Source organism: Bidens hawaiensis, unplaced genomic scaffold, assembly GCF_021521415.1.
Source record: "Bidens hawaiensis isolate Kalapana, Puna unplaced genomic scaffold, B.hawaiensis_p1.1 tig00007800_1, whole genome shotgun sequence".
NCBI classification, from domain to species: Eukaryota; Viridiplantae; Streptophyta; class Magnoliopsida; order Asterales; family Asteraceae; genus Bidens; species Bidens hawaiensis.
Window position 1 is genome coordinate 1,007,834 of NW_027491541.1, and position 72,089 is coordinate 1,079,922.

Below are 72,089 nucleotides of genomic sequence, written 5' to 3' on the forward strand. Positions count from 1 at the left end.
TATTTTTGTAAATCGAGTAACAATATGTTGATAATAGCTCGTATACGTGTGATTTCACATATGTATTACATGAATTATTGGTATATTACACATAATTGAAGCAACATATGCTATTATTGTGTGTTTCAGTTGTAAATCAAACATTATTGTGCGTATACCGCTTCACAAACGCATTATACTATGTTTTTGTGCTTTATTTTTTTAATTCAAGTAACAATATGGTGATAATAGCTCGTATACGTGTGATTGCACATATGTAGTACATGAATCATTGGCATATTAGACGTAATCGAAGCAACATATGCTGCTATTGTGAGTTTCGGTTGTAAATCAAACGTGATTTTTTGTTTACCTGTTCACATACGCATTATACTATGTTTTTGTGCTATATTTTTGTAAATCAAGTAACAATATGTTGATAATAGCTCGTATACGTGTGATTGCGCATATGTAGTACATGAATCATTGGCATATTACACATAATCGAAGCATTCGGTTGTAAATCAAACATTACTTTGTGTATACCATCACATACACATTATACTCCGATTTTGTGCTTTATTATTGTAAATCGAGTAACAATATGTTGATAATATCTTGTATACTTATGATTGCACATATGCATTACATGAATCATTGGCACAAAATATATGTTGTTATCGTGTTTTTGGTTTGTAAATCAAACGTTATTGTTTTTTGAACCAAACAATAAAACGTTGATTAAAAGTTACTATTTGTTTGATTGTATATACGCAGTACATGATTAATGTGACTGATTGAATGTTTTATCGATAAGTTAGTCATAACACTATAGTGTTGTCTTACATGATCATAAGATGAATGGTAAGGAATTGTATGGTGTTTGTTTAGGTATACGTAAATTCAAATATATGTAACTTTCATCCTGTTTACTAACATGTGGTGGACGTAATGCATAAAAGATGACAGATTTAAAACTTACAAAGAAAGGCAAAAGAAAAGAAATAGAAACCGAAACCGCAAGGCCAATGTATTCGAATTTACGTATGTATGCTAATACATCAATGTATTCGAATTTATATATGTATACGAGTGAGACATTGTATGCGAATATGTGGTTTGTATTCTAATGACCTTCTGCATATGTTCCTTTTATCATCATTCCATTATATCTCATGACATTAATACCCTATTATGGCACTATGTCATCCTTAACCCATTTCCATTTCCATTTTCGGCCAAGACTTAACCCGTTTATCCATAAAGCTTGAACCTTTATGGGTTTAAAACGTTCTTAGGCTAGATCTAGGGTTTCCTTTATGAACCGTATATATCCATGAGTTTGTTAAGTCCATTTTAAACATCAAGTTTGCATTTTTATGATCCATCTATACCCGGTCTACTCTATGTTTAAGTTTTAGGGCAAATCGTTCATAAAAACGAGATCTTTAAAGATAAAGAGCATACCTTTATACGTTTTTAGGCTACGATTAGCTTTGATATGCAATAATCTTTTATCGTATTTGTTTTCCCAAGATCTATCAAGATCTAGCTCGGTTTTAGTCTTGGATCACTCTCCTTGGTCGCAGCCGTGGATGAGGTGTTTGTGTGTGTGTTTTGAGTATGTAGGGAGGCTCGGAAGATGAGAATGAGGGATTTAGGGTTTTAGGGAGGTTTAAGGAGTATTTATATTCTCTTAAGTCCATGGACCTAAGGCCCATCTCATCCCTTATTCCATCTTTCCCCACCCAAGTCCATACTCTTTTATTATATTTAATCGTAATTAAATATTAACACACATTTAAAAAACGTAAAATTCCTTTATTTATTATAATTTAGGATGTTACAGTATTGTAATTCCGGAGGTTATGCCATGTTTCCGACAACCTTTCAGTCGGAGCTGCTTCGTTTTTCCATCCTCTCTTAGACAATCCCCGATATGATGTTGTCGTGCAACTTTACTGTAAGAAACGTAAAGAAGAAAAAATATCCTGAGAGAGAGGGAGGGCGGGAAGAAGTTGGATCAGGATGTTGTTTTAGGTGAGAGGTGGTTTTTATTTAGGGGTAATCCCCAAAATCTGAAATGGATTTCTTCGAATTCTTGCTATGATCCACTGATCAGGATTTATATATATATATATATATATATATATATATATATATATATATTCCATGGTAAGGAAAACTTGAGTGGCAGATGAAGAGGGTGAGTGAATGTAGAAAAGGGGGGGGAGCTTTCCCATCTTTAATGGTCTGCAAAGTTTGAAGAGAGAAAGGCATATAGGTGTGAGGATGTAAGGCTCTGTTACTGGTGCCTCACACGTGGATGTTGGATTTACTTATAAACACAGTTCTATATCAGAGTTAATTAAATCTTTCGCGGAATATAAAACTTCAACCATAATATATATTACACAACCTTCAAATCTTGTCTTAACAAACATTCATCGTTATTTAAACATAAACATAGTCTTTAAAAACATCATAACATTTCCTTGAGATGTCAGTATCTTCAATTCCATGCCATGTGTCCTCATCAAGCGAGCTGCCTCATTCGACTCACATGCGTGCATACTAAAAGTCAGCTACGCTGAGTGAGTTCTAGTTAATCAAGTAACATACAATACACCCATACACATTCATATATACGCACCCAAAGGTACATATACATACATAGTTCTTTACCTTCCTTCGTACGTTTATACTATCATACCTTCCTTATTTCCTTTTATACATACACATATACATATACCTAGTCCTAAAACATTCGCAGATATTATTAGGGTATGTTCCCTACATTCGAGGATATTATTAGGGTCTGTTCCCTACATTCGCGGATAATATTAGGGTCCGTCCTCTGCATTCGCGGATATTATTAGGGTCCGTTCCCTTCATTCGTGGATATTATTAGGTTCCGTTCCCTTTATAACCATACCTTCCATACCTTTCTCTACATTCATAATTATAACTTCCATACGTACATACATCATTTGTATATCATATATATATATATATCATATCTTTAAACTATCCCTTGACGATACATGCAATATCCGAAGATCGTTAACGCATCATCAAGCATTCATTCGTACATAAATCATATAAGACATACACTTACCACTTAAGGTAAGTGTACTAACAAATCACATCGAGTATGCACATAACCCCGAAAACATAAGAAGGAAGTGGGGCTAGAAACTCACCTGAACTCGGTTACGTTCACCATTAATAGTTATTCCTTTCTTGAGCTGAGCGCGACTAACTGTATAACAATTACACGTATCAATTAAATATCACTACCCATATCGCGTTTCTAGCCTACTTATAACCCTCAACGAATGGGGGTCAGGGGGCAGCGCCCCTGGCAGCGGGGTTCTAGGGGCGGCAGCCTATAGCGGGGTCCAAGGGGCAGAGCCCCTGGCTTGGGTTAAGCTGACCTGGTTCGTTAACTCATTTTCCATTAGGATTTTAAATTATTTTCTAATTCGTTAACTCATTCGCTATAACGAATTAAACTTGATTCGTTAACTAATTCGTTGCTTTTCGTGATCTGATTCGTTAGTCTGGTTCGTTATCTTAACATAGCGAATTGGTGCGTGACGAATCACCTGATTCGTTATCTGGTTCGTTATCCTTGTTCGCTAGCCTAATTTGTTATCCTAACGAATTGGGTGGGTAACGAATCACTTGATTCGTTATCTGATCATAACGAACTGGGGAAACTGATTCGTTATTTGGACATAAATAATTGGTGAAGTAATTCGTTACCTTGGCATAAAGAATTGGGCTAATTTATTCGTTACCTTATCTTAACGAATCACACAAATCTTATCCAAACTTTGACTCATGGGTCAAAGTCAAATTCGTTAAGAACACCAATTGGTCAACATATCCTAGATCTGCAATTAAACCTTCGTTTCTTAACGAAACATCACAATTCTGGTATCAATGGATTCGGAATTACAGCGCCTACAAACCCTGACCCTTCAATCGTTCAAACATTCGTGTTTATAGGGTGAGATTCAAACATATACCCTACGGCTCGTTTATCAACCAATTAACCCATCGAATGTTAACCAATTTCAGTAAGATTTGTTGAGTTTGGTTTGTTTTTATCATTCTTATACAGATCTATGATTTCCCAACAAATCCGAACCTAAATGAATGATTCCTAATTATAAACGTACCTTAAACGAGTTGAACTACGAACATGGTCAAGTCTTGATGTTGATTTGGCTTGTCACAACGTTCCAGCACCAACAAGCTCGGGTTTTCGCCTTCGGATCTTGGTTCGGGTTATAGAATAATGTTTGTGTGTGTTTTTGATGGTGTAGGCTATGGTGTAGAGATAAAAATGGAAAGGATTATGGTTTAAGGGGTATTTATACTCCCCTAAGCCCATGGACCTAAGGCATATTTCATCTCTTATTCCATCTTTTAAAGTCCAAGCCCATCATCTTATAGTTTATTTATCTAAACCGACACACGACACTTTATTAAATAAACGAAATTTATTTCATTAGTCTTATCAAAATCAGGATGTTACAAAGGATGATGATGTGTAACGATTCCGACGAAACCCGGTATACCCTAACCGGTAGACGATAGTTACGTCATATTTAATGTCGGGTACATGAGTTACCATGGTAATTATACGAGAATACATGGTTCATTGTATTGATTGCACGTGAATATATAATTCACCGCATTGAATATGCGATTAATCGATCGATAAATATTGAAACCCGAACGAATCGAGGGTTCAATTATAGACGATATCTATAATATTTAGTGATGTTACGAATCATTAATGCTTCGGGATAAGTAAAGTACGGCACAGAAAAAGAATTTCGATTTAATGGTACGTCGGTACATTAAACGAAACCTTCAATACCAAACCGAGCAAGAGATGATCGATCAAGCCGAAAAAGATGCGCGATAATTAATGATATGATGTTTTAAGTTAATAAATGTCATGGTTTAAGTTTTTAAAGATTTTAAATCGGTTTTATATAAATTTCAATTTTAAGCCGAAAAACGACCGTTTTAGCCTCGTTTTAAGCCGAATTAAACATTTAACCGAAAAACGAACTGAACCAGATTATCCAAAACATTATCCGGATTACGAGAATCCAAATGTGTGGATAGGAATGGAGAGGTGGGTCCCACCCCACCCCCCACATAGACCGATCGGAATGGGGTGTTACCCCCTTGGCTTTCATTTCTTTTTTTTACATCAAAACACTCAAGATCATCAATTCTCTCCACTTCATCATCTAAAAACCCGAGTTTTTAGCAAGAAAACCGAGGTAAAAACCGAATTATTTACGTGTTCATCTTCGTTTCTTGAGTTTATTTGCAAGAAAATGAGGTTTCAAAGATGAAAACTGATTCTTGCATGATCAAGTGATGTATACGGGTTATACAAGGGATCTTGGTCTAAGAAAGGAGTTAAACGGACCAAAAACGGATTTTTACGGTTAAATCTTTGTTTTTAAAGCAATAACCGAAACTATAGTGTAAGAGGCTTGATCTTGAGTGTAACTTGCTTGGTATTGTGGTATATTGGTTGTAGGTTCTGTATTTAGTGGTAGATAAGGCGGAAAGACGAGTTTGTAGCTTGTAGTGGCGGAAAACGAAAGGTATGTTCGGTTTTGGAGATTTGGACAGATTGTGATGTGTTTAGAGTTAGGTCATGACATTTTACAGAGATGTTCTACACATGAAAATAAGACTTCTGTGAATTTTTGGTAATTTTTGAATAAAGGATGAATATTTGGTGAATTTAATGCTCGATTTTGGCTAAAAATGGTGAAAATTAGCTAAATATCATGAAAAATTCTGGAAAATTGTAGATAAGCTTTATATATCATGTATAAGTCACACACAAAATTCGTGGTCATTTGGAGAATTCTAAGTAGGCTTTTCGGTTAAACGAGTTCTAGGGTTTTCTAGCTCGGTTTTAGTGAAAATGGCATGTAAAAAAAGATTTTTGTTCTGGAAAAATTACAGGGGACTATGTGGATGGCAGGGGACATCCAGGAGAAATTTGGGATTTTTCTAAGATCGTTTGGTATTTACGACATATTTAGTGTTTAAATGGTGTTTAAAAAATAAATAAATAAATTTTAAATATAAAAATTAATTCTAGAAATATTTATATAAAATTCCCCACTGTCAAAAAGTCATTTGTGCAAAATTTCAAGATCCGAGATTAAACGGATAATTATTTGTGCAAAAACAAACTTTTAAAGCTTAAAACGCATAAACCAGTAAAGTTCGTCTAAACGAACTGACTGGTGTATAAAAACCCTAAAAATGAACTATTTTCATATAATAGAATTAAACAAGTAAAAATGAATCATCCGAAAGTAATTCGGATGATTTGGGTATTTTTAACCGATTTAACAGTTTCCGGTACGCCAAAGACGGAAACGGGTCCCTCGGCCAATCGGGGCGTCTAAACCGAGCTCAAATTTCACAACTTAAACTAAATTATCAGTCAACCACTATTTTCGGGTCGTGTGTGACCAAACTCATTTTTGAAACATAAAAACGGGTAACCGTGCTAGGCACGCAAAACGGGGAAAACAAGCTATTAGAAAATTTGACTGTTGAACTCTAAACGACATCACAATCTGAGCCCGGAGAAGTGTTTCTGGGTTAACCTTGCCCCCAGAACGGGTACAGTGCTAGGTTAACAGTGTCCCCAGATGTACCGGTTAACTTGGTTAAAGTTATAATAATAATGAGTGTATAGTAACGATCGTAGAGATCATATTACAGATTGGACGTGTTAACTGATAATGATTGTTGTTACCTGCTTGCATGTGCTAAGGTGAGTTTCACGAGCCCCTTTTTCTGAACTGTTTTTACATATTTTCTCAGGGCGGAAGCATGTTACTACTGAAATGTTTAAATACATACTGAACGCATGGATTTGCGTGGATTTATATATATTTTATTGTACGGGAATCGTACGGAAATGTACTAAGATGGTAATTGTCTGAGTTGCTAACATTCTAAGGCCCCAGAACACGAGTGATTAACTGAAAGCCGGTAGAGTGTGGATAGTACTATTGGTCTGACAAACCCAACTGGTCCGGCATGGATTTGCTGATGTTTCCCAGCTAGTTGCACATGTCTATTTTGGGTGTTATATATATTTTGCTATGTAATGTTAGACATAGCGGTTTGGGACAGTTCCGTAGGCGGGGGATATGCCATGGGTCCGTGGGCGGGGGATATGCCACGGGGGTTGTGTGTGATAGTCAGAGGTTTCACTTGTGGGCTCAGCATAATTACATCGATAATAATATTATTTTATGATAATGATTTATCATGGTTTACTCGAATTGTGAAACTCACCAAATATTCGTAGTTGACCCGTTTTCTCACATGCTTTTCAGGTACAATTAAGATGAAGTGATTGCTTACGTGCTAAGTGCTTGATGTGTGTAAGATTTGCGTGCGGGATGTTAGGATACATTATAATAAATAGAATTATGTATCGAATTGTATGATGTGTGTATCACCTAGACGGTAATGAAGTATGAGATAATGTAATTTGAAGTATATTAATGCATTCAGTTTTCTTTATAAACAATGTGGTTGATATCAGAGGTGTCTGTCGCACCCCCGTTTATGTTTCCGCTGCGGCTTCGGGGTGTTACATGATGTATGAGTGAAGATGTGGCATCTTTTTATTTGCTTAAAAAACTAGCGTCTGAAATATCAATATGGTAGGATATGACTGAATTGTGATATACATTTATGGAACTTTTTAACAAGTAGGTCATTTTCTTGATACACAAAGATAAAATGGTTAGTATGGGGATTTTCCCATGAAATAATATTTAATGATGAAATGATATTTAGGTAAAATAATTCACCCTTTTCAAACTTCAATAAAAACACATTAATCATTCACATCATGTTTTTTTTATATCAACAATATTAAGATTGTTAAATAATAATAATAAACCAGATTTTTTTTATCAAATTACGATATTAAAGATACTAAAAAAATTTAACTGTTAATAATATCAGATTTTTTAAAATTTAAAAAAAGATATTATAATTTGAAAAATGTAACTGTTAACATGTTATATCTTCCCTTTTTAATACAAATTTATTTTTTAAACAAAATTACCTAAAGTGTACAAACAAAAAAAATACCAAGTACATGAATTACGCAACCAAAATAACACAAAATTACATACCCAAATTATAAAAATTACACAAACTACACATGTAGGGCATTACATAATCAAACACATCGGTAACCAAAAATACACAAATTACATAAATTAACTAATTTACACAAATTACATAAATTACCTCAAGTACACAAATTACCTAAATTGCATCTACTATAGTTACACAAATTACCCAACCACACAAAAATTACATAAATTACTAATTACATACACTACACATGGAACATAAATTACACAACACAAAATAAATATTAGACAAAATACAAAATATTTACTCAAGTTACCTAAATTGAGCCTCAAATGTAATATCGTATCACAATTTTGGATGAACCAAAAGCGAAATCCATCATATGAACTCTATATAAGTTGTATAATGAAATTTAATTGAGTAAATAAAAATAATCAAATTTTATGTATATATTATTATTTTTTCAATTTAAATAAAAATGATATTAAAAATTTTTTGAACACACAAACATAAAATTATATCTGAATACATAAAAATAAAAGATTTGCTTATACCAACATATCTATCTCTAAATACATTAATTTAGTTGGAATTTATATTAAATTATAAAAAAGTATTCATATATATTTAACTTGATAAATATTACAATTCTTAAAAAAAATTATTCATTCAAAAAGTGTAGTTGACTTAAAACAAGTTTGCTATACAGCCAAAAGGCACACAAAAGTGTGATATATATATATAGAGAGACAGAGATTAAAATAAAAATAGATAGTTTTCTAAGAATGATAAGAACATAAAATTTGAAGTTAGGAAACTATGTAGTCTAAATCCTAGATGTTTCGAAACAATTTGGTATTTTAAAAAGTAACAATCTCAACCACTAGATCATAAATCCAATGGCCTAGATCTATTTTTACTCTTCCTAGAAAACTATCTATTTTTATTTTAGCCTACCACTATATATATATATATATATATATATATATATTAGGGGAGGATTATCCTAAAAATAAGTAGTTTCCTAGGAAGACTAGGAATAAATCACAGCCATTGGATCATATCAATCAATGGTTGAGATTTAAAATCACCAATAACCGACATAGCTTCCTAGAATTACTCTTTCATCATTATAACCGACATAGTTTCCTATAATTGTTCTTTCACCATAATTTGTAATGCCAAATGTCAAAAATTTGTTGGTTCTTACCATTTCTAGGAAACTTCTTAAATAAGAAGTTTCCTAGAAATGGTAAGAACCAACAAATTTTTGACATTTGGCATTACAAATTATGGTGAAAGAACAATTATAGGAAACTATGTCGGTTATAATGATGAAAGAGTAATTCTAGGAAGCTATGTCGGTTATTGGTGATTTTAAATCTCAACCATTGATTGATATGATCCAATGGTTGTAATTTATTATTAGTCTTCCTAGGAAACTATTTCTTTTTATTATAACCCACCCATATATATATATATAGGATTGATTTCTTTTGAGAACCGCTTTGAGTTTTAAGAACTCAAGGTAACAATTTTTTTTTTTGAATTTTTTTACGCATGTGTAATACGTAAGTGTAAGTAATGTACAAAAAATTACCGTAATTTTTTACACATCGAATCGACTTTTTACACATGTGTACCTAAAGTTTAAACTTGTGTAATCAAAAAAATATTTATTCTCTCTCATGATTCATTTTTTAATCAAATTTAACCTCAGCCACATATTCTAACTCATTTAACTAAATGTGTGGTCCAAAATTGAGTTCTTAAAGTTCTTACAACTCATCAAGTTTTCAAAATATCCCTCCCTTATATATATAAAGTCAGTTATTTGTAAAATTAATACCAAACAATAAAGAAGACCTAAGTTGATCTCACAAAAGGCAACGCTCATATTTTGTTTAAAAATTTAAAACCCATATCATTTAGTAAAAAAATCTAACAAGTTCGCTTAATGTAAAACAAGTTATCCGTTTTTTTAACTGTGTTGATTTTTGTTATTCAAGTTATCTATTTAATAATTTATATTAATTAACTTTGAAAAAGGTTCATAAGGAAAAAGAAATGCTATCATGATGACCTATTTATTGAAGAAAGATAAATAAAGTGAGATACTAAAATACAATTGTAAATTTTAAATAAATGATTATATGTTTTTAATTTGGTCCACACATTGTATTTTCAATTTCTTACCACTCAAATTAGTTCTTACATGAAATCAACACACATATATATGTATGGGATGATATCATTTCAAAACTTCAAAAAAATTAAGAACTTCTAAAAACTCATAACAACAAACATTTTTAACTTATTTTTTTCATATTTAACATTGTTTGAGACAAGTTTTACCTTATTTTATATATAAAAATTTTATTTGATATATTAATCACAAGTTTACATATATGTAAAATTTATATAATAAGAAATTTACATATATGTAAAAAAACAATTTAAATATGTGTAAAAACTATTTTTATAATTGTAATCGTAAATATAGATATAAAAAGTGATAAAACTACACTTAAATAACATGAACATACAAATTTTTTTATAAAAATGATAGTTATAAAGAGTTTCTTTAAGTTCTTAAATAATTTAAAAGTCCTGTACTGATATATACATACATATATATATATATATATATATATATATAGAAAAGGGTTCAAATAAGAACAGGAGTTTCCTAGGAATGGTAAGAACCAACAAATTTTTTACACTTGACATTACAAATTATTGTGAAAGAACAATTCTAGGAAACTATGTCGGTTATAATAATGAAAGAGTAATTCTAGGAAACTATATCGGTTATTTGTAATTTTAAATCTCAACCATTGATTAACATGATCTAATGGCTATGATTTATTCTTAGTCTTCTTAGGAAACTACTTATTTTTAGGATAACCATTCCATATATATATATATAGGTTAACGTACAATAATGGTTTATCGTACACTGTGTATGCGACCTTCCGGAGCGTTAGATTAAAAACACGCGGTGGCAGTTTGTAAATAACCCAATAGTAGTTCGCGATCAAATTCATCGATTACAAATCGACTCTTATCCAAATTCGGAACTCATCGCTCTATCTCATCCATTTTCAAAACTCTAATCACAACTAATAGTATGAAATCTCTAAAGTTTAAAAACCAAATCAAAATCGAATGTTGTTTAACATCAAGAAATATTCAAAATTGATCAAAAAATGATGATTTAATCAATCGAATTGATGTTTAGAAGTATTTAGTTTCATCAATTGATTATGAAATTGCAGAAATAATACACTCAATCGAGCTCTGATTATAGTTCAAAATATTACGTTTTAAACGTTCTAAACAAAACTAAAGACCTTTTTTTGCATGTGGTGAAACCTGTCACACCCCAACCAAAGGCGGAACATGTTGGGACGTAACGTATTGATTGGACAGTAGCTCGAAAGACACTAATTAAAGTGACAATAATTATTTAATTCATTAATATCAAAACAAGTACACAAATTCAATAAACAGAACAACAATTACATCGTGTCTTGTATTTTGAATAATATCCTAAGGTAAAAACTAAATTCTTCGATCTTGAACAATATAAATTACTTGTACCTGTAGCATGTATAAAAATTGAGTTTGTCAACACGAATGTTGGTGAGAATACATAAGTTTTAGTTGAGATACATATATAGATAAAAACCACAATTCATATGTAAATGATGGGTATTACTATTTCTATGAAAATGTAAACAACTAAATAAATGTGGACCCGTTCTTATTGATACGAAATCAATGTACTTTGGTAATATATGATGAGGATAGATGAGGATGAGATACCAACCACCAAACATAAAATAAACAATTAAGCACATAGAGCATTATCATAGAGCATGCAATAGTCACATATAAACATATATCGAATTGTGTTTTGAATAGATGTGGAAATAAAAATGTGTAATGTAAATATGGTATACATGTCACCCCCAAAACGTAAACGAGGAAAAAGGGGGATATGTAAACTCACTTTATAGCGTAGGATAAACGAGGACGAGATAATCAAAGAAAATACTATGATGGAAAATGATCAAGCTCCTCGAGGTTCACCAACAAATATTCCTAGTTAATATTAACATCATTAATTAAGATTAAAGAAATAATAACAAGGCGTATGACGGATATGGATTTGATAGGGTTTTTTAGTCTTAGTGTCATATTTATTATGGTTGTTGTGATTATTATCATTTACGTCATTATCATTATAATTATTATTATTCTTATTCTTATTATTAGTATTGTTGTTGTTGTTGATTTTAATAGATAAAATAAATATTATATACAATAAGATATTGACAGAAAGATACGAGATAATTTAGTTTGGGCGTTAATAGAATAACAATACGCCTTATTTAAGTGATTAATAAAAAGAAAAGAAATTATTGTTATTATCTTTGTTATATGTACGACATATATATACATATATATATATTACAAAACGAAACATTAAATCTGGAGTTCGTTTTATGAAAGAAATGCGTATTTAAGTATATATGCATGTATTAATATCAGAATCTTTAATTAAAAGTAAATAGAATTAATAATAACAATTAAAAACATCAAAACCGGGCCGGGGGGATTCGAACCCGCGCCCCAGGCCGGTTTGGATTTCAGAGTAACATGCGCTGGCCATCAGGCCAGCGCCTAACTTGTTTACAAAACTGAAACGCGTTATATATAACAGATTTAATCAGTTCATCATCTTCCCCACTAAGCCCTAAGATCCCAAATTGATTAATGGGTTTATGTTTGTTAAAATTGAAATAGGGTTTATGTTATTATATTGAAAACGAATCGAAAGCATGTAATAATTACCTAAAACAATTGATTGAGGGTGATCGGCCAATTAGGGTTACGGATCAAAGTTTGATATCAACTCCGAACTTAACAAACAGTTATGATGAAAATATGTTAGGGTTATGGTTCGGGAGGTCGAGGTGAGTGTGTGTGTACTATTAATTGGAAAATAACCGAGTTTATATAGGGTATTGAGGATTTGTTAGCCGCGGTTCGTTTTTTGGTAAATTGGTTGTCAATAGTTAATCGTTTACCATGATTAAAGTGCCGGTAGGCACGTTTTAGGTTGATAGATAATTTGGTAAGATCATTTTGGATTAGTTATGGCCGAAAATTGAGGTCCAAGAAAATGAGGGGGGGGGGGTATGGCGTCGGTGGAAGAGAAAGCGGAGGGAAAAGTTTATTTTTTTTGTTAATTTGCAATTAGGTCCTTTATCTTTAGTTGGGGGTACAAGAGTTAATCGAAGTTGGCTAAGGGTTGTTTTTGTACAACATTACAACTATAATCAAATAAATAAATAAATAAATAAAATTAAACGAGTCGGGTTTTCGGGTCTGAAAATTGACGAATGTTACAAAACCTAACACGCAGGTTGCAACCCGTGATGTCATTTTAGCATATATGGCCCTGTGGAGTTTCTTTTTTTGCAATTAGGTCCGGACATTACTTAACGTCAATTAGATCCGTTTAAGCCAGGGGCAAACTCATATTTACACACATGAACCTTAATATAATAATTACAAGACTGAATTACAAAGATTGTTCTTTATCTTTGTATTGAATTTCAGTGTTTGTCCTTTTATCTTAAAAATTGAGCTGATTTGAACTTTACGTTTCTAAATGTTGCATCGTTTATCCTTCAACCCTAACCTAGTTAGTTTTTTTTGTTAAGTCAGGTCATGTGCATTACATATGAGGGAAAATGTTTCATTTTTTTAATTATTAAAAAATGAATTAAACGGGCAAATTAACCAATTCGCCTTCATGTGCAAGGTACATGACCTGACTTAATGAGAAAAACTAACTGAGTTAGGGCTAAAGGACAAACGATATATCATTTAGAAATGTAAAGTAAAATAAGATCAATTTTAAATATAAAGGACAATCACTGAAATTCAAAACAAAAATAAAGAACATTTTTTTTTGTAATTCTGTCTAATAACAACAATATAAAAATAACAATAGTAATAATACATATGATCATTATTTTCTATCCAAACCTTTCAAAATAAAATGGAATCATAAACCCGTTGATTCCTTCTAAATACCACTGATGACCCTTAGACCATACGCGATGAAGGTGGTTGTCGGGCGCCGTTAGGCATGGAACACTACCAAGGGGCGTCCTTGTTGGTGGGGCACGGAGCCAAAGATCGTTCCAACGATGGGCACTAATGGGTGTGGAGGTGCCCCCCCCCCCCTCTCCAACGGCTCTGTCAATCTCTCTCTCTCTCTCTCTCTCTCTCTCTCACACACACACATATGCATATATATATATATATATATATATTAATGGGCGCTCCTTGGTGCATTAAACCATAGTGGTACATTATTGATTGGGACTTCGATGCCCCCCGTGCTTATGTGATGTTGATGTGGCACTGTGGAGGGGCTTCGATGCCCCCCCCCCCCCCCACCCCCACCACACACACACCATAGAGAATGGTCTTATCAGTCTCTACTATCGTCGCCGCCACCGTTAAAAACCGTATGACCACTCTCACTCAGTAATCCATCCCCAAACTGAACCACCCACAATGAAACTAATCCACCAATTCATCTTCTTCATCCTCCCTCTCTCCCATCTAACCTCCATCAACTAATGGAAAAAAAGACGAATTCAGAAACTTTAACCAAACCACTTTCTACAAATGAGCCTGATCCCTTAGACACCAACCTTGTAACCTCACGACCACCGATTTCACCATCACTGATGTAAATTTAATATTAAAACTCAAACACCCATATGAGAATCCACTCATCCTCTCGTTATACGTCTATCAAAATGGGATCTTGTGGATGAAATTTGACGAAGACCCGGATAATAACAATTCCGGTAAGAAACGGTTTCAAGTGCCTGACATCATTGTCCCGGAGTTTGAATAATCTAAGATTTGGTTGATACCAGAATGTTAATTGATTCGGATTCGGGTTATTCGTATGTGGTTTGTTTGTTTGATGGGTATGAAGTTGTTGTTTGGCCAAACCCAAACAATGTTTTAAAAACCGATATTTTACTTGTATTCGATTGGGCTAAAAAATGGTACAACTGGTTGAACCGGATTAAACCAGAAGGTTCAACCGATTGAATAGTTTACCTTATAATTTTCTATAAATATAACTTCAATCCAAAAATAATCCAAAACTAAATGATTTTTATAACAAAAGTTAACCCATATTAAAAAACATTGCAAAAATACTTAATTTAAAAAAAATAGTCTTAAAGTTTACACATTTGAATGTAAATTGTTTGGGTTAAAGATAATTTTGAAAAAATATGGGCCGCAAATATCAAAAAATTCTCAGGCCTAAAACCAGTTTGCCGGTAAAAACATGTATTTTAGATGAAAACCGCCGAAGAATGTTCTAGCAACCCGGTCAAAAATACTGGACTCAAAATGCCAATCTACTGTGCGAAATCCGATTTAACTGATTCAACCGACCAATTTGAACTAGTTTTTAAAACACTTCATCCAAGATTTGTTTGATGTGCATGACATCATTGTCCCGAAAGTTTCAATCATCCAAGATTTGTTTGATGTGTTATCATTTAACACTCACCCATTTCTAACAACCATCCCTTTATTTTCTGTTTAATTTAATAATAATAAAAAAATCACGAATATTAGAGTTTTCGTAGAAAACGTAAACTTTGGGTTTATGGTGGGCCCTGATTGCAAATAAAAGGACCACCACAGGGCCCATATTCGTGAAAAGGACACCACGGGGTTGCAACCTACGATTTGAGTTTCACCACATTGATCATATTTGCAATTAACTCTTATTAGTTATTTGTATACATTTTGTTATAGCTAAAATAAATTGGTAAAAATTAACTTAAACATAAATTTAATCATTCTACATATTTAACAAATACTGCATATGTACGTTTTACGGGCTATAAACAATATCATCTTAGCCTTACTTGACATAATATAATCTTGTCACCTTTAGTTTTAGTGAGATTTCTTTTTTTAGATGGAGTGCTGAATTCATCATGTTTTTCTAGTACTAGCCCTATGATAATACTAATAATAAAAGTTAACAATTCATAAAATATAAGGGTAGGGGGAGTGGAGCGACTAGTACCCCAAGGGGTACTATTTCCCGTGAGGAACACCGTCATCACCCCTCTTTGTTTACTGACGATGAGTTGGTTAGAGTAATATCCCTCGAATCTTTATGATCTATTTTCCCACGGTTGCCTCACATTTATGTTTTTTTTCACTGCAGGTGTTCAAAGAAGCGAAGGAGAAGAAGGGGTAGGTGGTATATGTGTCTATTTTATTATTATTATTATTATTATTATTATTATTATATTTTTTTACATTTTGTTATTTGTCTTGTATGGGTTATTTGTTTTTTTATTTTTTCAATTTGTTTAGTTTGTAATTTTTATTTTTTATTAATGAAAGTTCTTATTTATATATAATAGTTCTTCTATCCAACGCGTTGCGTCAGGGTAGCTGGCAAAACTCCATCGTTGAACTAGAGTCGACGCGAATTCGGTCAGTGTCGATTATATTCATTAGGGTATAGACATCGTTGGTAAAGTTTGAGCGTTAAAGCCCAAAAACTTAATTAGTCAAATTAACATATAAAAAGATTTAACATATAAAAAAACAAAATATTTAAAAACGATGTTTTTTTGGACGGCAAACCCGGGCGATGAAAAATACAAGCATTGTCGGTCTCGGTCATTGTGGCAGTAATTCCACATGAATTCGGACTGTTTTGATCACATTTGTTAAAGTACTTGGGCTAAAAAATGAAAAAAATATATTAAATGAACGTGGACTAATGACCAATGGAGGGGGGGGGGGGGGGTTGGACGCTAAACTTGCGTGTTGGTAAAACCCGAGCTTTGTCAGTCATAGGCGTTGAAGAGGCGAGTCTACTCAAATTTTGGTCGGTTTCGTCAACTTTGTTATGGTATCAGAATTAAAATGAAAAAACTGAATATTTGGTCGGTTTCCTTAGGCTTTATATGGAAACTGAACTAAATAAAAATGATCACGGGCTAATACGGTGCCGTCAAGTGGCTCAACAGGGCACTTGCGGCACCAAAGTTCTATTTATATATATGAGTAATTTTTAAAAATTTATTGCTTTAGATTTAAAATTAACAAAAAATGGTAGTTTGGGTGCACCATTGTCAACCTTTAGGGTAATTCACGATAATTGGCGGTAAAAATGATGTGACGGTGCATAATTGATCAGTGCTAAGGATAATTTCAAAGAATATTATAACTTAAGTGTGACCACTCCCTCTATCCTAATATAAAAACTTGTCTTTGAATTTGTATTTCAAAGGGATATTATAAAGTAAAAATTTGTTGAAAAGATTAACTTTTTGGGGGTTTGAATCAAATATAAATTAAATTAGAGAATTCTGCATTTTGTCTCCCTGGTTTATATCGTCGCGAGACTGGTTAACCCATGAAAAAGATTTTGCGAACTTTGTGCCCCCGTGTTTCTCCGGCGGGTTCTTTTGACTCCTACCGTCAGTTGACCCGTCGTTGACTGTTAATGTTGAAGGGTAAGATCGTCATTGAACTGTTTATCTCCCCTGGTTCAATAAAACCCCCGATTTAGGGCTATTTTCACCACAATCCCAAGTATCGACCAATTGTTCGAAGCTTGAACCCCTACTTTTTCCGATCACCGTTAAAATCGCACTTGACCTGCACACATCGCAATGTTGTAAGGCCCCGTTACCGGTAAGCCTACTTTCGTGTTGGATTTACTCATGAATGCAGTTCTAAATATCAGAGTTAATTAAAACATTCGCGGAACATTAAAAACATTCAAACCATTACATTCCATAACCATAATTCTTGTCTTATCGAGCATTCATAGTCATTTAAAAACAAAACATAGTCTTTTAAAATAAAACATCATAGCAAAATCTTCAGATGCCAGCTTCGTCCAACTCTGCCATGTGTCCTCCTCAAGCTACCTGCCTCATTCTACTCACCTGCGTGCATACTAAAAGTCAGCTACGCTGAGTGAGTTCTAGTTAATCACATACTCATACAATACCTTCTTACATTTCATACTTAACCTTTTAACTTTCTTTCATACACACATAAGTGCATACACTTTCATTCTTACCTTCATACTTTCTTTACATACATAATCATACGCTTTAAAGAGCCTTTCGCCCTATAACCTCACAGATATTATAAGGGTCTGGTCCCTAACATCACAGATATTATAAAGGTCTGGTCCCTAACATCACAGATATTATAAGGGTCTGGTCCCTAACATCACATATATTATTAGGGTCTGGTAACTAACATCACTGATATTATAAGGGTCTGGTCCCTCTTCGTTACCATACAACCATGCCTTTCCTTTGTTTGTTAACTTTATCGCATTCATACATATAAGCAAATACATTATACTTACCTTATACGTAACACTACAACCTGACAGTACGTGCAATATCCGAAGATCGTTCACGTGCTAACAAGCATTCATTTATACATTTCACATCATTCATATAAGGCATACACTTATCACTTAGGATAAGTGTATTAACAAACATATCGAGTATGCACACAGCCCCGAAAACATGACACAGAAGTGGGGCTAGAACTCACCTGAATCCTGTTACGCTCTCCGTTAATCGTTATTCCCTTCTTGAGCTGTGCACGGCTAACTGTATAATATTTACATGTATCAATTAACTACTACTACTCATGTTGTATTTCTATCTTTATATAACCCACGACGAATGGGGGTCCGGGGGCAGCGCCCCTGGCAGCGGGGTCTAGGGCGGCAGCCCCTAGCAGGGTCCAAGGGGCAGAGCCCCTGGCTGGGGTCGAGCTGCCAGGTCAGCTTGGAAAAATTTTATTTCCATTAGCTGTCTTAACACGTTTTTCATTAGGTTTTTAATTTATTTTCTAACTTGCTAACTCCAGCGAACTTATCATTAAGCGAACTTAACATTAAGCGAACTTACTATAAGCGAACTTAGTGTTAAGCGAACTTAACATTAAGCGAACTTACTGTAAGCGAACTTAGTGTTAAGCGAACTTAACATTAAGCGAAGTTAAGCATTGAGCGAACTTATCATTAAGCGAAGTTAAGGCTCGACGAACTTAGCTTTAGGCGAAGTTATCATGGGCGAACTTATCACCAGGCGAAGTTAAGGCTCGGCGAACTTAGCTTTAGGCGAACTTACTTGCAAGCGAACTTGCATGAAGGCGAAGTTATGACTTGCAGGCGAAGTTGCCCAGCTGCCGTCTCTGTTCAATCTTAATCACCAAAATCATCATCGTTTTACCGAGAAATCCATGGGTATGGTATTTGACTATCCCGTGATCATTCCTATGGTCGTTTTTGGTTAAGATTTGACCCGAAAACACGTAAAGTTTGGACCTTTAATTCCATAAACGTTCAATACAAGATCTACGGTTTATCTTAAACGAACCGTACATGTTTTAAGGGTTTATTAGGTTCGTCCTAGCATCAAGTTCGCTACTTTACGCTTCATTTAAATCCGATCTATTATCGTTTCAAGCTTCATGGCAAACCGTCTATAAAAACATGAACTTTAAGATCGAAATCTTACCTTTATGTGTTCGGTTTGCGTGGTTATCTCGTATCTAGCTCGTATATCGAAGATCTAATAATGGTTGGCTTGATTTTGGTCTCGGATCCCGCTCTCTCTCACGGCCGTGTGAGGTGTAGTGTATGTGTGTGTTTTTGAGTGTGTAGAGAATTATGAAAGATGGAAATGATAGTTAGGGTTTTAGGATGGTTTAAGGGGATATTTATATCCCTTAAAGCCCATGGACCTAAGGCCCATTACCCTTAATCCATCTTAATTAATCTAAGTCCATGATCCGTTCTTTACTCGGTATTACTTACTTAATAACGTGAAATCACTAAACGTAACTTTCTTTATTTATCATTATAATATTCAGGATGTTACAAATGTCGAACTCGTATTCAATTAGGCCGGACAGTGAGTATTGTGACCCGTACGACCTATATGGTAAGGTGTTACTGTGTGTTCAAACTTCTTGTGTATTTACTTGTGTGTTGTTAACGGGTTGAATGAACGGTTGTTATAGGTGAAAATTATTCACATGCGTTCACCATAAAACTTTTCCATGGAGGGTATTTCGTTACCGAGGGGCAGCGAAGATACGAAGGGGGGAAGATCACTTACGTTGATGAAGTTCAAGTTTCTGAATTTTGTAAAAGTTTGTTGGTTGGAATACTCTGTAAGTTACAATATGGTTGTGGTACAGGTTGTAGTTTTCATTACAAACATCCGCTTGTCAGTTTGGATTTGTGTTTAAAGCCATTGATTGAAGATTATAATTTTCAAGATGTTTGTGATATGATTAGAGGTAGTGATGGTATAGGTAGTCACATTGTTGAGATTTTTGTAGAACATGGCAGGACTAGTGGTGCTGAAATTGTGGTATATAATTCTGGATTTGTACTTGGTTTTGAAAGTGTCCATGAAGTGGGTGGTGAAAGTTTCCATGAAGTGGGTGGTGAAAGTGTTGATGATGTGGGTGGTGAAAGTGTTGATCATCTAGTGAGGAAGAAAATGACAGTTATGATAGTGATCGATCAGATGAAAGTGATCCTGAGTATACGGCTGCCTTTCAAACACCCTTGGAGGATGTAGAAGTTGACATGAGGTTGTATAAAGCTATTGTAGATTTTGATGTGGTAGAAGCAGTAGGTGATCATATTAGTGATGATGATGGTTTAAATCCTTGCATGGATACCTATGAGAGCTCTGATGATGAGCGCTTGAGTGTCTTGAATAGTATGCTAAGAAAGTTCAAGGGGAAGGAAAGGAATAATGATGATGAGTGTCCATTTTTTGTTGGTCAGTTAATACCATTAAATGAAACATTGGATGAGATGGTTAAGAGTTATGCTATTCATTCCAGAAGAGATTTGTATATCAAGAAGAATGATCCTTTAAGGTTTAGGGTGATTTGTTTAGGGACCAATCCTAATTTGGTTGCTGGTGAGGGGCCAAATGTGTCAAGTCAGGAAAATTTGAAGGTAAGAAAAAGGGATATGAAACCCACTTGCCCTTGGATGCTGCACATCTCAAGACAAACTGTTGAGGATAATTGGTGTGTGAAGGCCATTCCTAAAAAACATGACTGTCTCAGAAGTAGAACAATTGGTTTGTACACAATGTCTACTATTGCCAAAGAGATTGAGGTTGAGCTACAAACCACCCCCAAATTATCTGCCAAGGAATTGAAGGCCAAATTCCAGCAGATGCATCAAGTACAACTTTCTGAATCCAACATGCGAAGAGCTAAGACAATAGCCTTGAAAAGAAAGGATGGTGACCACACGAAACAATACACCCACCTCAGATCCTATATTGATGAGCTTCTTAAAGAAAACCCAGGTAATACCATTAAATTAGATGTTGAACCATGTGGTAACCCTAACCTTAAAACAAGGCAATTTAGAAGGATATATGTGTGTTATGCTGCTTTGGTTAAAGGATTTAAATTGCTTGGTAGAGAACTTCTTGGGTTGGATGGTTGTTTTATGAAAGGGATATACCCCGGACAGATTTTGACTGCTGTCGGGACGGATGGTAACAATTGCTTGTATCCTGTTGCCTTTGCAATAATGGAAGCCGAATGCACAGCCTCATGGAAATGGTTCTTAGATCTCCTTGGAGATGATCTTGACTTGCCTCATGATGCCAATTTTACTTTCATAAGTGACTGACAAAAGGTATGTACACTTAGGATATATTTGTAATAGGCTAACTCATGTTCACTAATTATGGTGATTTGACTGTTATAGGGACTTATTCAAGCAGTTGAAAGTGTTTTCCCTAGGGCAGAGCATCGGTTTTGTTGTAGACACATCCATGAGAACTTGAGGCAAACCTGGAAAAGCTTGATTTATAGGGCAGCATCGGCCACTTCTGTCCCCTACTTCAACATGGCAATGGAGGAGATTAAGAAAAAAAATCTTGATATGTTTCTCTGGCTTAGTGAGATCCCGGCAGCAAGATGGTCAAGATCACATTTTTCAGGTAGGGCAAAAAGTGATATGTTGTTGAACAACCTTTTTGAATCTTTCAACAAGCAACTTGTTGGAGCAAAAGACAAGCCGATCATTACATGCTTGGAGTATATTAGAGAGTATTTGACCATGAGGATTGTGACTGTCAAGAAGATGCAAGCCACTACAAGGGGCCATTAACACCGCAAGCAACAAAAGCATGGGATGAAATCCAAACAGAAGCAAGCAAATTGACGGTTATGATGGTTGATGAAGTGACTTACCATGTATGAATATTTGCCTGACTATGATATTACAACCAATCTTTTGTTAATATGCAAATATGTTCATAGGTTAAAAGTCTGAGAAGCCAATGTGTGGTGAATGTGGAGGATAGAACTTGCACATGTAGGAGATGAGACTTGACAGGTATGCCCTGCAAACATGCTGTGGCAACCCTATATAACATGATAGAAAACAACATGTATGTCGGTCCATTGGAGAAGTGGGTTGATGAATCTTACTGGTTAAACACTTGGAAGAAGGTGTATAATCTCCAAATCAAGCCCACACCAGGCCCTGATATGTGGGCACCCTCAAAATGCTCAACAATACTAACTCCACCTAAACATCATACTCAGATTGGCAGACCGAAGAAGAGCATGAAGAAGGCATTAGGTGAGAAGAAGAAATTGGCAGCTAGCAAGAAGAGGAAGATGAAGATTGAAGAGGTTCAGGAAGTGTTTTCTACAGGAGGAAGACTTACCAGGTTGGGGCATGAAAAAAGTTATGGAAGATGTGAAGGTTACGGACACAACATCAGAACTTGCAGGGCACCAAGTCAACCATAATGATGTCAACAAGGTGTGTTTGAGTAAGATTGATGGTGTGTGTTTGAGACAATTTAAGACTTTTGTTTGAACTTGCTGGTACCATGTGTGAGTTATCATGGTTTGTGTTTGAAACAATATAAGACTTGTAGCATGTGTGTTTGGGCCATGATGGTTGTATTCTATTTTGACAGTATTTGGGACATGATGTTTGTATGTTATTTTGACAGTATTTGTTTAATGCTTTTAATGCTTTTAAAACTAGTAGCATATAGGCAAATCATGCAAACATTACAATAGATTTAAAACTAGTAGCGTGTCAAATTAAAGTACAATTCAAATGCAAACAATACTAGAAACCAACTACAATGTTACTTCCAATGACAATCATAATTTGACCAGTCAGAGTCCCACACTGGATCGTCTTCATATGGATCATGATAGTAATCTTCTTGCGGCTCACTGGTGTAGTTGAAAGCTGCTTTCATAACCTCAGGGTCATAATCATCACCAGGATCCATTTCATGTTCTTCACTTGTTCTAAATAAGTCATCTTCTTGCACTAAATAAGCCATCAACTCATATTCACCCAATTGATATTCCTTGTCTTCCATTTGATTTTTGTCTTGGTCAAACTACACATTCTCAATTTCATCCTTCCCTAACTCAGCATTCTCAGTTTCATCATGACTGCAACATGAATGATAATGTGGAACACAAATTTAAAGTAAATAGATGAAATAAGAAGCTCTAAACTTTAACATAAACTAAAATAAAAAACAATATAGATTACATTATCCCATACTACAAAGACAATGTTAACAGCTAATCAATAAACACACACATAAACGAAGAACAAAAACCAACTAATTCCTAGCAACATCTTCAAGCTTGTTACTTCTTTGGTTTTCATTCTTGCAAAATCATCTTTCTTGTTCATCATCTTCACCATTGCTTGAATTACCTTTTCACAACTAGAGCATGTGGGATCATCAGCCCATTTTAACCATCCACAACTCCCCTTCTGTAACGGACTAAATATATCAACAAACAAACAAACCTAATTCGATTCACATATTAGAACAATTACCCCTAAAATTGACTTAAGCCACACGACAGACCAAATCATCATCGATTAACTGACTAGAACCCTAATTCGTGAGTAATTAAAACTTACCCAGCACAAGAATCGACGACCCGGGTTTGCATCGGTCCTGGATATCCGGTAACATGTCGCGGCACCACATGAGCATCTCACACAAAGCTCATCTGCACTGGAAGCCTTGGAAGGTGAACCCGAGGATAATTGACTTGACTTGGATTGAGACATCCGTCAAATCGGTCGCCGAAAAATGGAATACTACGGGGTACAAGGAATCGCCGGAGATGGATTCGTAAAGGGAAAGAGGGTTGATTTGTTTTGTTTTAAAGGGATTCAGGGGTAACATAGTAATTTCCATTTTTTTAACGGGTCAACGACGGGTCAACTGACGGTAGGAGTCAGAAGAACCTGCCGGAGAAACATGGGGGCACAAAGTTCGCAAAATCTTTTTCAAGGGTTAACCAGTCTCGCGACGATATAAACCAGGGAGACAAAATGCAGAATTCTCATTAAATTAATGTGTTAACTATAAGAATCAAGTAGTGTAATTACATATACAACATAGTGTAATTACACCATAATGTAATTATATAATGAAACATGATCAAATACATTTTTATTCTTAACATGAAAACAGTGAAACTAATTTGTTGTTATCATTAGGTTTATTTTTATAGGTGTTTGCTGTTATTTTTTGTTCGTATTTGCTAATTTTCGATTATCAGACGTTATAAGTATTTGTTGATTTATATTTTTTTTGTTATTATTAGATTTTTTCACTACTACAGAAAACACCTTTATCAACGGTGCAATTTACTTATTTAAAACGGTATAATAATAAATCGTTTTAAAAGGTAAGGAACCGATGTAAAAGTTCATAATCATAAAAATAAAGTATACCATTTAAAAGATTTAAGTTGAACCGCTTTATTTAGTGTTATTTTAAAGTTATACGTATTTTAATTGTATATTAACACACTTATTTAAAGCGGTTTAAGTTGGTACGCTTAACTAAAACGAGTTAAGTTTGGATCGTTTTATCTGGCCAATACAACTCTATTTCTTTGTTATCCTTTAGTTAAGGCGGTTTTAGCCCAAAAAATAAAATTTTCACCGTCAAGAAATAGGTTTTTAACTTAATAAACCTAAAAACTCAGCCATTATTTTTATCTCTTTCAGGGTTTTCCCATTACCAGTAATTTCCCACAAACTTCCCACAAGCACATCATCGCTCCCTCTGTTTCTCTCCAGGTATTCAAACACGTTTATTTGTATATTGATTAATCACTTTTTACCAAAGCTTTAATTGTGTTTCCCGTTGATTATTACCAACAGTTAATGAAATCGATATACTAAGTTTCATAACTAAGGCTAATTATTCAAAACAAACACTTGGTACTAATGGATTTAATAATAGATGGTATTGGGGAAGGCTCATGTACATTTAATCTTAACATGAGAACGTATGAAATAATACTAATTTATAAAAAGGAGAACGTAAGAAACAATACCAACTACAATACCAATCTACATAAACAGTGATTTATAATAACAAAGAAAAATACCTAAAAATTACACCAAAAGAATCAAAATCAAGAACATAATAATAACAGCAAATACCAGTAAATACTTATAACAACAAAAGAAAAAAAAATCTAATAATAACAGCAAAATATAAATCAGCAAATACTTATAGCGTCTCATAATCGAAAATTAGCAATTACGAACAAAAAATAACAGCAAACACTTGCAAAAATAAACCTAATGATAACAGCAAATTGGTTCTCACTATTTTCATGTTAAGAATAAAATGTATTTGCTCCTGTTTCATATGGTACAATGGTTAGGATCAGAAAAAATCATTATAATAACGGGAGACACTTGGGTGAGGTTTCATTTATTTTGAAACAAAAAAAAACCGCATTAGTTACATGTATAGTTGTGCATGTGTAATGTTACTCAAATAATTTGTCTTTTGTAGGATATTATCATATAATTAGGACTTGTTGTTGATATGTTAATATGCTTCTCAATTTGGCGTGTATAGTTATTGATTTGGATTTGTAGACTTTGTGGTTTTAGATGTTTCTCATTATTTAATTTTGACCTAGATTGTAGTTTCATATATTCTATTTGGTGATTAACTGACTGTAAAGATTTTACCGTTTTATAACTTTTAGATTAATTCTTTGCTTTATGTTTAGTAAAAATGTATAGTAAGCGCAACGAGGACATGCAAACTATAAGAAGATCATCAAAGATCTAGACAAAGTTACAATTGAATTCGATAGTAATGATTTAGCGGTTGGCAAATATGGGGCCTTTTAAGTCATGGGCTTGTCTAGAGTTTAGGAAACAAATTTCCTACTACAAACTAGGTACGTGCATAAACAAAAAAACAGTACGATTAAGTTTGGGAGTGCATTAAGGTATTATATTTTCTTCTTCCAATTTTTGAATAATATATTTGTTACTATTTATGTTTAAATTTTGTTTGTAAACATGTAGGCATCGTGAAAGATACCTAACGATGAAACGAAAGATACAATTGTGAGAAGTGGAAAGGACGCTTTTACCACATACAATTTTCAACATGCACTTTAAATCCTCTTTAAAAACAGAAGACGCTTTTACCACATACAATTTTCTAGACAAAAGTCATTAGAAATATTTTGTTGAAAGAGTGAAGCTTTTCAAGGATTTTTTTGAAATAGTATTAATAGTTTGTTCAAAATGTCAAAGAAGCTCTGCGAGCTCGGCTATTCCTTGACTAGAAGTTGAGGTACTTTAAATTAAGGTCATGTTACTTATTTTTAGGGCTGGCAATTCGTGTCTTAACAAGTTTAACAGGTAAGAGGCGACGCGCGTAACACAAATATCAAACTTGAATACGACTCTTTTAACTACTTTATATGTCATGACTATAAGACAGTTTTAAGTTTTATGTACCAATAAGGGATAATGAAGGAGTCTAGCATACTAATTTCAATTACTTAAGAAAATAAAAAATTCACATACCGCACTTTTTTGATTAACAGATCTTATCGTGTCTTTAACATGTACCCAATTGCCAGCCCTACTTATTTTATTTAAAAATAAGTCTGTTTACTAACAATGTTTACATGCTTGCTGTCAGTAAGTTCTTGTGATCTTCTATGGCCATTCGACGACTCTTTTCCAGATTTGGTTTTAGGACATGGACTGGTTTATCCTACTTCGATTAGGATGTCACACGGTAGGCCGATGCACGATGATTACGTGAAAAACCATGTGAATACTATACACAAAAAATAGAGTAGTTACTTTGCCCCCCCCCCCCCCCCCCCCCCCCACACACACACACACAAAGATTCGGGAAAAAGTAATGGTTTATTTTTTTAGTTGGTTAGAACGCTAATAAATTACGCTCATATTGTTTCTATTTTTTCAGGAATAGGTATATAATAGACTCCACACCATGTGAGTTATTTAAAGTGTAACCTCAAGCCTTTTTTTATAAGTATCAATTCTAAAATGTTGCCCTTTTTTAAACTTTTATTTTGTGTAGTCATTGTTGTATTTTACACTCATTCAAGGATGTGGGTATCTTCTTTCGTTAAGCGTTCATCAGTTAGAACTGGTTTTCATGGTCTCTCACCAAAGGCACTTGTTTGTGGTTACAATGTTGAACTATGAAGTATGTAGAAGATTAGGATGGTTGATGATGTTTTAAGTTTTTTTTATGGATGGTTTTACTGATGTAGAAAAATTATATGGCTAAATTTTTGTTGTTGCTTTCAATATTTTGGTTTAAATATCCTATTAAATTTTCTCTTTTGGTATTTAATGATCGCAAAAAAGAATTATAAACCGTTGTATTTGTTAATTGTAAGCGTTGTATCTATTTGAAATATACAATTGTTGTATTTGTTAATATTGAGAATATTTGTTATTGTAACAAATCGGGTTTTTCGAATTAACAATTTATATAAATATCCGACTCGTTTCGATGTTCGAGCTATTTTATATAAAAAAAATTATATCGTGTTCATTGAGAAGATTCATTATTAATATATTGTTGTTTAATTAATTATATAAAATACATTTATAACCTTCATGATTTGGCAAAAATCCCCCAAATATATACTTTAACCCTGTTGTGTTTCCATCCCTAAACATCAAGGACCAAAGTGCAAAATCTGATTTTATAATCCACAAATCCGTTTCCTTAGAACACAAACCCGTATTATAATTCGATACCCGGCTTGATTTCTTGTTCTATACGTTGTTAATTCGCGGAAATTTATATGGTAATACGAATATTCGCATTATACTCGGCCTACCGACAAGTTGAATTAAGAAACAACATCATTTAGATTCATCATTCTTATATTAACCCGCCGATATTAAGAAGAAATCAATATATATATATATATATATATAGGGGATGGTTCAGGAGAGAAACCATTTTAGTGCGAGAAATGCGAGAAATGATTTATAACCATTGATTAAGATTGATCTATAGTCTACAATCAATATGGCAATATTGTAATTTTAAGCTTCCTCATTTTAATGCATTTTAAGACAAAAGGGTATTTTTGTATTTTGTTTTATGGAAACTATATTTAAAACGGTTTTTATCATAATAAAATCCCATATTCTTAGTGACCATCATCTCACAATATTAAACATTCCAAAATTATTTAAATTATCATTACTCATAAATATGAGCCAAATCACAAAATAACTGCCATTGTTCCCACATAATCATACCGCACAACGTTTTTTTATAGTTTGCTTCGTGAGTATATATTGGCCCAGACTTCCAAATGGGGGTAATTTTCTCATTTTTGTAATAACCGACATTGATTATTTTTGTTAATCTATATTCAGTCTTGGTCTTTAGTAATTTTATAGATACCACACAATTTTGGTTCAATATTAATTATCAAATGCATTTGGATATCTAGTTTTCTTATAATTTGGCTACGATCATACATTTAATCTGTATATGTTAATAACTTTTGTAGGTATATTTAATTTGGTTATGCAAAGATATATAATGTAGGTTGTTAAAAGCTTGTATAGGTATATGTTAATCTGGTTCTTAAAATACGTATAAACTGTGTAGGCTATCAAAAATGTATGTATTCATATATGGTTGTGGGGATGTTTTATTTAATGGTTGTGTATGAGTTGGGTGTGTTGGTTGTGTATGTGTATCTAATGGTTGTGTAGGGGCACATTTGTTGTATAGGGACATGATAATCTGAGTATGCGTTGTACATGTTACGATCTTTTAGCTACATAAAGATATGACGATCTGAAACATTATTTTGTGTAGGCTGTTTTGGATTAAGTATGTGTATTTCTGTTTTATTATTATTATTATTATTAACTGAAATGTGTTATTTTATGTATCTTTATGTATTGTCTTGTGTGTTTGTGTTTAAATTAGAATCAATCATTTCATGTGTAGGTTATTTTATGTTAAATGTAGGTAAATATTTTTATATTGTTTGTTTGTGTTACCTATGTGTAGGATGTTTTACATTAAATGTAGGCGAATATGTAAATGAAATGTATGGTACATTTTTCAGTTTTAGAAATTAGTGAAGTTGTGTGACCCGTATATAATTTTAGTTAAATAATTTATGAAAACTTAAGGTTAATAATGAAAAGAACGGAGAAACAGAGAAGAAGATACTAGCTTATTTATATATATATATATGTGTGTGATGCGAAGATTTTATTTCTCAATAACAATCATTATAAAAAGAGAATTATGAAAACTATTGAAATAGTTGAGAAATTAATATACACATTATATTGACATATTCCAGGTTCATATTAGAAAATGAATTATTGAATTACTTTTTGTTATTGAAAAAGTAATTCTCATGAGAAAAGAAAATTTCTATATAAAGTTTCCATATAAAATTCTCATTAGATTTTACCATCCTACCTCTATATTTAATTAAATATAAAAAAGAAAAAAAAATTTCTGATTGGCTGAATTGACTTCTCACACTTCTTGCAATAACTTGATTTCTCTCATGAACTTAAACATATATATATATATAGGATCAGGATCATGAGAGAACCTTTTTGAAATTAAGAACTATGAGAACCATTTTAGATCACAAAAAACTCAAAAATAAAAAAATCATAAAATAAAAAAAACACAAAAATCAAAAAAGTAAAAAAAACCAAAATTTTTATTTTATCATCTCGGTTTCATTAAAAAAAACAACTCGATTTAGCTAAATTATATACACATATGTATAATATATACATATATGTACATTTACATGTTTTTTTTGCACACATGTGTATAATTTAAGATAAATGGTATTGTACATATGTGTATATTACGTAACTAAAAATTAAATAAAATTATACATATGTGTATAATACAACGTTTTTATTTTATTTTTTTTAATTTTTTATATTTTTTTAATGAAACTGGAATGAAATATAAGAATTTTGGTTTTTTAACTTTTTTAAAATTTTTATTATTTTTTGTTTTTATGATTTTTTTTAAATATTTTTTAAAGTTATTTTTAGTGGTCCAAAATGGTTCTCAAAGTTCTCACCCTATATATATAAGATCCTAAGAGAACCATTTGCAAATTGAGAACTTTGAGAACCATTTTGGACCACTAAAAACATTTTTAAAAAAATCATAAAACAAAAAATAATAAAAATTATAAAAAAGTAAAAAAACCAAAACTCTTATATTTCATTCCGGTTTCCTTAAAAAAACAAAAAAAATAAAAAAAAAAACAAAAAAAAAACGTCATATTATACACATATGCATAATTTTATTTAATCTTTAGTTACGTAATATACATATATGTACAATATCATTTATCTTAAATTATACACATGTGTACAAAAAAAACATGTAAATTTACATATATGTATATATTATACATATGTGTATATAATTTAGCTAAACCGCGTTTTTTTATGAAACCAGGATGATAAAATAAGAATTTTGGTTTTTTTACTTTTTTGATTTTTGTGTTTTATTTTATTTGATGATTTTTTTTTTATTTTTGGATTTTTTGTGGTCCAAAATGGTTCTCATAGTTCTCAATTTCAAGAAGGTTCTCTTATGATCCTGATCCTATATATATATACGTTTATATTAACCCAATTAAATTTGCAGACATAATCACTAAACCCTAATCGTCCTTAACCCTCTATTCAATTGAAGTAAAATCGTTGATTGAGTGTTCGTTCATCATCGCGTCAGGCATGCTCTGTTTCTCTTAATTGATCCTTTATACTACGTTGTACGAGGTAAGTATTTAGTGAGTATTAATCGCCACCGATCAATTAACAGCCCTAACGTTAATCGGATTAACAGTTAACGGATTAAACGATTGTAAAGTTAGGGTTTATATGAATTTTGGGGTTTCACAAGCTTCTGTATTTAATAAGTTGGTTTCATACTTTAACCAAATAATTGGGTAGCTCGGATGGTTTGTGTGTGCGTGACTAGGGCTGTTATGGCTGGGGGCGCAGGTTCGAGCCACCCCCAGCTCGCCATTTTAGTTAATTTTCTTTTTTTGTTTGTTAATTAAACCCTTTAATCTTTATATTAATTAATCTGACGTTTTAAAATTTATATATTTTCTAAAACCGGCATTTTAACTAGTTACTTTTCCAAACATTTGTTTAAAACCATATATATATATATATATATTAGATTGTTAAAATTTGTAAAGGTTTTAATATTTAGAAAGAGTTTTCATCAAATATATATATATATATATATATATATATATTATAATCATGTTAATTGACGTATTAAAAGTATAAGTTTTTAAGTATTTTTGAAAGATCATATTTTTTTATTTAAATATTATTATTTGTTAATCCTTTATTACTTACAACGTTTTTATAAAAGAAATATTTTTTTAATGGTGAGAATATATAATTTAATGTATTTTTAGCTTAATTAATTATTTAAAACAAATCTCTTTATATGATTTATCCAAAATATTTATAAACGCTTATTTGAGTATTTAAATGTATTTTATATAATTATATCATATTATGAGCAATAAAGCTTTGCTAATAAAATTAATTTAAAAGAAATAAGTAACTTCGCGAGAACCCATCAGATCATTAAATCCCGAACCTCATCGAATCTCGGACGTCTTTGATTAGCATTTGTATTTTAAGTTCATAATTAATTATCGACATAACTCATACTTAGGATTTTCCGTTGGACAATCTCAAAAGAAGTGACGTTTCGTATCTTTGTTTATCCCGTTTGCTTTCTCGACCAGGTGAGTACCACATTCCCCTATTTTTACCTGTTTTCTCACGTTTTGGGGACATATGCGTAAATTATATTTCTTATATATACTTATACTCAAAACTACAACTATTGTCTTATGTGTTAACAACTTATACCTTGCTTGTTTATGTGTTTACTTGCTTTGTATGCTTTCGCATTCGGAGAGGTCCAGCATAACCTCAGAATAGTATGATCATACGCCAGTCGTTATAGCCTTGTGCTTCTCGACATCTCAGTTATACTTGCTCATTTAGTTAATTTGTTATTCTCATATGACTTGTTACAACTACATATTTTTGTTATATATTATATGTACATTTAAACTGGTGTGTTGCTCATTCAACCTTGTGTTGAAAAAACTACTTTATTTTCAACGTATATGCAGGTTATCGATTGATGTGAAGTAATTGAAGTTAGAAGATCACTTAAGGATTTATGCTAGAATAAACTAAATAAGATTTTATAATTGTTTGATGTCTTATATGTTTTTGGGATATTGTAATGAACATTGTTTTATTTGAAATTATTAAATAGATATTGAAACTTATATTGTGCATGGTAGTAACCTTAGAGAGCTGTGACAATCAGTTCGCACCCGGCATTTCCGCCGTAGGTTGGGGTGTGACAGGTATTAATAAGAACGATGCATTTGATCATATTAGACTGACGTATTTGGTGATAAATAAGCCATGGTAGGTATTTGATAACATAGGAATGTTGTTTTTGCTAATAATTGAACCGTTGTATATGACATTTTTTTCCTTTTTTGAAAGATCTTTTAAAACTAAAACCTTTACTTTTTAAAACGATTTTAAAACACATACTTTTAAAGCGGTCATTGAACCGTTTTAATTGTGTTTAAACCCGCGGTAAAAGACCGCTTTTTTGTAGTAGTGTTTCTTTTAATGTTATAAGTATTTGTTGGTATTTGATGTTATTATTCTGTTCTTGATTTTGATTCTTTTGTCGTAAGTTTTAGGTTTTTTTTCTTTGTTATTATAAATCATTATGTATGTAGATTGATATTTTTATTACGTTCTCATTTTTATTATAAATTAGTATTGTATTTTACGTTTTCTCATTTCAAAATTAAAATGTAGATGAACCTTTTTCATTATATAATTACACTATTTATATATATAAATTAACTTTATGATTCCATGTAGAGTACAGTTTTTTTTGTTTATATGTTAACTTTCCTCTGACTTTTTAAATAAAAATGTTAATGAAAATGAAAATTTTGGAGGAAAGTATAATAAGTTATCAAAGATACATCCCAAACCAAAATAACAAATCTTGATTCATCTTTATCCACAAAGTGAGAACCGCTTTGACCATACATTTACACGCTTTTTGGAAGCAAAATTAAAATACAAGGAACAACGACACGTTTTCTGGAAGCAAGTAAGAAGAGGCCCCGTTCATTAAGACCAAGAAATTAATTAATATCATTTACAAGTGCCTGTAATGAGTTAAAAATATATTAATCAACCATTCAGGTTACCATATAAACACCAATTATCAATAGGTAATTTGATCAAATGATACAAAAGGATCCGGGATATAGAGGTAGGGTACCAAAAAGACCCAAATACCCTTAAGGAGTATCCGCGGGTCAATCAGAAGTCCCTCATAAAGCACCCGTGGGGCATATAAACCATCCGCATAACCATTTGAGGAAGAAACATCCCCATTGCACATGCGGAAGCATCACAGCATCCTCAAAAGTCATCCGCAAGAAGGAATATCCTTCCGCGTAAATAACCACGAGGTAATGCTCCGGAACAGCTGTCAATAACCAAATACCTTCTAGAAGACTTGCCAATATGCTTTCTTGGGCAATACGTGACCTCTCGCCAATCAGCCAGTGACACCTGGCAAGGTTGTTATAACCGTGCGCATGGCCAATATTGCTCTGTTAACCAATGATAGAGGGACACGTGTCCAGGTTGTTATACATGCACATGCAACGTATAGTCCGAACCTATCATCCGAGGACACGTGTCCAGACGGTTACGAAAGCATCTTCTAAAATGACAGCTGGCCCAATCACTTCCCTACACTCTTCGGCTATAAATACCCTCTCAATCATCATGAGGTATTCATTCACTATCACGGTACTCTCTCAATTTACTTAAGTCTTTTATCTCCTTGTCAGAGTTGTACTTATTCTCACGCCGGAGGGTGGTTACGGGAAGACCCCCACCTTGTCCTTCCTGTAACGAGCTCACGGTGTTCTGTTTTGCAGGATTTACGTCATTGGACTTTGGGCAATTGAGTTCATATTGTATCAGCAGTTAACCATATCCCCCTATGGACTCATCGGATCTAGGACCCATTATTGGGGAGTAGATCCGTGTTTCTTCATTGGCGCTATCTGTGCTTTTGTTAGAACAGCTAAAATTTTTTTTCCGTTCTCTTTACAATATGAATCAGTTACCTAAAGGGCCGACGGAGAATCAAGCACAACTTCCACGTGATCTCAACCTTGAAACACGTGAAGGAGCAACATCTGTGTTTGCTCGAATTTCGACCCCTGTTGCAAGAACTGACACCGTCAACCCAGGAAACTTTTCCTAGGGTGGTTCGACAGCTCGGGGGTTGTTTGCCCAACAAAGGTGTCACTCCAGTAGACACCGGAAATGTTGTTACACCAACTACCGACTTGGGGCACGTCACAGCCCCAGGAGGTTCTATCTTGCGGAATTTAGAACGAGTTGCAAGACAAGTCCACCGAACTCAGTCGGAGTTAGGTTTGGCAGAAGATTCCGGTGATTCTAACCCAAGAAGAGCTCACCGTCATAATTTCATAACTGAAGAAACTTTATCTCCGGACGAATGGCTTCGTGTTCAACAAGATAGTTTGAAAGCAGAATATGAACGTCGGGTCCGGAATGAGCGTTTCCATGGCCGTACCCTGACGTACGATGAGCCTCCCAGGAGATCTATATCTCCTCCCATAAGGGGAAGCCACATCCAATACAGTCAACCACCGGAACAGATTGAGATCAGGAGGTTACGTCCTTGTCCTCGCATAGATATGCGGATACCATCTTTTGAGGATGAATTAGATGGATATGACTCGACTTATAACCCGGAAGGTAGTTACTACAGCGGAGATAGTCGCCTCCCTTCGAATGGAGGGACTAGCTATCCGCGCCCAGTTGTCCGCCATGCGGAGTATCATAGTAATGCCGAGTATGATTTTTCCAAACCATATCGCCCGGAATCTTTCGCAGAGAAATCGAAATTTATTCGGAGCATCGCGACAGCCCCATTCCCGATTAATGCAAAGATTCCAACATCCGTTGGAACATATAATGGAATGACTGATCCTAGTGATCATCTGTTAAGGTTTGAAGCAGTTGGAGGAGTCAGTGGTTGGACTCTTCCGTGTTGGTGTCACATGTTCGCACTAACATTCACCGGGGCGGCGCGAGAGTGGTTTGAGAAATTGCCATGTGGAAAGATTACAAGTTGGAAAGACTTTGTAGCAAAATTCTCTCAGCATTTTAGTTAACAAAAGAAACATACTCGTGACCCTTCGGAAATACTAGACGTTACAAAGCGAAATAATGACTCTATTGAAGACTTCATTACTCGTTTTACTAACGAGAGCCTTAACATCGAAGGGGTAAGCGAAGATATGTTGCGAGGAGCATTATGTAAGAACGTCCACAGTGATGCCTTGATCCGTACTCTAACAGGAAGAGATGGAATGCCTGAGTCATGGGATGAAATCATGAAGGCATCAAAGTTGTTTGCAAGAACTGAGAAAACTTTAAGTTCCAGTAGTCAAAAACAATCACCAAAGATTGAGTTTCAAACTCCGAGACCAAACAGGCAGGCTAAGGGGCCAATATGGTCAAGACTTCAGCCAAGTGCGGAAACATCTAAGCCTTTTGATGCAAGGTCTTTGATCGGTAACAAAGGTAAACGTAATTTTTCAGCTCGTTCCCCTAACAGTTGGACCCAGTTATCAAAGACCCCCTCATAAATTCTCACTACGGAGAATTTGACTTTCCGGAAGCCTCAACCAATACCACGGAAGTCATTCCTTGATAACAAGAAACACTGCTCATATCATAATGATATTGGGCACAACACGAATGAATGTGTAGCACTTAGAAATGAAATTGAAGCAGTTGTTAAAAACGGTAAACTCGAACATTTGGTTAAGGGCGTACGAGCAGGGACTGGCAAACCTCCCGCAAAGGACAACCAAGACCCAGCTAAAAGGCAAATCAAAGATCTGACTGTCCACATAATTCAAGGGGGACATTCGGGTAAAGGAAAGAGGAGGGACCGTTTGGACGAGGAATGGAAGAACGAACCCGTGATCTTTCCTCGGATCAAGGCGTTCCGTGTAATAAAAACCCGTTGATAATTACTGCTGAATTTGGTCATTACCGGTCACAATATGTGTTCTTTGACACAGGCAGTACGTCTGACATTATGTACGAACAATGTTTCGAACAGTTGGACGAAGAAGATAAAGAAAGATTAAAACCAATTCATGCTCCCGTTTCTGGTTTCGGTGGAGAGATAATGCATCCGCGCGGGGTGATATCATTCCCGGTAAAACTCAGTGACGGAGTCCATTCAAGAACAGAAGAAGTTGAATTTTTGGTCTTACCAGCAACTTCCAAGCATGACATTATTTTGGGACGAGAGGCAATTAGAGACTTCAATGCCCATCCGTCCACGGCCCATGGTGTAGTAGGAGTTCCAACTCGCACTGGCGTGACGATAATTCATATAAATCGACATTGTTTTACAACCGAAAGTTCAAGACCAAGAAAGGTTCCAAGACAGGCTCAGAGAACCGAACCTGAGAAATGGGTTTTAAACAAGAAATTCCCGGATCAAACTATAATAATTGGTCCGGCTATCTCTGAAATCATCCGAACCTTTTTGAAGCAGTTATTAACAAAGAACATTGACATTTTTTCTTGGCAGCCCGCGGACATGACCGGTGTCCCGCGGAGCATTTCGGAACACACATTGAAGGTGAATCCGTTTGTAACACCCCGTAACCGCAGCGGAAATGTAAACGGGATGCAACAGACACCTCTGATATCAACCACATTGTTTATAAAGAAAACCAAATGCATTAATTTAAACGTATTACATTGTTCTGAATTTCATAACCATCTAAGCGTTATCACATAAGTGTTACCGATAGTACATTAACATATTTAATGCAAAATATAGATCTCTAGACTTCCACAAAATAGCACACAGCATCGAACACATATCACTCATTCCAATTTGAGTGTACCTAGAAAGCATGTAAAGAAAACGAGTCAACTACGAATAGTTGGTGAGTTTCACTAATTTAAATAAACCATAACAAATCATTATAATAATCATAAATAAGCGATGTAATTATGCTGAGCCCACAAGTGAGAACTCTGTTAATCCCAAAACATATCGATTAACCTCCGGGAACTCTGTTACCCCAGAATACTTCCAATAACCTCTGGGAACTCTGTTACCCCAGAAACACATTTAATAACCTCTGGGAACTCTGTTACCCCAGAAACACATTTAATAACCTCTGGGAACTCGGTTACCCCAGAACACTTTTAATAACCTCTGGGAACTCGGTTACCCCAGAACACTGTTTCGGGCCTTACACTGTTAGCAACTCAGGCAATTACCATCTTAATTCATTACCGTACGATTCCCGTACAATAAACATTATATAAATACGTTCATTTCCATGCGATCAACATGTACTTAAACACTTTGATAAAAAAACATGCTTTCCGCCCCGGGAAAATATTTAAAACAGTTCAGTAAAAGGGGCTCGTGAAAACTCACCTTCTTGTGAGCAAAGATGTACTACGGTGCACGGCTACTGGTACAGATCTGTAATACGATCCCCAAATCGTTACTACACAATTTCTATCAATATAACTTAAATTCGTGTTAACCGGTACGTCTGGGGACACTGCTAACCCAGTACCGTACACGATCCGGGGACAATGTTAACCCCGAAATACTTTTCAGGACTTAGATTGTGATATCACTTAGAGTTCTTTAGTCAAAACTACCGTTAATTTGTTTTCTCGTTTTACGTGCCTAGCACGGTTATCCGTCTTTATGTTTTCAAAAAAAATGAGTTTGACCACATACGACTCGAAAATAGCTATTATTGATATTTTCATTAAAGTGGTGAAATTAGAGCTCGGTTAGACACCCCGTTTGGCCGCGGGGCCCGTTTCCGCCTTTAATACACCGAAAACGGTTAAGTCGGGTAAAATTACCTAAATCATCCGAATTATTTTCGGATGATTTATTTTTACTTGATTAACTTAGTTTCATAAAAATCATCCATTTTTAAGGTTTTCAACACCAGTCAGCTCGCTTAGGCGAACTTCGCCGGTTTACTCGTTTTAAGCTTTTAAAGTTTGTTTTTAAGTTCCATTTAGCACAAATAAATATCCGTTTAGTCTCGGACCTTGAAATTTTGTACAAACCATATTTTGACAGTAAGGAATTTTATAAAATTTTTCCAGAATTAATTTTTATGTCTAAAATTTATTTAACCATTTTTAAACATCATTTAAACACCAAATATGTCGAAAATACCAAACGACCTTCAAAAAATCCCAAATTTTTCTGGGATGACCCCTGTCACCCACATAGTTCCCTGTAATTTTTCCAGAACCAAAAACTCATTTTTCATGCCATTTTTACCAAAACCGAGCTAGAAATCCCTAGAACTCGTTTTACCGAAAAGCCTACTTAGACTTCTCCAATGAACCTGAAATTTTGTGTGTGACTTTTATATGTTATAAAAAGCTTATCTTAAATATTCCATAATTTTTCATGATGTTTAGCTATTTTTCACCATTTTTGGCTAAAACCGAGCATTAAATTCACCAAATATTCATCCTTTATCCAAAAATTACCAAAAATTCACAGATCTCATATTTTCATGTGTAGATCATCTCTGCGAAATTTCGTGACCCAACTCTATGTCTATCACAATCTGTCCAAATTATCTAAATCATACGAAAACCGAACTACCTTGTGTTTTCTAGCGTTAGATCGCAAAGATCTTGGTTTCTAGCCTTTGCTAGCCACTAGATACAACACCTACAAGCACAACAACACCACACCAAGCAAGTTATACCCACAATCAAGCCATTTCTTTCATGGTTTCGATTAAAACATCAAAACAAAGATTTTGACCGTAAAAATTCGTTTTTGACTCTTTTAACTACTTTCTTGGACCAAGATCCTTTGTATAACTTGTATACATCACTTGATCCTCCAAGAATCGGTTTCATCTCAGGTTTTCACCCATTTTTCATTTGAAACCTCATTTTCTCAAGATCATGGAATCAAAACTATGAATCAACCATTAAAACCATGTTTTTACCTTATGATTCTTGTTAAAAATCAAGGATTTGGATTTTGGAGTTGGGAGCTTAGAAAAAAGAAAATGTAATGTGTGTGTGTGTGTATTGGGACCGATCGGTCCTAGTATGTGTGGGGGGGCCCACATCTCCAACCATGGCCACACATTTGGATTGTGTAATCCGGATAATGTTGTGGATAATCTGGTTCAGTTCGTTTTTCGGTTAAACACTTAATTCGGCTTAAAACGAGGCCAAAACGTTCGTTTTTCGGCTTAAAATTTAAATTTATATAAAACCGATTTAAAAACTTTAAAAACTTAAACCATGAGATTTATTGACTTAACATATCATATTGTCGGTAATTGTGCATCTTTTTCGGCTTAATCGATCGTCTCTTGCTTGGTTTGATGTTAAAGGTTTCGTTTATCGTACCGACGTACTAATAAATCGAAATCCTTTTTCTGTGCTATAATTCACTTATCCCGAAGCTTTAATACTTCGTAAACATCACTAAACATTATATATTTCGTCTATAATGTAATTCCCGATTCGTTCGGGTTTCAATAACCGTTCATCGGTTAATCGTAATTCCAATACGACTAGCTTATACATTCGAGTATAATTCGTACTGTGAATCTTATATACTCGTATAGACACATTATAATTCATATATTCGGTATTAAATAACGCGTAAATAGTATATTCCGGCTAGGGTATACCTGAATTTGCCGGAATCGTTACACCGTTAATCACCCCAATTGTGCAAAAGAAACGAAAGATGGGTCCAGAACAAACGAAGGCTATGAATTAGCAAGTGCAAGACCTTCTTCATGCAGGGATTATACGAGAAATTAAGTACCAAACATGAGTGGCCAACCCAGTGATTGTCCCAAAAAGCAACAGAATGTGGAGGATGTGTATAGATTACAAAGATTTAAATAAGGCATGTCCGAAAGATTTTTACCCACTTTCGGAGATCGACTTAAAGGTAGATGTTGTAGCCCCATTCAAATTCAAATGCTTCCTTGATGCCTACAAAGGGTACCACCAGATTCATATGGCAGCTGGTGACGAGGATAAGACAGCATTTCGCACTGACCAAGGAACATTTTGCTACAGAATGATGCCTTTCAGATTAAAGAACACGGGGGCCACATATTAACGACTAATGGATCAGGCTTTTAAAGGTCAAATAAGTCAAAATATCGAAGTCTATATGGACGATTTGGTAATCAAAAGCACAGAAGAAGATCAAATATTGAGGGATATAGAGGAAACCTTTGAAACCTTGAGAAGCATCAATATGAAGCTAAATCCAGCAAAGTGTTCTTTCGGGATGGAGGAAGGAAAGTTCCTCGGGGTAATCGTTACGGGCACGGGTTTCAAGGGTAACCTGGACAAGGTTCAAGCAATAACTCGTATGCCGTCTCCCGCATCCCTCAAGCAAGTTCAAACACTTAACGGAAGATTGGTAGCATTAAACAGGTTTCTTGCAAACCATGCTACTAAATCTTACCCGTTCATTTCAACATTGAGGAACTGCCTCAAAAAGGCACAATTCAGATGGACCCCGGAAGCCGAACAAGCATTTCAGGGAGTCAAGAAGTGTTTAATGGAATTACCTATATTGACTGCTCCTCACGCGGGTGAACCATTGACACTATATTTATCGGCATCTGACATCGCTGTGGGGGCTGTCCTGTTGACAGATAGGAAGAATATTCAAACTCCAATCTATTATGTCAGCAGAACACTATCGGACCCCGAAACAAGATATTCGATGTTGGAAAAGTTGGTTTTGGCACTGTTTACGCCGCCAGACGGCTCCGCAGATATTTTCAGGGTCACCCCATCAATGTGTTAACCGGGTACAAACTCAAGAACGTGTTGAGTAAGCCTGAGTTGTCCGGTCGACTGGCAAAGTGGGCCATCGAATTGGGTGAACACTCGATCGAGTATAATCCAAGACCGGCAATCAAAGGACAAGTGCTAGCGGACTTCGTCACAGAAGTCCCGCAGCACAAAGAACAAGAATGTTTGATCGAACAACAAACCCCAAGCACCTCCGGAACAAGGACAAATCTGGTCACTATTCACGGATGGAGCTTCAAGCAGTGAAGGGTCAGGTGCAGGCTTAAGGTTAGTCAACCCTGAGGGACATGAGTTTACATACGCCATCAAGTTGGACTTCAAAAGTACCAACAATGAGGCGGAGTACGAAGCCTTCCTGGCAGGACTGCGGATAGCAAAAAAGCTTGGCGCGAAACATTTGGAAGCTCGGGTGGATTCCATGCTAATTGCGGGACAAATAAACGGAACATATGAAGCCAAAAATGACGTCATGGCTTCTTATTTGTCACAAGCAAGGGTCTTGATCCACCAATTCTCCTCCTTCAATATTATCCACATTAAGAGGAGCGAGAATAAATTGGGGGACGCTCTTAGCAAGCTAGCTTCAACGAATTTTGAGCATTTCGCCAAAGATATTCGTGTAGAAGTTCTAGACCATCCATCCGTTCCACAAAACCAAGTCCTGGTAATTCAAACCGGTGTTGAGTCTTGGATGTCACCCATTATTGCTTACTTATCTTCCGGAGAGGCTCAGAAGATTAAGCACAAAGCCCTGAATTACCAATTGACTGATGGCATCTTGTACCGGAGATCATTCCTTGGTCCATTATTATGTTGCGTGGACGCGGAAGATGCAAATTACTTAATTCGAGAAATCCACGAAGGTATCTGCGGGTTACATGCGGGACCAAGAATGACGGTTGCAAAGATCATGAACACAGGGTATTATTGGCCCGGCATGCACCTAGACGCTGTACAAGAAATCAGAAAGTGTGATTCATGTCAGCGTCATGCTCCCAACACTCTGCGTCAAGTTCCTGATAATGGCCATTGATTACTTCACCAAGTAGGTTGAAGCCAAACCGGTTGCATCAATTGCGGCGTCAAGCATGAAAAAATTCCTTTGGGAATTCATCATTTGCAAGTTTGGTCTTCCGCAATAATTGGTAAGTGACAATGGGACCCAATTTGCTGATAGCGGATTGCAAGGATGCTTGAAAGAACTTCAAGTCATTCAAACCTTTACATCCATAGCTCACCCACAAGCAAATGGTCAGGTCGAAAGGACCAACCGAACTATCAAGGAGGGGATCAAGGAAAGGCTAGGGACGAACGAACGGGCTGGGTAGATGAATTGCGTCATGTACTATGGGCTTTCCGCACCCAAAAGAACTCCAGTAATTTGGAGACACCCTTTAGCCTGACATATGGCACAAAAGCCATGATCTCCGTAGAGATCGGGATTCCATCCGCAAGGGTTCTGTTAATTGATGATAACGATCACGAACTCAAGATGAATCTAGATCTATTGGAAGAAATAAGAGAACTAGCATCGATTCACGAGCACAATTATAAGCGACAGCTTGAGAAATATTACAACTTGAGAGTCCAAAATTGCAAGTTCGATGCGGGAGACTTTGTCTTCCGCAATAACGAGGCCTCCGGCCTGGAACCTCCGGGCAAGTTAGCCCCAACTTGGGAAGGACCTTATAAAATCAAACAAGTACTATCCAAAGGTGCCTATAAGTTGGAGAAGTTGGATGGGACGGAAATCCCCCGAACATGGAACGCAGCACAATGAAAGAAATGCTATATATAGCAGTTTTATTTGCTTCTTTATTTTTCGGCCTGCATGCCCACATAGACTAGCAAGTTATGTAATTTCTTTTATTAAGAAGGCCTATACCTAATGTATGAAAATGACTAGTTAATTCCATGTTATTAAGTTGTAATCTTTTATTGACAAAACCGAAGTTCCGGAGAGGCACTTATGTTATAGTACATAAGACATGGTGCACCGGAAGAAATGCAAAGACTTCTTATTGTTGATCAAAAGAGATAACAAAATAGGAAGAAAGATTTACAAAAGGAAATTACATATACATCTACGGGGCAACATTTTCGTCTTCCGCAATATCTTCGGTTTCCTCATCTTCTTCCTCCTCATCAAGATCCAGTAGCTCCTTTAATTGCTCTATGGCATCTTCCTTATCTGCCAACTCTGATATATGGTCAGAAAGGGAAAACTTCAAGGTATCAAACTCCTTAGTTTTCTCAAGAAGGATAGCAGCAGTGTCCTTGCTGGTCAGAACGTACTCCTCCGGAACCTGACCTTCAGAGCCAAACTTATATCTTTCCTCAAATCCCATTTGTCGGCCAGCTTGCTCGGAAGCACGAAGGAGCACATCAACGCAATTTCCAAGGTCGTCACTATTCCGAACGTCAGTAATAACCTGTTAAATCATACAAGCATGAGTAAGCACATATAAGCCTGAATCACTTGTATTGATCAAAAGACTTGGCACCTTGGGACTCGCTGTTGATAAAAGCCATTTTTATCCGCTTGAGCTCGGATAAGATCCATCTTATGACCAGCACACTCCAAAGCTTGGTCTCGATTCATGGCATGCAGGTCGGATAAGCGTTGATCCTTGGCTGCTGAGTCAGCTTGAAGGGTCTTTAACAGCTCAACTTAGTCATCCAGTTGTTTCTGGAGAGCAGCCTTAGCTTCCTCAGCAGCAAGTTCTTCGGCTTTCGCAGCCTCCATAGCTCGACGGCTATCTTGGGCATCAGTTAACGCCTTAAGGGCCTCTTTCTTGGCACCGAGCAAGTTTCGCTCGGTTTCCTCTTGCTCGTCATTCATGGCCAACCAATCACGACGTATTTCCTGATTGGTGGAAACAGTGTTCGCCATATGATAAGAGTTGGACTCTAGGAGTTCCGGGTGGATACGACGGCGTTGCCGCTCATTCTCTGCAGGAGGAAGACTTTCATCGAGATATTCTTGGCAAACTTCCGCATTATTCAACACTGAGTCCCGGCGCAATGACCAACGAGGTCTATGTGGAGAAGTATCTTCCTCCACTTGAGACGAGGAAGCCTGCCCCCCATAATGAAAAACACTAACCCCACCTTGATCCCGGAAGAAATGCTCGGGATGAGGGGGGATGTGTAACATACCCAAAATTTTGATCCAAATTTGACAACTTAGGAAAGTTGAGGGATCAAAAATAATCTCAAAGATAAGTAATGAGAAAATATTAAATAAGGAAATATAAGAAAAAATAAGGAAATAAAAATATTTCCTAAGTTAAGTTTACTTACATGAAAGAAATTTCATCCCACATGGAAAGATGTAAGAAAGTGGGAGCATTCCACCAAGGTATAAATAAGGAAAATGGAATCCATCCCACATTGGAAGTGGTAAAGAAATGGAAGCTCTTTATAAGAGATAGAATTTCCATAGTTATATTCTTTTATGAATATCATGCACCAAGTGGTCTCAGCAGAAGGTGCGTAGCACCGACGCGTACGCGCACGGGCTCGGGCGAGGACAAGGACGAGGACGATGGCGAAGGCGACGGCGAAGGGCGTTGGGCGCAATGCGACGCTTTGATGGCTCACTTTGCACTTCGCACGCTCGCATCGCCGCGAGCCGCTTTAAGAGCCGCCTTAGTATTTTTGGAGAACGGGAATTAGCCTAGAAATGACAAGCTATCAAAGATGAGGGGCTAAAAATGAAAAATAATATTCAGGGACTCATCGCGCTACGCGATGAGTCCAAGAAGACGGCCATCGCGTATCGCGATGGGCCGTGATGATGCATCAACACGTGTCACACTCTGGTGACACGTGTCAGCATGACAGGACACGTGGCAGATGTGTCAAGCCACGTGGCGACACGTGGCAATGCCTGATGACATGTGTCATCGCGATACGCGATGAACATGAGAAAGGAGCCTATCGCGTATCGCGATAGGATCCAAAATGGGCTATAAATAGGGCAGGTCACGACATTTCTCATGCACACCTCCCACTCTCTCTCTAAAAAAATTTCTCTCTCTACCTCGGTTTGCATGCCGAACATCGTTTTGCGTGCCACCGACCCGACAAATAACACATCGTAATCCGTACAATAAGCCCGGCGTTTTTCTCGAAGTTCGTGCCACTGGAAAGTAACCCGACATTCCGCATCGAAGTACGTGCACGACCCGGCGACCGAACATTGCCTCGATTTGCATTCCAAGGAAGGTGGATCAAGAACGCCTCGAGAAACGTGCAGATAGAGTAGAAGTGTTGCCCGTATAAACTTATGAAATCTAACTCTGCATACCGTGCGAGGTAAGGGGTTCTGCCTAAGTTATTATTTTATTATTATTAATGGCTTAGACCACAGTCGGAGGTATAGCCAAACCTTGATTACGATTAAGAATAAAATAACTTTTCTTAAGCAAAGGTTATTGTTAAAATATAGTTTCTTCTTGATTAATAAACGTAAGCAAGTTTATTCAAGGGATATAACTAAATAGTATTTCTTTATTGTTAAGAAATATAATATTATAAAGTAATGTTTCTTCTTGTAGAAGAAACATCGTGTGTAAATGATAAACAAACAAAGGGACTAAAGGTCCAAATGTTTTGAATAAATAAATGCTTTTATCAAGGTTAAAGCTATACGAAATAGACTAAAGGTCCAAAGCTAGATCGTTGATCTAGTTATTTATACAAAATGTTATTCTCGTACTATAGGTCCAAGGTTACAAAACAAGAAGAAGAATAAGAAAACAGGAATCAGTAAAAGAAACTGATTATAAACAGACAAGGTGAATACGCCCCAAACCTTTTATAATGAGTCTGAATGATTGCATAGGATTTAGGAATCCTTAAAACTTTGTGTACAATAATAAGAAACGGACACTCTGATTAAGAGTATACATGTGTCAGGATCCAAACATACATGGTGACTCGGGATTTCTCCGAGGCCATGCATGTCATCAACATGCCTCTGAAGGTCTACGGGATTGTTCAGAGAAATTATATTGTGTATATAATTAATTGTACATGGTACTTAGGGTAATTTGATCCCAATTTTGTTGGGTGCCTAATGAGTAGTCACAAAGGTATTATAGTTGGTTTCACAAAGATATTGAAAAGAGATTTTAGAGTCAGCATTATTCACCAGCTTTATGCTGACGTATTTTCCCACCCATGTTACAGGGAAATAAGAAAGGTTAGAACATACAAGCAAGAAGGAATAGAAGACTGGAGTTATAGTCATTAGATGCTATCTGATGGCTCAGATATTTTATTTCAAAATATTATAAAGAATTATGTTTTCTAAAAGAAATGTATTGTAAACGATGAACGGGTATTTAAACCCGACTTTTTAATAAGTTTTCAAAGTAATAATATTTTATTAAAGACTTCTGCTGAAATAAAACCCGCAACTCTGATTTATTTACAAAACATGTACCAACTATTGGTCACACGCCTAGGCCCAAAAGTGGGGTGTGACAGGATGTGGGAAGTTGATCGGATTCACCAGCATCTTTCTCCTTGACAGGGGAATTGTCCGACAAGTCGATCGGATCCTGAATAGTGTTTAGCGGTGAAGTTGGAGGAGACGGACGACTGGAATCCTTCAAGCCTAAAAATTCCTAAAAGAAAAACTTACTAAGTTCCCAGGAAATAACGAGTTCGATTATAATCATAAGGGCTCAAGGCTTACCCTTAGAAACGTCTTTGGCAGAAAGCTCCCGAAGATGAGCTCCCAGGTCCGGGACTTCAACCGTATTCTTCTTCTTTTTCTTCTTCTTAGGCGCGGCATCGGAAGCCTGTGCCTTCTGTTTTCCAATCGCCTTTGAAGCGCTCGCCTCAATAACCTGAGGTTCGCCCTCAACGGATAGAGGGACACCTTCGTCGCCTATCGGTTGGTCGGCGGTGGCCCTTGAATCTTGTTTACGGGTTAAACCTACAGTCGAAGGCGGAGGGTTAGCAGCACCAATCGATAACACTTCTTCGCAGATTTACAAAGGAAATTACATATACATCTATGGGGCAACATTTTCGTCTTCCGCAATATCTTCGGTTTCCTCATCTTCTTCCTCCTCATCAAGATCCAGTAGCTCCTTTAATTGCTCTATGGCATCTTCCTTATCTGCCAACTCTGATATATGGTCAGAAAGGGAAAACTTCAAGGTATCAAACTCCTCAGTTTTCTCAAGAAGGATAGCAGCAGTGTCCTTGCTGGTCAGAACGTACTCCTCCGGAACCTGACCTTCATAGCCAAACTTATATCTTTCCTCAAATCCCATTTGTCGACCAGCTTGCTCGGAAGCACGAAGGAGCACAGCAACGCAATTTCCAAGGTCGTCACTATTCCGAACGTCAGTAATAACCTGTTAAATCATACAAGCATAAGTAAGCACATATAAGCCTGAATCACTTGTATTGATCAAAATACTTGGCACCTTGTGAATCGCTGTTGATAAAAGCCATTTTTATTCGCCTGAGCTCGGATAAGATCCATCTTATGACCAGCACACTCCAAAGCTTGGTCTTGATTCTTGGCATTCAGGTTGGATAAGCGTTGATCCTTGGCTGCTGAGTCAGCTTGAAGGGTCTTTAACAGCTCAGCTTGGTCATCCAGTTGTTTCTGGAGAGCAGCCTTAGTTTCCTCAGCAGCAAGTTGTTCGGCTTTCGCCGCCTCCATAGCTCGACGGCTATCTTGGGCGTCAGTTAACGCCTTAAGGGCCTCTTTCTTGGCACCAAGCAAGTTTCGCTCGGTTTCCTCTAGCTCGACATTCATGGCCAACCAATCAAGACGTATTTCCTGATTGGTGGAAACAGTGTTCGCCATATGATAAGAGTTGGACTCTAGGAGTTCCCGGCGGATATGACGGCGCTGCCGCTCATTCTCTGCAGGAGGAAGACTTTCATCGAGATTTTCTTGGCAAACGTCCACATCATTCAACACTATGTCCCGGCGCCATGACCAGAGAGGTCTATGTGGAGCAGTATCTTCCTCCACTTGAGACGAGGAAGCCTGCCCCCCATAATGAAAAACACTAACCCCACCTTGATCCCGGAAGAAATTCTCGGGATGAGGTGGGGATGTGTAACATCCCCAAAATTTTGATCCAAATTTGACAACTTAGGAAATTTGAGGGATCAAAAATAATCTCAAAGATAAGTAATGAGAAAATATTAAATAAGGAAATAAAAATATTTCCTAAGTTAAGTATACTTACATGAAAGAAATTTCATCCCACATGGAAAGATGTAAAAAAGTGGAAGCATTCCACCAAGGTATAAATAAGGAAAATGGAATCCATCCCACATTGGAAGTGGTAAAGAAATGGAAGATCTTTATAAGAGATAGAATTTCCATAGTTATATTCTTTTATGAATATCATGCACCAAGTAGTCCTAGCAGAAGGTGCGTAGCACCCGACACGCACGCGCACGGGCTTGGGCTCGGGCGAGGACGAGGACGATGGCGAAGGCGACGGCGAAGGGCGTTGGGCGCAATGTGGCGCTTTGATGGCGCACTTTACACTTCGCACGCTCGCATCGCCACGAGCCGCTTTAAGAGCCTCCTTAGTATTTTTGGACAACGAGAATTAGCCTAGAAATGACAAGCTATCAAAGACGAGGGGCTAAAAATGAAAAATAATATTCAGGGACCCATCGCGCTACGCGATGAGTCCAAGAAAACGGCCATCGCGTATCGCGATGGTCCGTGATGACGCATCAACACGTGTCACACTCTGGTGACACGTGTCAGCATGACAGGACACGTGGCAGATGTGTCAGGCCACGTGGCGACATGTGGCAACGCCTGATGACATGTGTCATCGCGATACGCGATGACCATGAGAAAGGAGCCTATCGCGTATCGCGATAGGATCCAAAATGGGCTATAAATAGGGCAGGTCACGACATTTCTCATGCACACCTCCCACTCTCTCTCTAAAACAAATTTCTCTCTCTACCTCGGTTTGCGTGCCGAACATTGTTTTGCGTGCTATCGACCCGACAAATAACACATCGTAATCCGTACCATAAACCCGGCGTTTTTCTCAAAGTTCGTGCCACTGGAAAGTAACCCGACATTCCGCATCGAAGTACGTGCACGACCCGGCGACCGAACATTGCCTCGATTTGCGTTCCAAGGAAGGTGGATCAAGAACGCCTCGAGAAACGTGCAGATAGAGTAGAAGTGTTGCCCGTATAAACTTATGAAATCTAACTCTGCATACCGTGCGAGGTAAGGGGTTCTGCCTAAGTTATTATTTTATTATTATAAATGGCTTAGACCATAGTCGGAGGTATAGCCAAACCTTGATTACGATTAAGAATAAAATAACTTTTCTTAAGCAAAGGTTATTGTTAAAATATAGTTTCTTCTTGATTAATAAACGTAAGCAAGTTTATTCAAGGGATATAACTAAATAGTATTTCTTTATTGTTAAGAAATATAATATTATAAAGTAATGTTTCTTCTTGTAGAAGAAACATCGTGTGTAAATGATAAACAAACAAAGGGACTAAAGGTCCAAATGTTTTGAATAAATAAATGCTTTTATCAAGGTTAAAGCTATACGAAATAGACTAAAGGTCCAAAGCTAGATCGTTGATCTAGTTATTTATACAAAATGTTATTCTCGTACTATAGGTCCAAGGTTACAAAACAAGAAGAAGAATAAGAAAACAGGAATCAGTAAAAGAAACTGATTATAAACAGACAAGGTGAATACGCCCCAAACCTTTTATAATGAGTCTGAATGATTGCATAGGATTTAGGAATCCTTAAAACTTTGTGTACAATAATAAGAAACGGACACTCTGATTAAGAGTATACATGTGTCAGGATCCAAACATACATGGTGACTCGGGATTTCTCCGAGGCCATGCATGTCATCAACATGCCTCTGAAGGTCTACGGGATTGTTCAGAGAAATTATATTGTGTATATAATTAATTGTACATGGTACTTAGGGTAATTTGATCCCAATTTTGTTGGGTGCCTAATGAGTAGTCACAAAGGTATTATAGTTGGTTTCACAAAGATATTGAAAAGAGATTTTAGAGTCAGCATTATTCACCAGCTTTATGCTGACGTATTTTCCCACCCATGTTACAGGGAAATAAGAAAGGTTAGAACATACAAGCAAGAAGGAATAGAAGACTGGAGTTATAGTCATTAGATGCTATCTGATGGCTCAGATATTTTATTTTAAAATATTATAAAGAATTATGTTTTCTAAAAGAAAGTATTGTAAAAGATGAACGGGTATTTAAACCCGACTTTTTAATAAGTTTTCAAAGTAATAATATTTTTTTAAAGACTTCCGCTGAAATAAAAGCCGCAACTCTGATTTATTTACAAAACAGGTACCAACTATTGGTCACACGCCTAAGCCTTAAAGTGGGGTGTGACAGGATGTGGGAAGTTGATCGGATTCACCAGCCTCTTTCTCCTTGACAGGGGAATTGTCCGACAAGTCGATCGGATCCTGAATAGTGTTTAACAGTGAAGTTGGAGGAGTCGGACGTTTGGAATCCTTCAAGCCTGAAAATTCCAAAAAGAAAAACTTACTAAGTTCCCAGGAAATAACAAGTTCGATTATAATCATAAGGGCTCAAGGCTTACCCTTAGAAACGTCTTTGGCAGAAAGCTCCCGAAGACGAGCTCCCTGGTCCGGGACTTCAACCTTATTCTTCTTCTTTTTCTTCTTCTTAGGCGCGGCATCGGAAGCCTGTGCCTTCCGTTTTCCAACCGCCTTTGAAGTGCCCGCCTCAATAACCTGAGGTTCGCCCTCAACGGATAGAGGGCCACCTTCCTCGCCTATCGTTTGGTCGGCGGTGGCTCTTGAATCTTGTTTACGGGTTAAACCTACAGTCGAAGGCGGAGGGTTAGCAGCACCAATCGATAACACTTCTTCGCAGAGTGACGACTCTTCTCTAGACGAGAAGAGTACTATCACTCCGCTCGAAGTAGCGGCGGTTATAGGTCGAGGTTGGGAAATACCTTCACACTTGGTGACAAACTCCTCACCTTGTGCGTACATCGCCTCAGAGAAAATAGGCTCCGGCGTAAGGGTAGTGGAAAAAACGAAGTTACTTTGTGTACGTTCCAAAAAAGGAACGTCATGCTGAGTAATAGGAAGGTGAACCATCATGCCTCCCATCGTGTACACAAGGGTGGAGAGGATCGTACCTTCACCTGCAATCGAAGAATATTAACAAAAATAAATTAAGAACTCAAAACGTTGTAAGCAAAAACTTACTCCCGTCAGAGTTCTCGTAATAAGGTTCCAACATGGGAAACGGCAATGAACGACTCATCTTGGCGTGCACCATGGTCCCTCGTGAATCGGGCGCATGGGTGTTGGAGTCTTGGTTAAAGTGAGAAACCAGGCACGACCCTCCTGTTCGGAAGCATAGACTTCCGGTAGTTTATCATTCGGCTTCCGATGAACCATGGAAAACGGGACAACCTCTTCCCGGATCCAGAAAAATTTGGTTTTCCAGCCATGGATACTGCGGAGCCACTCAAAACCAATAGATCCTTTGCCGGTGGTGGCAAAACTGTACCAGCCTTCACGATAACGGCAAACATGCTAACGGAAGGATCATAGTTGTGTGCTTGGCAGCAGAACTCGAAGTGTCGAATTCTCAGCATCCCAATGGATGAATCTGGGACAAATGAATCCCATACGTCGTCAAAACCAATTGCACGAACTTGGTTACGGGAAATCGGAAGTTCCCGGTGGTAAAATGGTCTAGGTAAACGGCCATCTTCTTCGGTGGGGGCGCCGTTGCGATGGCCCCTTTTGATGGACGTTCGGCTTCCCATTCCGAAGGGAAGCCATATACGTTTTTAATATCGTTAAAGTCTTTCTCCTTTATCTCGCATCCAACTTCATCACTGGCAGGGGGATTTTTCTTCTGGCCGCCATTCTGTATATGGAAATAAATGAAAGAAGGCAAGAGTTCTCTGATAAGATCGAAGGAGAAAATATGTAAGTGATAAGAATGGATTGAAGACATCAAGGCCTATTTATACTCATCGCAATTAATGCGACCATCTGACTGACAGAAGGAAAAGAAAACGCGGACCACAGGATGACTGACACGTCAGGCGGGAGATTCGAAAAAGTGCTTACAGGATGTCAAACAAGCGTTTAACACGTCCTGTCAGTCACTACTTAAAAATTCTCTCTCCGCCACATCACCAATACTATTTATTCAACTTGCACAAGTTCAAAATTTAAAGAGAAGATATTTTACAATGATATTATCAACACATGGAGTTCTTTTCATTAATATTCAAAATGGTGATTACAAAAAACATAAAAAGAAATTACAAGTTCAAATTCTAACGACTACACCTACCCTAGGGGTTAAGAGGCGTAGTATCTTCCGGAGCATCATGGGCCGCATCATTCGCCTTGTCATCATCAGACTTGTCATCATTAGACTCGTCATCATCAGATTCATCATCAATATATACCTGCAACTGCTTCACGCCATCTTCAGACAAGGAAAATTCTGGAAGCATATGTTGCAGCGGAAAAATCAGACTATCATATTCTTGGACCCGCATGCCAAGTTCTTACTCCGCGTCAAGTCCGTGAAGGGGATGGCTCTTAATAGGTTGTCCGGACTGGGCGAATGCCAACCCTTCGTCAAAGCCTTTCACCCGGCCAACCCCTTCAGAAGCAGTCGTCAAGTTCACAAAGCAATCAGTGAGCTCTGCACTTCTCTTAATATGACGGATGACCTATAAACAAATTTTGCTAAATATCATAAAAGAAAGTAGACAAAAGTTAAGCAGTATCCAAGAGAAACTTACTGAGTCAAGACCACGGTTGAGGAAGTATTGCCTCTCCCGCTCAGCGCGCTTCGCCCTGCCACGAAGTTCTTGCAATTCGGTGGAGGCGCAGTCGCCAGCTTCAGTCTGAGATTGAAAAAGGGAGTCGTATGCAGACTGCATTTCGACAATAGTCTTGTCTTTCATCTCAGACTGTTCCCCTTGCAGTCTTAAAGCTTCCTCAAGCTCTTGAATACGGGTGTTTTGTTGAGACACTTCGTCCTGTGCCTTCGCCAATTTGTCCTTTTTCCTTTGAGTTTCAGCCCGGGAAGCTTCAAGGGTGGCATTGGACCTTTCACAGGCCTCTTTCCACCGTTTAGCAGCATCAACATTCCGCTTTTTCTCCTATTGGAGTGCAACCTCAGCGTCAGTTTGTTTCCACTTAGCTGCACTTGCTGCTTTACGATGCTCCTCAGTTTCCTTCTTCTCAACCTTTACAGCATCGTAGGCTGCACCAAGCTTCCCGCCCATTGTTCGCCACTCCCGTAAGATTTCTTGACTACAGGGTAAGCTGTTAGTCAAGGAAACAGCCAAATCAGAATGAAGTTCTTGGCGGGAACGAGTTAGCTGGTGTGCTTTCTCAGCCGGCGGCATGCAGTGTTCAACAAAAATCATACAGGTCTTGGGATTAGAAACCCGAGACCCGTTGACAATATCCCAGGGCGGGACAAACAAGTCGTAGTCTCCTCCCAGTTGCACGTTCCCAAAGTATTGAGAACTCGTGGGTCCAAGGCGAACATGGGAGGAAGAGGACTATTGGGGACCACATTGTGATGAACCTCCTCCAGCTTCATGGGCGAAAGATCCAAATGAAAAGTCATCTCCCTCACCCGTCGAAAAGAGCGAGGAAGAGGTGTAAAACTGGGGAGGAGGTTGCATCGAAGGGTCATTAACCCCAAAGCTTCCAGCAGCAACATCTGGGTTCTCATGTTGAAAACCGGTGGCGTCAACATCCCGAAATAAATGATCCAGAGATCCGGAAGTCACTGACTGAACAGTAGACCCCTCCACAATTCTTTCAGTAGGAAGGGTAACTGGCATATCCGTCTCCTTCTCCGGAGGAGGTGACGGTTGTTTTTCAACAGATGGTGTTGGCGTTGATAGCCTACTAGCCACTGGATGATTAGCAATGGACGGATCTGCATAAGAATATCATAATCAGATCCCATTCTTAAAGAATAATAAAAATTAACAAAAATAAACTTACCGGATACCGTCCCTAGACGTTCCGCAAGGTTGGGCGGTAATGGTTTCCTCGGACGATGCGTCCGACGTTTCTTGGTTTTTGGTTCCTTCCCAGCATCCGCAGCACTGGTACCTGCGTCACTTGCCTGGGATGCACGGAGAGATCTTTTCCGGTAAAGCTCTGCCAATAAATGGGAGACAGATGAAACTTCAGAAGCATCATCTGAGCTTTCTTCCTCAAGAATGGCAGAATCGTCACTTGGAATGACGATTGTCCCGTCCGAGGTCAGCGCATTAAGAGGAGGAGGATTTAGAATGTACGCACATGTTTCAAAGATAGCTTCTGAGACAACTGGTTCGGCGCGCACTTTGACAGGAAAGAGGAAATATTGAGCAGTCCTCTCAAGGATAGGCACATCTTTTGCGTCACGGATAGTCTTTCCCACACAGCCCTTACCATCATCCAGGGCGTTCAACATTGATCCAAAACCTGAAAAGAAATGAAAACGATAACAATAAATACACAAACGTGGAAGAGCAGAAGAACAAGACACTCAAACTTACGTCCATCTAGCCCAATAAAAACAGGCTCCATGAAAGGAGAAGACCACAAACGGCTCATGCCTGCCCACACAAGGGCTTCCTCAGGAAGCATCCGCATTGATGTGGGTGGAGTAGTAAGCTTGCGGAACCAGTCACGCTTCTCATGAGCAGCTGGAGTAATATCAATAAGGGCGTCGTTAGGAGAACGACGAGTCATGGCCTCAGGCACCACATCCTCGGAGATCCAGAAGAATTTTTTCTTCCAATCCTTGGAAATTTCTTCAGTCATGTTGCCGATAATTCTATCCGGCAAGCTATGGCAAGTATACCATCCGTTCCGATTCGCCATCTTTTAAAATACAGCGAACCGATCCAACCGGGGTACTAAGTCATGTGCCATGCACACAAACTCGAAATGTCGAATGCGCATGACAACACGTGGGTGAAGTTGAGATAAGTGAATCCCAAACGCCATAATCACCCGTTGGAAGAACTTTGTAACGGGAAGGCGGAAATTCCCGTGGTCAAAGTAATCGGCATATAAAGCCATTTTTCCTGGAGGTGGAAACTGGCTATAGAACCAGGAGAGGGGAACTCCGGTCCCAACTCCGGTGGAATACCATAAGTCGTAACAAGCTTCTGGTATTCCTCTCGGTCCCAACAAACCTCTATCTCATCGACCTCAGATTGAGAAGGCGCCATTTAAAACACTTGGTAATAATATTTGGATTAGTTCAAAAGATTGAAGAAAGAGAGCAAATTCGTATTCAGGATTCAAATGCGATAAAACTTCAAAAATAAGTTAACTCCTTCTATTTATACCCACCGCAATTAATGCGATGGGATGCGAACAGTAGAAAGAGAAAAAACCGTCCAGTAACAGATCATCACGTCACGCGGGAAATTCGAAAAAGGAAAAAAGTTGTACAGTCGGGTACAGTAACAGCCGTCAAAAACGTCCTGTCACCTGCACACGCGCCTGCGAGTGGTCAACTTGTCCTTTTTCATGATTATCCACAACAACAAAAGATATTTCTCACCAACTTAAAAAGTCAAAAATCCCCAAATCACATTAAGTCCAGAATTTCACCCGCATAAAATACTTCATACGGAAGAAACACTGGACTGGGGGAACTTATAGAGGTAGGATACCAAAAAGACCTAAATACCCTTAAGGAGTACCTGCGGGTCAATCAGAAGTCCCTCATAAAGCACCCGCGGGGAATATAAACCATCCGCATAACCATTTGAGGAAGAAACATCCCCATTGCACATGCGGAAGCATCACAGCATCCTCAAAAGTCATCCGCAAAAAGGAATATCCTTCCGCGTAAATAACCACGAGGTAATGCTCCGGAACAGCTATCAATAACCAAATACCTTCTAGAAGACTTGCCAATATGCTTTCTTGGGCAATACATGACCTCTCGCCAATCAGCCAGTGACACCTGGCAAGGTTGTTATAACCGTGCACATGGCCAATATTGCTCTGTTAACCAATGATAGAGGGACACGTGTCCAGGTTGTTATACATGCACATGCAACGTATAGTCTGAACCTATCATCCGAGGACACGTGTCCAGACTGTTACGAAAGCATCTTCTAAAATGACAGCTGGCCCAATCACTTCCCTACACTCTTCGGCTATAAATACCCTCTCAATCATCATGAGGTATTCATTCACTATCACGGTACTCTCTCAATTTACTTAAGTCTTTTATCTCCTTGTCAGAGTTGTACTTATTCTCACGCCGGATGGTGGTTACGGGAAGACCCCCACCTTGTCCTTCCTGTAACGAGCTCACAGTGTTCTGTTTTGTAGGATTTACGTCATTGGACTTTGGGCAATTGAGTTCATATCGTATCAGCAGTTAACCATATCCTACTCTGTGGACTCATCGGATCTAGGACCCATTAGTGAGGAGTAGATCCGTGTTTCTTCACTGGATAATAAGAGAGTCTTCTTTTTCGAACAAATTAATAGGCTGTCAGATTGTTATAAAAATGTCACAGGCATGGTTTTCAGACCTGGTAAGCAACACATGCATACTGCTATTATAAATTTATTAGTGGTATTGATTTTTATATCTAATGTGCTTTGAATCCATCTTTTAGGAAAAGGAAGGTCAACTGTTCATGACCGATGACGAGATGAAGAATTTTTACGACACGATGGATGACATTAGTGCTGATTCATTTTCTTCCGAAAGCTATACCGAAAACATGAGGCTAAACAAAACTCATATTAACAAAGGTTCTGAAACTCCAGAACCCCTTATTGCTACCACTCGCCCCTCATCAAACACTTTCTCAATATCTTTAGCAAATATAAGCCCTAAAACCGAGATCCTCCAGTTTTCCGATCCGCTTGGGTATGAAGCTGCTTGTACCACAAAGGTTACAGCCAATCCCAGAAATAACATTCAGGCACAAGATCATGTTTTGAATAAACACTTCATTTCTTTATCTTCCCTCCTTCCTAACCATAAAAAGATAACAATCATGGTCTCCTAAAAGCTTTTGTACGTTTTTGACATAATCAAGAGATTTAGCTTTGGTCATGCTACAGCTACACCACCTTATATGATTATATACTTCCATAGAACACTAAGATAGCCATTTTAAACAAAGAAAGAAAAAGAAAAAAAATTGAACTTTGCAAATTCTTGGTCAGAAAGGTTGTCCGGATAGTGTAAGATTAGATGTAAGACGGTGTGTGTGTGTATAGCTGACTCCATTAAGATTATATAGATGACCTAACAATAATATTAAAATTTGCAGATGGATAAGGCATCAGTGTTGGAAGATGCATCTATCTAATTACATAAAGAAACTTCAAGACCGCGTAAAGGAACTTGAGGGATTACAAGGCAATAAGAGAAAACAGGAAGTTCAAGCATGTGTTATATCCATGAAGAGATCTAGGATTATCAATAGTGACGACGAATACTCTTCGTCGGAAGAAACAGACTCTAGCTAGGGAGAGCACCAACCCTTGCATATCATCTCCTGAGATCAAAGTGCGGATATCAGAAACTAGTGTGCTAGTAAGAATTCACTGTCATCCTTGGTGAATGCACTGACCCAGATGCAGAAGCTTGGGCTATCCATCATCAGTAGCAGTGCCTTGCCATTTGCTAACACCACTATTCTTATTACCATTGTACGTTGCCCAGGTACATAAAAGCATTGTGTTTTAATATTCAGGCAGATTTGAGATATAACTAATTTGGAAGCCCATCAAATTTAAAATATTATTCCTTAACACTTATGCAGATTGAGGTTGACTTCAGTATGACAACAAAAGAACTTGCCATATGAGTTTCATTGATGATCGTTTAATCTTTTTTCGCATTTTATGCTTTTAAAGGATGCATGACGTACAGGTGAGAACACTCCCATCCCCATCACATGTACATGGGGTTTTTCGAAGTGCTTCTGAAGAAGTATAATTAGCAAGATCTGTATGTATGGGTGGTTATCTTTTTCTTATTTTCTATAATGGTTTCCTCTCACCCTTTGTGGTTGATGGAAGGTTTCAATTTTCAACAATGGGTTCTTGTTAGCTTTTTGCGTGATTGATCACGTTTAATAATTAATTGTCCCTTATGATACATGTATGAAACCATCATTTATTAAATGATACCACAACCAACCAGCTAGCATGATCACCAGTTTTTAATTTCCTTCTTGTTTTACTTGTATTTGGTGTTTTATGTTGCTTGTGGTGGGTTAGTGAAGATTCGCAAAGATTTCCTCGTGTTCCATACAGATAAGCAGTTTTACTAGTTGTCTGCCAGAGTCATTATATTGATATATGGTTTAGGTCTGTTTATAATATGTATATGTAATGGAGATATGTATGTAACATGTTGTTGCCAAAATACACTAAGGCTATATGTAGTTGAGGGGTTACAATTGAGGGTGAATTGTGACATGTGGCGTCCAGTCAGCAAGGAGTGAAAATTTGTTTTTGGGGTGTAATGGTGTAGGGGCTACAAGTTGGGCCCACAGTTTCTTTTTTATTATTTTCTTTTTATAACTAAACTAAACAAATAAAAACCAATTTATTTAAATAATTAGATAAAAATGCATTAAAATTAAAAAGAAATACAAAAAACTTAAAAAAAATAACTAATAATGCATTAAAATTAAAAAAAAATTTACATAACTAAAAATATTAAAAAACATAACTAAATAAAATACTAATATCCATAATATTCGCGCATTTTTTCCATTCGTTGTCGTTGCAATAATGCGGCCTCTTCGTGTAACCCGGCATCTTTGAGGGATTTGTATTCTTCACTCATTTCCCGCAATTCCAACATTTGGGCAATCTTTTCGTGTTGTTTGTCGGTTTCTCTCATGGCATCGTTGAGTTCCTCAACACACTTTTTGTGTTTTTTGATGATTTCTTTCATGGTAGCAGCAAGTTCCACGAGTGTCGGTTGGTTCGGGTTGTTTGTAGGATTCATTTTGTTAGATTTTTTGAAGAAGGTTTATGTTTATATAGATGTGAAATGAAGAAGAAGGTATATGTTTATATAGATATATAATATATTGTTTTAATTAATTAATTTTTTTTTATTTTGTACCGTTGTCAAACGGTCAAAATAATAAAATATTATTATTTTCTCAAAGTTTAAGCGATAAAAAGAATCCGCCCCCGCCCCAAATCGTACAAAAATCGCGGGGGGGGGGGGGGGGGGGTGTTCTAGCCCCAAGTCGCCCCATTTCGCCCCCAAACATCGCCCACTACACTTGGCCTAAACTGCCAAACAAGTTTCATTGCACTTAGATGATTTTACTTGGAAATTCCATGATTTCCTCAACTGACTCAAAATTTGTTCGCCTAGGAAGCTTCACCCATTCAAAGATGATCACCCAAATATTATTGAAGCCTTTACAATGTATAAATAAATGTTGTGTGGTCTCCGGAATTGAACCACATACTGCACAACACAAATCCCCCACATAAATACCCCTTGTGCTTAAAGCATATTTGGTAGCAATACGATTCAACAATAGGTGCCATATGAACAGTTTATTTTAATGGGTAACCGCTTGAGACAGAAGGTGGAGTTTTGTACTTGTTGATCCGCATTATCAAGTTCCCACTGCAGCGATTTAACCGCGTAGTTTGAACATGTACCATCCAACTCCTTCCGTAACCAAAAATCCAGATTCAAGGAAACAACAACCGAAGAAATAAGCCTGATGCAGTTTTGTAAATCAATCTTACGCTCGGGCGAAACGGGCCTCCTTTTCCATCTCCATTTCCACTTCATTTCATTCTCAACCCATTCATAACATTCCATAAGCAATATGTCTTTATGTTTTTCTAACACAAACAAATCTGAAAATAACACGTTTAGTGGAAGTTCGCCAACCCATCTATCAAGCCAAAATAATGTTTTATCCCCTTTGCCCAACTGCACTTTTAACCTTTCCATCATCCTACTGTTGCCATTATTATTTTCTTTATCTGCTTGACAAATCTGCTTCCATGAACCACCAAGTGAGTGCTTCGCAGGTACCGATTCCCACTTGTGAGACTCTCTACGAATATAAGGGATAACTCTTACCCATAAGGAACTATTATCCGCTTTAAGCTGTGACAAACATTTTGCAAGTAAATGTTGTGTTCATTGCCTTTAGACTGCCAATCCCCAAGCCGCCCCTATCTTTTTCCTTTATAATTTTGCTTCAAGCCACCCAACTTATCTTATCCTTTTCTTCAGACCATCTCCATTAAAACGACTTATTTTGCTTTCTAATTGTTTTAAAACTTTCTCCGGTGATTTGAAAATGGAGAAATAATACGTGCCTAACCTCCCTAAAACCGATTTAACAAGTGTTAACCGACCTCCAAAAGACAAAGTTTTTGCCTTACAATTTGAAAGTTTCTTATCAAATTTATTCAATATTGACTGCCAATTATGACTTATGTTCATATTGGCCCCAATCGGCATGCCCAAATGTACAAATGGAAGCTTACCGGCTTTAAACCGTAATAAGAATGCACCTCGGGCAACCTTTTACCCCTCCACTTTCACACCATAAAGCACACTTTTTTTTAATTTACTTTAAGCCCGGACACCAAATAAAAACCTCTTAATAAACGATTTAAATTCAAGAGATTCGTTGTGGACCATTCGCCAAGGAAGACATCATCATCCACATAAAATAAAGCAAATGCATGGGCCATTCCTAGGTGTTTGAAACCCCCTAAACAGTCCCTCCAAGCATGCATTTTTCATGGATACATTCAATGCTACCATAGATATGATAAAAAGGAAAGGTGAGAGGGCATCACCTTGTCTAACTCCACTTTTAATGTCAAACTCTATCATGGGAGAACCATTAATCAAGATGGAGGATCTAGGCGACTCAAATGTAGCTTTAACCCAATGTCTCCACTTGTTGGGAAATCTCATATGGGCCAAGATAGAATCTATAAAGCGACAATTGACCGAATTAAAAGCTTTATCAATGTCTACTTTGAAAATCAACGTTACTTTGTTTGTTTTTTTTACACCATGCAACAATCTCATTAAGAATTAGAGTTCCCTCTGTTATATTTCTACCGAAACATAGGCAGATTGTTCCTCCCCGATAATTGAACTCATCACCCTTTTAATCTGATTTGCTAACACCTTGGAGATAATCTTAGGTATGCAACATATAAGATTTATTGGACGGTACTCACCATTTTTTTGTGGGTCTTCAATCGTGGGTAAGAGAGATATAACTAGAATTACACCGATAACTAATTGAACCATGCTTGTGAAAATGAACCATTAGGTCATAGATATGTTTTTCAAACATCGTTCAAAAGGTTTTTAGAAACTTGAAAGTGAACCCGTCAGGACCAGGGGCCTTTTCACCACCATACTCCCACGCCGCACACTTAATTACACTACCACAATACCATCAGTATTAATGCAGGGTTTTATGTTAGAAAGAGAGATTTCAAGACCACCTTGAAAGTGCATCTTCGTTTTCTTGGGTGACTTTCTGTGCAACAATGTGGCCATTTTAGTCAAACAAGAAGAAAGCATATTCCGTTGTGCACTAATTAATTTCGTATCGCTAGGTGATTTGTCGTGTATTAATGGTGTCAACCACATACAAAGTCCAGGATTCCATGACTGCCTTGCGAGTACATCTTTGTTTTTCAAGGTGATCTCCCATGTATTAATGGGTATACCACATACAAATAAATGATATTAAAATTATGAGACCGCCGATTGAAACATTTTAACCCTCACCAAACCAACACTAAACTATCGATAACGACGAAGTGAAAGCGAACCAATATTTTGTTTGGGCGAGGGATGGAAACAATAATGTAAATGTACCAACATTTGTATGGTATTTACAAAAAATTGTACGGGTACATATAGAAATCAGTACAAACTGATTTAAAGACAGCTGCTCGTCATAAATTTAATGAGACAAAATCAGAACTAATTTTTCAAGTTAACTATTTACGAAAGACTGATCAATGAAGTTTTTGGAAAACGTAAGGTTTCGGATGGCGTAACTGTCAGTAATTAGTAAAAGGATTTTTAGCTAAAAATGCCCTAATAATATAAAAAACTAATAAAAAATCATAACTCAATTTTTTTTTAAAAAAAGTAATAAAACAAGAATGTTTTTCCCGTATTCCTCGTTCTAAAAAAATTTACAATGTTGAAGAAATAAGATCATTGTGTCTTTTTGTTTATCATTGTGTTTTCTAGTTTATTTTCATCATTGGTTATGTGTTTTTTCTTGACATTTTGTCTTTTCTTCTTGATATTGTGTAATATTACTCAACATTATGTTATATTTTGCTCGGTATTGTGATATATTTTGCGATTTATCGTGTTTTTTTGTTTATTTTCGTCATTGTGTCTTTTTTCTAGACATTGTGTCGTTTTCAAAGATTTTTTTGAACTCGAAAGATGGGGGAACATTTTAGTTTTTTTTTTATTTTTTATTTATATTTTAAGTTATGATTTTTTTATTATTTTTTTAAAAGTTTTTGTTTGATGAGTTTTGTATGTAGACACGCTTTAAAACTAGAAGAGGACTATTAATAAACCCTTAGAGCATTCACATTTAATTCATCAAAACATGAGAGTGAAGTTTTATAATGTAGGTAGTGGTTTAGGGAATTGCGAGTGGAGAATAGAGAAATGTAGTGATTAGTCCATATATTTGAAAAGTTATTTTTCATGTCATATTATTTTTTAATATATTTTGAAAGTGGTTGTAAGTGAATGAAAAAAGAAAAAGGTAATGATAAACATATATAAAAGTATTATTTAATTGAAAATGAGTGAAAAATATAATGATTTTTAATGTAATTTTTAATTTAGGGATATAAAATTGTATGGGAATGCTCTTACTTAATTATTCGAGTATAGACACAACATGAATCTTATGATTTACTGGGTCAAAAGCTAAAACAATATTTTAATAAAAAAGATATACATTAAAGAATATTACTATACAGCCTTACACATGCCACGTCGTGACCTGAGGTATGGTATAATGAAGTAAAAATTTTCAAATTAGCTATTTTAATCGACTTTTTTTAACGTTAATCATGATGTTTACATAATGCCCAACATATTCATCCTAATCCGTTGGATATGACGTAAGCACATTAGCAACCAACAAAACACAATGACCTCTAAGATAGAGCCGTCCGTAAGAATTCACATGTCCCAACCAAGCAAAAAAAATGTCTCTTAAGTACTAACGTACTAAATAATGCAAACACATTTTTTATACGCCGATTAAAGTTATTGCAACAAACATAACAATTAGCAAAATCATGGTATTAGAATGAGTTTATGACATACGAAATACGCTAATAGTAAACCGAGAATTTGCGAAGATCTTCTAGAATCAACTCTTCGCAATATATGCTCTCTGTATTATTCTGTTCTTGATAGCTATCATTGTCAATCCGTTAATTCTTTCTTTGGGCATATTGAATATGCTGATAATAAACCGAGAATTTGCGAAGTTCATCAAGAATCAACTTTTTGCAGTTTATTGTCACGCACCGCCAAAGTGCACAACATTTTTCGCGACATTCGGATCATTTCGAGACAAACTTGAGCAGCCTAGAAGACTCCGGAACCACCCGGACCTTTAAAAAATAGCCCGACATTCTCCGGAACAATCCGGAACAGCCTGTTACACTGTGGAACAGCCCGGTACTCGCTGGAACTCTCCGGAACAGCCCGGTCCTCTCTTGAACAGGCTAGGACTCTCAGGAACTCTCCGGAACAGCCCGATACATACTACACCAGCCCGGAAAACCCAAGACGCTTCTGGGACAGCCAAGAAGCTACAAGATCAGCCCACAAACATCAAGATGCTAGATATTTTGATAGGAAGACTCTAGAATGAAGATCAGATCTTTTGTATGGAAACATCTAGACTTAGAAGTTACTAGACATATGGAACTAGTATATATAGGGAATGCTAGGCTCATTTTGTAACAACCCAAGCTCTTGTACTCATAATCACTTGTAACTCATCTTTCTAGTAATATAAACTCTTTACTTGTATAATTGTGTTTAAGTATTACAAGCATCACTCACTTGTTCAAATTACAAGCACCATTACTTGCAACATTGCAAGACAACACACTTTACTAAAGACTTTCGCTGCCAAAACATTACAAACCTAACCATCACGGCTTACTTAGACCAAGTTCTAAGGCCGCACGTGATTCAAAGAAATAACTCTGTGACAGTTGGTATCAGAGCGCGTTAGATTCATTGGGATGGACTCTAAAACGAAGGTCGAAGATCTAATCCTCACCACGGGAGCAGAAACCCAGAAGGTCAAAAAGCCTGCTAAGAAGCTGATTGCTTCCTTAGACAAACGAGTAGAAGACACCGAAATACATGTCGATGCACTCAGAGCTGAATTCAACTCGTATAGGGAACACATCAATGAATCCCTACCCAAAATTGTCCCCATTGAAAGCAACATTGGAGGACTACAAGATGACTTTAAACTTGCAATCGCAATGATGCAAGCCGATTTTCAAAAAAACTACTAATGAACGAGCTGGGGCAGATTCCAGAAAACTTTGAACGCAAACTTGCAGCATACGAAGGAAGCTTCAAAGAGCTACAAACCGAAATAAAGATACTCAAACAAGCCTTCGCAAGTGGAGGCGACGTTGGAGGCAACACCAAGGTGGATCACCCAAAACCAACACAATTTGTTGGAAAAAGAGAAGCACGATCCATGGATGACCTTTAGGAAGTTGAGCAATAATTCAAAGGCATGGATATTAAAGACGACGCTAAGAGAATCAATACGGCGGCACTCTACCTAAAAGACACCGCTGCACTATGGTGGTGACGTAAAAACATGGAGATTTAACAAGGTACGTGTACCCTTAACACATGGGCTGATTTTGTCAAAGAAATCAAGAAACAATTCTATCCGGAAAAAGCCCAACATGAAGCAAAGATCCGACTTCGAAACCTTAAACAAAAGGGATCACTTAAAGAGTACATCATTGAATTTACTAATCTCGTACTCGAAATTCCGGATCTTTCACCTGAAGATTCTCTAATAAACTTCATCGATGGCTTACAATATTGGGCCAGAACCTAACTTGAACGTCGCAATGTTCAAGACTTGTCATCAGCCATCGCTGCTGCTGAAAACTTGGCTAATCGTAACGAACAACGATCACCAAGGCCCACATCCGTGGATCGTAACAACGAAACTGGTGGGGGAGCCAAACCCGTCGACAATTACAATCCAAATCGAAGAGACGACACAAGAAGCATGGATTAGGCCTGCATCCGGTGATGCCCATCCGATCGAAGGAGTAGCCTGGGGTGTAAGGACCAAGATAGGCGCATGGACCGGAAAAATACACCTCTCGGTGGCACCCATAGACGATTATGATATCATACTTGGGATGGATTTCTTTAAACAAATTGGGGCTGACATTGCACCAAGCATGAACACTCTTTGCTTAATCAAGGAGGATCAAGTATATTCGATAACCATGGAACCCTGAAAAATAAAACAAGAGAAGACCATAACTGCTATAAGACTCATCCACCCAAGCCGAAGGACAAAGACTCGCAACGAGGGCGTTGCAAAATCAGGTGGGAGGGGGATGTCACACGCCGCCAAAGTAAACAACATTTTTTGCGACATTCGGATCATTCCGAGACAAACTAGAGCAGCCTAGAAGACTCCGGAACCACCCGTACCTTTCAAGAACAACCTGGCATTCTCTGGAACAGCCCGGTACACTTCGGAACACTCCGGAACAGCCCGGTACTCGCTGGAACAATCCGGTCCTCTCTTGAATAGCCTAGGACTCTTCGAAACTCTCCTGAACAACCCGGTACATACTACACCAGCCCGGAAAACACAAGACGCTTCTAGGACAGCCAAGAAGCTTCAAGATCAGCCCACAAACATCAAGATGCTGGATAATTTGATAGGAAGACTCTAGAATGAAGACCAAGATCTTTTGTATGGAAATCTCTAAACTTAGAAGTGTCTAAGTTACTAGACATATGAACTAGTATAAATAGGGAATGCTAGGCTCATTTTGTAACAACACAAGCTCTTGTACTCATAATCACTTGTAACTCATCTTGCTAGTAATATAAACTCTTTACTTGTAGACTTGTGTTTAAGTATTACAGGCATCACTCACTTGTTCAAATACAAGCACCATTACTTGCAACATTACAAGGAAACACACTTTACTAAAGACTTCCGCTGCCAAAGCACTATAAACCTAACCATCAAGGCTTACTTTATAGACGAAGTACTAAGGCCGTACGTGATTCAAAGAAATAACTTCGTGACATTATGCTCTCTATTATCATGTTCTCTGTAACTATCATCGCCAACCCGTTAAGTCTTTCTTTGGGCATTACTGATCGTAAATAAGATTTCAATAGCTATAATTTCGAAAAACTCCATTATGCAGATACCGTGACTGGTGTTCGAAGTCGACTTTGTTGTTATCCCACCTATTTGTTTTTTTATTATTATTTAACTTTTCTTATTTAGTTAAAGCAATGAACATTTATCAATTTCAATGGACCTATAAGTCTTTGGGCAATCTAAAAAAAGTCGTTCTAAAAGGTATTTGAGTATTATAAAATATTGTAATTATAAACGTTTTTGTATTCTAAATATAATATCGGGAATTTTTTAAAAAATTGTGCCCCCCGACAAAAAGGTGTCCCAGCCGGGCGCCCACATGGCACATCCTAAGAGCCGACTGTAACATCACGGGAATTTTGGGCCAAAAATGTCAAGTTTCCAAAGTTAAGGGACTATTTCTGCCAACATCCAAACTCCAAGGTTTAAAATGAAAAATCTGATTTCTTGTCTTTTCGCGCTACGCGACGGGACAAAAGACAAGCCATCGCGTACCGCGATGGGACTTGGTCAAAGCTTCTAGAAGATGTCAACGGCGATACGCGATCGTCGTTGAGCCAACGTCATCGCGTACCACGATGACGTGGCCTGACACACCTGACACCTTTTCACCACGTGTCTCCACGTGGCACACCGGTCGCCACGTGTCCCGACACATGGCACATCGTCCGTCACTTGTCAACACGTGGCACACCGTCTGCCATGAGGCAGACCTACTAGTGACTCACCTAGGCTACGTCGCGGTACGTGACAGGTGCCCAGGGACCGGGCGCGGTACGCGATGGGACCCCAGAAATTGCCTATAAATAGCAGCCTCGGGTCTTCATAACTTCACAGCAAAATCTGCATACTTCTCTCTCTCTAAACATATAATAACACCTCGGAAAGCGTGCCCTCGATCCGCCTCAAAAATCGTGCTCTGATTCCTCGATAAACGTGCCATACCTCGATATTCCTACCACTCCCCGATGACGTTCCGAACAAGAAGGTGGTGCTGTTTTTACAACCCGACAATCATCTCGAAGTGCATGCCGAGAAGATTGGGTGTCTTGATTTGCGTGCCGAAGTGAAGTGGCGATCAAGGCGAGTCTTGAAAGGACTAAGCGGCGTAGAAGTGCTGCTCGAGTATCTAGGGAATTATAAGACGAGGAAAGGTAAGGCTTAATACCCAACTAAAATATTAATAAAATATTATAAAGGCTTAATGCCCTAGGTCGGAATTATACTCGATGATTAAAAAAAGAAAACAAATAACAAAGAAAAGAAAGAAATATTAAAAAAAGTATATATACATATATATATATATATATATGTGTGTGTGTGTGTGTGTGTGTGTGTGTGTGTGTGCATAATGATATACATTTTTTTGTTATGAATATTATTTAAGTTTAAATGAGTATTCTTAAATAATAAAGAAAAGAATATGTTTCTTAAAGAAGAAGAAACGTCGGGTTTTTATAATAAACTAAAGGTTTATATATATTGCTTTTAAAACTAAAGGTTTTAAAGTAAAAGAAATGAACTTAAGGTTCATCGAGATAATAAGACTAAAGGTCTTAAGCCCGATTGTATATCCGACTAACGAATAGTTATACTCGTACAATAGGTGCGAGATAACAAGAAAGAGACGCAAGGGCGGTGTTGGAAACCGATCCCGAACAAAGGTGAATACGCCCCTTTTTTACAAACTTGTTTTCAAACAAATAAAGGTGTTATGTGTAAAACTTTACATGAGACTAAGTGTCTCTAAAAATATTATGATTAAGAGTAAAAGCCTAGCCCTTAGGCTGTAGTATACGTTTGTCTGGATCCTTACATATGTGGTTAAATGCGGTGGGCACATCGCACCACGCCTGGTCACGACCTCCAGCCACGATGGGCCGAACCAAAGTATGTTCGAGTGAGAATGACCTTGTGTATATTTATGGTACCTAAGTACGTTGAGACGCTGCGGTGTCTTGCTGGGGTGACCTAGGTAGAGACTCGAGTTTATAATGATATTGTTTTAACTTTGTTATTCCTAAGCCAAGATGGGCCGAGGCATGCGTAACCCTTGAGGGGTAACAAAGTAAAAGAAAATGTTTTCGCGTCAGCATATTCACCATCAAATCTTTGCTGACGTATTTTTATAACATTTTGCAGGTAATCAAGATTAGAGCTTAAAGGACGAAGGCTCAAGAATCCGATGGCTCGGATAATTTTTGTTAAACTTAATTATGAATTAAATGGTGGTTTTGTAAACATAAAACAAGTAAACGTAAAATGGAACTTTCGTTCCATCTTTTGTATTGTAAATATTTTAACACTTTGATCCTTATATTTCTTAAAGACTTACGCTAATTAACCGTAACTCTGATTTAATTACAAATGTGGTACCAACTAATGAGTCGCACTCCTAGGCCCAAGATGGGGGTGTGACAGGTTGGTATCAGAGCCATCATTCTTAGAGAATTGGGTATCATAAAACAATACCCAAGCTTCGATCCAAGCATAGGAAAACATTTTACTTGTTTATTTGAATAGGGATAAGATTTGGTTGGTAACCCTTTCTTTCCCTCTCTACATTCTAAACCACCCATCAAAGATGTCTTATGAAAAATTAATGGAGTATTATGATCGTGAAGCAAGAAGAGCAAGAAAATACTACAAATTCCCAAAAGACGTCATGGATGAAGACTACTTTGAGGCTTACTTCAGCCGAGACCAATACATTGAACGTCCCAAACCAATCCAATTAAACTACCCGATAGCCCACCCAAACAAATCGAACCACCAAGACACTCGAGCTATCATCCACCAACAATGCCTATGTATCATCCATCTGAAATACCGTCGTACCACCCATTGGAGATCCCCGCTTACCAACCGTCAGAGATACCACAGTACTTTCCCACTGGATACTTACCAAACCCACACCCATCCTATGCCTTCCTTTCAAACCGACCAATAAAGGAAGAACCAAAATCCCCATCCTCCGATTGGATGCAATGCCACTCCAATCAACGAAGGTGGCATACTGGAAGCTCCACTGCTCTCGAAGTCAACTCGCAACCCAACAGTGGCGAAGGATCATCCCGCAAACCAAGAATGATGGTAATGATGCCATACGAGAGTTTCAAAATGCCCGCAATGATCAATGAGACCACCCAGTACATGGAAGAGGAGGAAGAACCTATGGGGGAAGAGGAAGAGGACCCTGAAGAAGAGGAGGATCCTGTGGAAGAGTCTGAACCGGAAGAAGAGCATCCCGACAATCCTAATGAGATATCAATGAGTGGATCACTCACTTTCCACAACCCAAGCAACGGTTCCGTCGATCCGTATGTTCAGTATCTTGAAAAGATCAAGAACCAAGCTTCGTCAAGTTTCCCACCGTTCCAAGGTGTAATCCCAACTGAAGAAGAGCAAGCAGATGAGATTCGTGAGCAAAACAAAGCTGCAAAGACCTTCTTCTACCTTGCATCTGATATGACTGAGGTCCCGTATCTTGAACCGAGGAACCATTACGAGATGGTGACACTGGGTTATCGTGACCCACCGCCACAATATGGATACCCCGACGTTATCCCGCAGTCATATGAAGAACACCTGGATCGCGCTTTGCACGAGACTGATGACTGGAGGAAGAAGGTGGTTGAGGAAGGGAAAAAGAAGAAGAAGATGGGAGAGAAGCTTCTTCACAAATGCAACAAATTGACAAGGGTTGTTAAGAAGTCTTTGAAGGACTAAATGATGATGGTGATGGCATGTTTCAAGAGATGAAGTTTATGTGTGTAATCTAGTTTGTGTGTTATGTGTAATGTACAATGTAATAAGGATAAGAATTTATATATCGTATGAACGATATATAAAGAATGTTGAAAACTAATATATATCATGTTATGATATATATATGTGTGTGTGTGTGTGTATGGTTAATAAAAATTGTGTTTTAATAAAAGAAACATTGTTGGAATTTCATATTTAATTCGAAAAGAAAAATATAAAACGTCTGAACAAAGTAACAACTTGGAAATAATTCAAAAAGAAAAAGAAGTAAAAGAAAAGGGGAAAGGCCCGAGAAAGAACAAGAAGATCCAATTCCCGAAAAATTTATGGATCGAATTCAAAAGATGATTAAAGATGCCGTTAGGGAAGAATCCATGGCTAGATCTCAATCTAGACAAACTAAACACTCTCAATCTGTTCATCCTTCCCAAAAATCTGTATCTATACCTCGATCTAGACCTTCGCATAGGGAAGAAAGTGTTCATGAGTCTAATGCTGATGGTGGCATTCGTCAAGAATTCAAGAGACTCAAAATTGGTGGATGTTCATTCAAGAACTTTAAGTATTATGGACCAAAATAATTTCATGGCGATAAGGGAGCCATCACAACCGTGAGGTGGCTCTAAGAGATGGAGACGATAGTGATTACAAGCAAGTGTTCGAACGAGGAGAAGATCCAGTATTCTGCTCTCATGTTTAAAGGCGAGGCTCTAGAATGGTGGAACACGTTGATGTTGAGTAGAGGAAGGGAGGTTATGTACAGCATGTCATGGAGCGAGTTCAAGGAGTTGCTAATGTCGAAATTTTGTCCGATGCATGAAACGGACCAAATTCTTGGCTCACAAGGTTGTTGGAACAAACCTTCGTGAGTATAATACAAAATTCCACGAATTCTGCCGATTGGTTCCCCAGCTGGTTACCCCCGGAATCCAGCAAAGTCACACGCTATATTTCGGGACTACCACGAGAGATTCGTGACATGGTAAGGTCACACTTGCCGCAAACCACTGATTCCGCGATGGAGTTGGCTGGGTATTTGATGGGCGGAATGATCCGCAACAAGGAAGAGGACAAGAG

General features: G+C 37.0%; 1 protein-coding gene and 1 pseudogene across 1 annotated transcript; both read left to right on the forward strand.

Moving 5' to 3' along the window:
• The first annotated feature begins 42,185 nt into the window (after positions 1–42,185).
• LOC143636132 (uncharacterized) lies at positions 42,186–42,749 on the forward strand. The gene has a single exon (XM_077103805.1). It carries the CDS (start codon positions 42,186–42,188, stop codon positions 42,747–42,749), a length of 564 nt encoding a protein of 187 aa, XP_076959920.1.
• Positions 42,750–56,720: 13,971 nt separating this feature from the next.
• On the forward strand, positions 56,721–58,622 carry LOC143636133 (transcription factor NAI1-like; annotated as a pseudogene).
• Positions 58,623–72,089: the final 13,467 nt, after the last annotated feature.

Coding starts and splice junctions, on each gene's coding strand:
- LOC143636132 (XM_077103805.1), top strand. CDS start 42,186: ATGGCTTCTTATTTGTCACAAGCAAGGGTCTTGATCCACCAATTCTCC.